General features: G+C 48.7%; 1 protein-coding gene across 3 annotated transcripts; it reads left to right on the forward strand.

The window, feature by feature from the left end:
• Positions 1-18499: 18499 nt before the first annotated feature.
• Positions 18500-25836, forward strand: LOC131563157 (uncharacterized). Of its 3 annotated transcripts, none has more exons than XM_058813058.1 (2): positions 18500-18760; positions 21564-25836. In XM_058813058.1, the coding sequence occupies exon 2, from the start codon at positions 22067-22069 to the stop codon at positions 23702-23704; it is 1638 nt and encodes a 545-aa protein (XP_058669041.1). In that variant the 5' UTR covers positions 18500-18760; positions 21564-22066; the 3' UTR covers positions 23705-25836. The 3 variants fall into 3 exon arrangements, with proteins under 3 accessions (XP_058669041.1, XP_058669042.1, XP_058669043.1); XM_058813059.1 differs by having other exon boundaries at positions 21944-25836; XM_058813060.1 differs by having other exon boundaries at positions 18723-18760; positions 21974-25836.
• Positions 25837-71507: the final 45671 nt, after the last annotated feature.

Genomic DNA, 71507 nt, shown 5'->3' on the forward strand with positions numbered 1-71507 from the left:
CCACCTCAAAGAAAAGTTGAAAGCTGGTGGCTGGTCACAAGACCTCTACAGCCGGAAGAGCAGTAGCAGCAGCTCTGAATCTGACCAGTTTACATTTGTACCTGAAAGCGCTGTGGTGCTTTGAGGCCACAGGCACAGCCCTCCATCCGGGGCCAAAGGTGAAAGCCCCAGGAAAGTATTTGGAAGTGCTCAACTGACCACGGACTGAGAGCATCCCGAATCAGTTCTTCTATTGCAATAAAGAGATGGAGCTGTCATCCCAGTGTCTGGGTGGCAGCAGCAGCAAAGCCCAGCCGGCAGCAGCACTGGCTCAGCTCCGTGCCCAGGAGCAGCCATGGATGCCCACGGTGTGGGCAGGCAGGAGCCAGGCAGGGGCTGCTGTGACCAGCGGCGGGGTCCCCAGGGCTGGGGGAGCCCATGCTGAGCGTCCCTGGGCTGAGGGCACATTTCCTTCCCTGGCATCATCTGGGCCTGCACCTCCTCCAGTGGCAAGCCCAGGAAAAGAGGGAAGCCATCAAGAGCATCTCCACAGCCACAGCCTGACCAGCAATTCCAGCAGGCAAAACAAAGCCCCACCCTAATTAACACACACTTGATAGAACCTAATTGATGGGCCATCACCAATGCAGGGTGCTGCACAGGGTCTCTCCTCTGGACGAGGGCCAGAATGGGAGGGAAGGGAAGGGCTGTGTGGCCTTGGGGCCCGATGGGGCTGATGAACAGCCCCAGAGGCACAACAGCCCAGCTGCAGCCACACTCCGTTTCCTGGTCAGAACCCTAGCCGTAGCTGCCCTGGCCTTCCCCATAAGGCACCTGGGGGCTTTGGGGACCCTCATAAGGCGCACGAGGGGCTGGGGTCCCTTGTGGGACACACAGGGATATTTCAGGCTCCCTCTGAGGCACGGGGGGTGCTGGGGTCCACTTCAAGTCATGCAAAGGATTTGGAATTTTGTGTGAGGCATGCACGGAGTGAGGGATCTCTCCCAAGGTGTGCAGGGTGCTGGGGTCTCTGCTGAGGCACATGACGGGGTTTTGGGGTCTCACTTCACATGCGGAGAGGGCTGTGGGCTCTCATAAGCGTCCCGGGGCTTTGCGCCCCTCCTGCTGCCCGCAGTGGGGCGGGAGTCTCTGCTGAGGCCCGCAGGGCTCGGGGCCCTCCCGCGCTCCCTCCCGAGGCCCTCCGGGCCCGTCCGGCTCGGGGCTGCCGCGGCCCTGGGGCAGCCGCCGTGCCGGGACGGCGCTGGCGACGAGCCGAGCCGGAGCTGCCCCGCCGGGTCGCGCTGCACGGGCACGGCACGGGCGGCGCTGAGCGCCGGGCAGGCGGCGCCACAGCCCCGGCCCTGCCGCCTTCGGGGCCGGGCACACAACAGCCCCGCAGGCAGAGCGGCGGCTCCGGGCTGTGCTCGGCGCCCGAGGGGACGGAACCGATGCCACAGGAGCCTGGGGAGCCCCGCGCAGGGCCCTGGCGCCGCCCGCCCGCCTCTCCTGTGGCCATCCCGGGCGGCAGGGACTCGCTCTGGGCGAGCTGCCGGCTCCTGCCACTGCCCTGACAACGCTGAGGGGCCTTCGGGGCCGGGACTGGGCTTGCCAGGGAGACAGTTCATAGGAGACTTGCTCAGGCCTTTTACAAGATTTACTGCGAAACAACTTAAAATCCCAGGCTAAATCGTGTGGTTTAACGCCTGGGGATTTGCAGTCTCGTCCCACGGCCACAGCAGCTGACGGGTGGAGAGCACCAATCCCGCCACTCCCAGGTTCGCTGCCAGGACCCCAACTTATGGCTCCGTCTGCGGCGCAGCGCCGCAGGCGAGAGCAGCACTGCGAAGCACTGAGGCGAAGGAAGGAAGGACTGGACAATAGTAGGGATGCCCAGCCGCTCTACTGACCCAGCCGGGGACAGCACCGATTTCAGAGAAAAATTGTTGGGGGGGCAGTTATAAAGGCGAAGGGCGTGACACGACGGGGACACAAGGGACCAATGAACGAAGCCCAGGGGAGGAGCGAGGGACACAACCCAAGCAATAGCAATGGCACTGGGGAGGGAGAAGGGTCGGGGGACAAATCATGTGTTAAGTAAGATTGACAGAGAAATTTCTCGAAATGAAAGGGGGCTGCTTACAATGATGGACAGGTAACTGGCAGGAGGAACAAACCCTTATGAGGGAGAACATGGGGGGAACCGAGGGTCAAACCAAAATCCTAATTTCCAAAATAACCAACTTTACAATAAAACCGTATAAAACACACAATGCCACAGGGATTCCTTGAAGACGCTTTGTAACTCCCCGTGGTGCTGGGCCAGGCCGGGTCCCAGTGTGAGGAATGAAATCCTGGAGATGAGAGCTCTTTTTCAGAGTTGGCATTGGTAGTTGACGTTAATGAAATTGATAAGGTCTTAATTTGAAATATTGGTCTGTTGTTAAACACTGACTGTTAGAGTTCTAGGACTTGCCTGTTACTATTTTACCTGTATTTGTATCTCTTCTTGTCATACTCTGTATTTGTACCCTGTGTTAGTCATTTTTTAAACTTTGAATGTTAGTATTCTAAGACCTGCTTTTAGCTGCCGCTGTTAGATGTTGCTATTTCACACTGTATTTTTATCTTTCCCCATCATTCTCTGTATTTGTTCCCCTTTCCCTCTCACCCAGGATTTGTATCCATTCCCTTCGAGAACCACTTTTCCTACTCCCCTCCTCGCAGGAGGACTTGCACCCAGACTGAATTTAAATGAGAGGCTGTGGGAACTATATGAACCCTCTCCAAACAACAAACCAGCACATAAACTTTGACTTTAGCCCATCAGAACCACACTAAGCCACTCACTCTTGGCCCGAGCTGGATTCCGTCCTGTCCCCATAATTTTGATAGTACCCAGCTTGGAAGATGCCCCTCGGCTGCAAGCCAATATTTGCCTTCCTAAGGACTCTGGTGAGGATGGAAGGCCCAGCTGTGCCGAGAGACAAAGCTGTACTCTTCCTCCTCAGCGTCGTCCAGTGGGAGCAGTGGCTTGGTGCGTGACACCTTGGGTTCCCCACCCAGAGCTGTCTTTAATAAAGGCATTTTAAATTAGCTCCTCTCCTGGCCCTATTTCTAACACCAGCGAGCACCAACACCCAGCAGCTCTCATGTATGCAGCACGGCTGGCACTGGGGACACGAGTCAACATCCCTCCAGCTGCCCGCTCTGCCTGCAGGCTGTCACACAACAGCAATGTTCCAGCCAGAACAGGCATTGTTACATCCTCAGCACCACGTGCTCTTGTGGTCCTGCTAGTGCATCAGAGAGAAAAGCCAAATGTGACAGACCAAACTTGACTGTAGGAGAGGGATGGCTCCACAGAGGCTCTGGGGACCTGTGGTGCCAGGCAGTGCCCGGGCACTGGGACACAGCAGCAGTACCCCAGACTGTCACACTTCACCTGGGAGGGTATCAAAGCCCAGGGGTTCTTTGTTCAGGGTCCCCCAGAGGCACCAGCTCAAGCTGCCACTGTTCCACCACCATAAAATTGTTTTAAGGATCCAGAGGTCCAACACTCTGCTATGGAGGACGTTCCACATTTCCAATCTTTTGGGCATTTAGGACCTTTTGATTTTGCTTTGCACCCAAGAAAAATAAATCTCCAAATGTGCACAAATAACTCCTTTAGCATTTCCTCCTTTTATTTTCAGCTGATTTTTACATTGTTCTCTACTACCTTGTCCTTGTTATGATCAAGAAGCTTGACTAGGCCAATATTCAAGCAGCAATCAATTTATTATTTATTATGGTAAGGTATGAGCAATACAGCACTGGGTACAGTGGGGGAAGTTTTCCCTCCAACTGCACACCGATAATTGAGGGTTACAGGTATTTATAGGGGTACTCATCACTTTTTTTAAGCAGTTTCTACTTCCAATCTTTTACTCATCAGCAATTTTTATTCCAAATTATTACATCACAATTCCATACACTGTTGTGATTTTAATTTCTCAGGATGTATCTCAAAGGAGTATCCCCAGATTGTGACGGTCCAGTTTCCGAAAGAAGAAAGACGACTCCCATCTGGTGGGATCCAGCTCCCCAGATGTGTGTCCACCTTTTAATTGAAGAGACTCTAAATCTCATAACAGTGATGTCCAGCTTCCCTTTGGTCAAAACTATAAACCCTTGAGATGATGTTCATCTTCTTCTCTCAAGCTGTTTTTCTCTGCTTCAATAAGGCGTGAGATAAGCATATTTCCTTTATATATATTCCAAAGCTATAGTTTCAACAATACAAGTTATATTCTAAAATTATACTTCAGAAGGTTATTATAGCAGAGCTTTTTATGCATTAAATGCAAGCAAAAAGACACCTCTTTAACACCTTAATTCCAATGCTCTTAAATCAACCAGGGTTAATTGCAAACAAAAGATAAGTTCAAAGGCCTTTTTCCATGCTTTATTCCCCTCAGTTATTATTAGAATTCACAGCTCTCCCATTGTCGGTGTCCACACATTTCGCATTCACAACTACACACATCGCCTGTTTGTACCTGACACGAAACACAACTTTGTATTTCACAATCCCCCCTCTGCTTGTATAAATTTTCATTTCTCTTACTCATTCGTGTCTGGGCTTCAACTCTGGCTAAAACTTTGGAAGCTTTCTCTTTTTGGTCTCTTATCTTTAATTTCATTATTTTGGTTATCTTAGCTCTTTTCTCAAATCTACCAGCTTCTCTGGTAGCCAATTCTGAGTCAGTTACTGCAATCTGCATGCTTTGAATAACCGAGTGGATTGGTTGGATAAAACATGGAATAAGGCAAGGTAGAAACAATAACCTAGCTAATGAGGACAATATCAGGAACCCTTTTTTCTTCTACTAAGTTCCTCCTCTAAGCATCTGGTCTCACCATGAGGCTTGAAGAATGGACTTCCGTTTTTGGACAGGGACATGAGCCACCCTTTTGATCTCTGCTGCTAAACCCCGGATGGTTTCTCCGTAGTCATCAATCTCAACTTTTCTATCTATGGGGCAGTTCTCTGTAAGCTTTTTGTCCACCAATCTAATGTATACCATTTGGGCTTTCAATGGGTCATTTACACCTTCAGGTTTTAAATTTTCTCCAACCCAGTTTTATTTGCCACCTAGAGTGCACATCTTTAATTGGTTATGATCATAGCACACTTCACTAACATGGGAATGTGCCATGAACATTGATTCTATTTTTCCCCCAATCCAGACAGTATGATTGCATTTGTCACAGACAGCTGGAGCAATAGGCTCTGATCCTGCAGCTCGCTCGTGGATTACGTGGAGTTCAGGAGTGAGGCTATTAAGGCCCATTGCCTGGGATGCAATGATCAATACAGTGAAAATAATCCTCAAGGGGTTGAACTCTCTACCTCTCTCAAGGCCCCTTGGGTTGCATCCAAGGGCCGAGATGTAGATCTTCTCGGTAGCAGAGTTTATACCTTGGGATTTAGTCACTGATATTTTCCATTTCATTTTTGCCTTTTGACTCATGAGCCTTCAGATCTCTATTTATCTTGGTTGTGGTCCGAATCTTTTTAATTCAGGCTAATTGGTCCCTGAGTTCAGGGGATGTGCGACTACAATAGGGTTGGTGTATGTGCCTCCCCCTCTTCCAGCGGTACTTGGCTTCCTGCTTGGCTTCTTTTGCTTTAATTTGATATTCGTCCGGTATCCAATTGCTCTTGTCACACTCTACTTTTTCTAATTTGGCTTTTGGTACTTCCTGCAAATCAATTCCTGCTCTTGTTCCATGTAGCCAGGTTCTCCACCAGTCTTTATCTCCTGTTTTACTATATCCTTTCCTTACTGGAGCCCACAAAGTTTTATCAGTTTCTTTCTCTATTTCTTTCATACAATTACAGCAGAGAGCATTAGGGATCTGTCCCCTTGGTAGGTTTGTATACCAAAATTCTTCACACTCTATACACTTAAAACAACCCCATGGATAACGCTTACAGTTTAGAGTAGTACATTCTACCTCTCGTGAGTACAATTGGTTTTGCAGCTTAAGGTAGGAGCGTTTTCGTGACATACATCAGTCTCTTTTTAACTTGATTTTCAGTTCTCCGGGGGTAGATGCAATTCTCCACTGGGATTCAGCAGGCGTCTCTGTCGGTGGTTCCATCTCTGTCGGTGGTTCCACTGGGCCTTTGACCCGCGACGCCTGGGTCCAGCCTTTTTCCGCAGTTCAGATAGCTGTATCAGTGGTCAGCAGAGTTAAATATGGACCTTCCCATCTAGGAGACAAACTGTCTTCCTTCTAGCTTTTAATCAGCACCCAGTCACCTGGTTTTATTTGATGTCTGCTAAATCTGAGAGGGGCTGATTGAGCAATTATGCCTTTCTCCCTTAGTTCTAGGACACGTTGTCCCATCTTCTGGATGTACTTTTGAATAGTCATATCGGCTATGACTGTTGATGTTTGGGGTACTTCCTGGGAATAAGGCAGCCCATAAAGCATCTCACATGCAGAAAGTCCCGTATCTGCATTTGGAAGTGTCCTTCTATTAAGCAATGCTAAAGGTAAACATTTGACCCATGACATTTGGGCCTCAATCATTAATTTTGTTAACTGCTGTGTTATTGTTTGGTTCATTCTTTCTACCCTCCCAGAGCTCTGGGGGTGCCAAGGGGTGTGATATTCCCAGGAAATCCCCATGGCTTTTGTTACTCCTTTTATGATGCTGGAAGTAAAGTGGGAGCCTTGATCAGAATCAATGGCCCTGATAACCCCAAATCGAGGAATGATTTGTTCCAACAATATTTTAACTACAAACTTCGCCGTGGCTCGGGCAGCCGGGTAGGCCTCCACCCAATGAGTCAGTTGATTTACTAATATTAACAAGTATTTCCATCTGCCCACCCTTGGTAATTCAGTATAATCCACCTGAACCCTTTCAAATGGTCGGTAGGCTATTTTTCTACCGCCGGTTGAAGCTTGTCTCATTCCCTTTTTGTTAACTTTTTGACATGTCAAACACTCCTGTGTTATTCGTTTTGCTATCTCAAAAATTCCAATACATCTATAATATTTTAAAAAATGATCACATAAGGCTCTTGTTCCCCGATGAGTATGTTGGTGCAACTGGCTTAAAATCCTTCTAGCATAAGCATTAGGTAAAATCTCTCTCTTATCTGAGAGTATCTATTTTCCCAGCTCTTTCTTAGCTTCTAATTTTTTTATAGCTTCCTCCTCTTGAGTACTATAGCTTTTTGGCAGCTTCTCTTGAATTTCCTCTATAGTGTTCAGCTGGATAGTCTTTTTAGTTTACAAGCTGCCTCTTTTTCTTCTTACTACGTAGCTTGACCCTTGTTGATGACCTCTTACATGTACTACCGCTATTCTCTTAGGTCTTTTCAGGGCTTCAAGCACTCTGATTTTTAACTCCTGATGGATCAGTTTCTTCCCTTGAGTGTTTATCAAACTTCTTTCTATCTAGATGTGTGCACAGTTCCAAAAGCATATTTTGAGTCTGTGTAAATTGTCCTCACCTTATCTTTTCTTAATGAAATAATCAGGTCCCTTCCCAAAAGATTGCATTCTGCTTCTGAAACTAGTAATAGATCCCTAATATCCACTTGTCCTTTTGCTTCAATTAGTACTTGTTCAATAATGGGAACCTTAAAGGCCTCCCCTTTTGCTCTAATTACTTGAGCTGTTTTCCGGCTGATTTTGCATCTTTTTGGTAATCTTTGCACTGTTGATCTTTCAGCAGCCGTATCTACTAAAAGGCTGATTTCATCACCTTGGGGAACTACTCTTAATTTTCCTCTACAAACAGTTTTTGATCTGCCTCTCACTTCCTGCAAACCCTTTTAACATGTCCTTCCATACCACAGTAAAAGCAGGTAGGTCTTTCAGAACCCTCACCTGTTATTTTTCTCATGCTTTTAGCATTACTTGAAGATGCACTACCATTCTGAGCCTCTTTTACTGCAGCCATGAAAACCTTAGCTTTAGCTTTCACCTTCTCTTCATCTTTCTCTCTGTGCTTCCCTTAACAATTCTTGCAAACCTCTCTCCTGCCAGCCGTCTAACTTTCCAAGTTCCCTTCTAATTTCCTCCCATGATTTCGCCACAAACCGAGTTTTGATTAACGCTTCCCCACAGCTGTATCAGGATCTAATCCCAAATACATTTGTATACTCTACGTAAAATTGACTGAATCTCTGTCTGGGTCTTAGAAACTGATCTAGCCTTTGAGACACCCCCAGAGGATCTTCAAGTAACCTTCCCATTTATTTCTTTAAAAGTCCTTACATCCCCAGTGTTCAGGGGTGCTGGCACATACCCAAGGACTGATGTCCCTTGATTTCCTACTAATGGTACTTTCCTTAATGGGTACAGCTGCCCCCCCTTCCCTTCTTTATTGCTATCCCCACTGCTTTCTGCTCGTGCCCTTTCCTGCCTTCTCATTCTGTGTGCTGGTGGTGAATCAAGTATGGGGAGCGGAGCCACCGGGGCTTGTGGCAGCGGGACGGGAGCCACCGGGGCTTGTGGCAGAAGCAGTGGAGCCACCGGGGCTTGTGGCAGCGGGACGGGAGCCACCGGGGCTTGTGGCAGAAGCAGTGGAGCCACCGGGGCTTGTGGCAGCAGCCGTGGAACCTCTGGGGCTTGCAGTGCAGCGGGTGCTGGAATGGGTGCAAAGGGTGCTGGGTTAGGTGCTGGATGAGGCACCTCTGCCAGTGCAGCTGGCTGTGGTAGATAAGGGGGGAAGGTTATCTAAAGGGTCCCACTGATCCCTTTTCTTTTTGGTTTTTAATGCATACAGGGGAGTAGGCCAGGACCCATGCCATAAAGCAGCATAATCGCTTTCTTCTTGGTTAATAGGGTCCTTTTCATTTACATAGGCATTCAAGGCTTTACAGATCCACCCTTCAGATGACCCATACATTGGCCAGTATAAATTATCCGGTCGTATCATTTCCTTAGTCCATTCTACCATACAATATTGTATCATTTTCTCTTTATTTTTTTTCCTCTGCTGGATTCACATTTATCTTACAATTTTAACATTACCCCAAGGGGTTTGTCATGGGGTATATCCGGCAAAATGCTCCCTCTTTTTCCAGTACTTTCAGTACCTTTATTTTCCTGCTGGTTTATACCAGCTCCTGGGTTTTTGCTCTGGCATTGACCCATTTTTCCACCAAACGGGTGTTCCCTCACTCACTTTGACTTCACTTGTTCAGACCTTAGTCCTTTCTTGTCAGGAATTTCCTTAATAAAAAGTCCCTTCTAAATCCTCCCGCCTCTGATTCTCTACCGGGAAAAGAAAAATTCCTCTCCGTAACCATTATCTTATCTCACCCCCCCCGACCTTTTACATACAGAGAATCCTTTTCCACACGCTTTGTTCCTTCACCTGCCGCCCCCCTCGCGGGGTAGCGAAACCGAGGTTAGAAGAACTCCTCACTCGTGTCGTGACTAGGTCACGTCTCATACACACACCATTCACACTCTTACACACATACACCCACCCGTTCTTATCCCCCCAAACCAAGCGATAATTACAGCCTCCTTTTCTCACCTGGGTGAGAGTTTAATAAACTCATGCACGAGTTTATTACAGGTGAATTTTACTGCAGTCTACTCTGGGAGCTCCAAATTCTTTGCTCATAATTTACCTTATGGATTTCCTCTTCCCTGAGAGATTCTCCCGTCACTCAAGGCCACTGGAGGCAGAAGCCTCCAAGGTGGGGCGCCTCCCCAAGATCAGGAGTCTCCCTCAATGGATTTGGAGATTCCCGGCCAATGCACCAAATCTGTTATGAATAAGAAGCTTGACTAGGCAAATAATCAAGCAGCAATCAATTTATTATTTAATATGGTAAAGTATGAGCAATACAGCGCTGGGTACAGTGGGGGAAGTTTTCCCTCCAACTGCACACCGATAATTGTGGGTTACAGGTATTTATAGGGGTACTCATCACCTTTTTTCCGCAGTTTCTATTTCCAATCTTTTACTCATGAGCAATTTTTATTCCAAATGATTACATCACAATTCTATACACTATTGTGATTTTAATTTCTCAGGATGTATCTCAAAGGAGTATCCCCAGATGGTGGTGGTCCAGTTTCCAAAAGAAGAAAGACGACTCCCATCTGGTGGGATCCAGCTCCCCAGATGTGTGTCCACCTTTTAATTGAAGAGACTCTAAATCTCATAACAGTGATGTCCAGCTTCCCTTTGGTCGAAACCATAAATCCTTGAGATGATGTTCATCTTCCTTTCTCAAGCTGTTTTTCTCTGCTTCAATAAGGCGTGAGATAAGCATATTTCCTTTATATATATTCCAGAGCTATAGTTTCAACGATTCAAGTTATATTCTAAAATTATACTTCAGAAGATTTTTATTGTAGAACTCTTTATGAATTAAACGCAGGCAAAAAGCAACATCTTTAACACCTTAATTCCAATGCTCTTAAATCAAGCAGGGTTAATTGCAAACAAAAGATCGGTTCAAAGGCCTTTTTACATGCTTTATTCTCCTCAGTTATTATTAGAATTCACAGATCTCCCATTGTCAGTGTCCACACATTTTGCATTCACAGCTACACACAGCGCCTGTTTGTACCTCACACGAAACACAAGTTTGAATTTCACATGGGGACCTGTGGTGCCAGCCAGTGCCCGGGCACTGGGACACAGAAGTAGTACCCCAGACTGTCACACTTCACCTGGGAGGGTATCAAAGCCCAGGGGTTCTTTGTTCAGAGCCCCCCGAGGCACCAGCTCAAGCTGCCACTGTTCCACCACCATAAAATTGTTTTAAAGGATCCAGAGGTCCAACACTCTGCTATGGAGGACGTTCCACATTTCCAATCTTTTGGGCATTTAGGACCTTTTGATTTTGCTTTGCACCCAAGAAAAATAAATCTCCAAATGTGCACAAATAACTCCTTCAGCATTTCCTCCTTTTATTTTCAGCTGATTTTTACATTGTTCTCTGCTACCTTGTCCTTCCAAAATTCCTGTGCCTATTGAAGCCCTTGCTTGGCGCACACATTTTCTTTAGTTCTGTAGGGATGTACCTCCAGCAACGCTGCCGAGCACACCCATTTCACTGTTGCACAAGCCTAACTCTGGGCTGCAGTATGTGAATCCCACTGTGGCGTGGGAGATGGCAGGGCACCAGAGCAGGCCCTGAAGCACGGACATTCGGGGGCGGAATGTCCTGGGGTGATGTTATGATGCTTGTATCCCCATTCATCTGTTCTGTGCCTTTGAGACTGGCTTTGAAGAGTGGAAGTTTTGTTTGGGTTTCTCTTATCAGGGACACAGAGACGAGCAGTACATAGGGCTGTTTTCACTTCTTGCTTTCAGCTTGTTGCTTTGCTTGCTCTCTTTTCTGCTCTCGCTTCTGCTCTGCTTTGGCCTCTGCTTATTAGCTAGCTCTAGCTAAACAGTCCAAATGCCTTCCTGGACTGTTTCTCCTCTCCTTTTCTTTGACCATCTCAAACCTGCTCCGGACTGGGACCTGGGAACACCGAGGATTTGCACCGTTTTGGCCTGCAGCAGCTGCCCCAGTGCCGGAGGGACTGAGAACAGAGCAACCACCCCCGAAAGAGACTTTCTGATTTTGTCATCTTTCCCAGAGCGGTGTCATGGGGTATTGTTCATTTTGTGTGCTGGGGGGTGCTGTGTCTGGTAAATAGACAGGTTCTTTCCACCTCTGTCTGAGGAATTTTTTCCCGAACCGGTTGGGCGGAAGGGCCATGTGGGATTTGCTTTCTGGAGGGGCCCTCCTTTGCAGATTCTTTAACAAATTTGCTCTAAACCAGGACAAAATATTGACGCCCAACGTGGGGCTCGAGAGAGAGTGGAAAAACCCTGTTTTGACTGCATTTTGGTTGCTATTACTCTGTGTTCATTTAAGTCAGATAGTAGCCATGCTTTTTGAGTTCATAATGTCTATTGGGGTGAAGGTTTGCATGCATTTCATGTCCCTAGGGTTTTTTGAGATTTTAATACCTCTCTGGTCTCCAGGTTTATTTTCTCATCCAGAAAGAGCTTTAGTATTGTCCCTAATACATAGTTTTTACATAAGAGTGGCAGTGACCAGAGTAGCTATCCTGCTGGGCTTGGTGGCAATGATGTGCAAGAAGTTTATAAACATGCTAGGGTCTGCTCCAGGTATGAATGGTTCATGGCTATGGTTATGCATCCAGTTTGTTGCAGGAGGAGCAGCAGGGAATGAGGATTTTCAGCCTCTGCTTTCCTTCTTCTCCTATGAATCTGTTGCATCACTAGTGAAGGATGTTCAGTTTCCCCTCAATGTTAAAGAAACCATCTTTCTGGTATTCAGTCTGGTAACCTTCCTCTATACAGCCTGCTGCTTCTCTGGAATGAGGGCTGAGATTTCTAGACGGGCTGATGAGACCCCTGACTCAGGATAACACCCCGGTGTGGAAAATCCTGAGTGGTGTGGGAAATGGGAGGATATGGGCCAAATCCTGAAGGAATTCTCTGACCCTATAGTCTGGGATTTTCCCCATGAACAAATTCAGAACCCAGCTGAGGTGGGCAAATATCTGAAAGAGAAGTACCAGGATGAGCCTAAGGAGAGGAAGGTCATTGCAGTGAGCTGGGCCCTGGCATACGCTTATCGCACGCTGCTAGATACTGTCGGGCAGCAGACAGAGGCAGGGGGCAGGGAGATAAATCAGCAACTATCCCGGTGACTCAGGCTGCAGCTAACACTCCAGGCTCAAAGCCAGCATCTAAACCCATGGCTGTTGCTACCAGCACTAGAAGTGGGAAATGCACGGACAAGACCCATCGAGCAGTGGATGATGATGATGAAGGAGAAGGAACCTCAACGCCTCCTGACATAAAATCAGGAGTCAAAGCAGCAGGTGCAAGATCAGATGCAAATATTGAGTCTTATTCCCTGAAGGACCTTCGTGGCCTACGGAAGGATTACACTCGAAGGTCTGATGAATCCATAATTAGTTGGCTGCTCCGTCTCTGGGACGCTGCAGGCCAGGCTACAATTCTGGATGGCACTGAAGCCAGGCATTTGGGATCCCTGTCACAGGATCCTGCCATAGACCAAGGAATGATGAGGGGGGCTAACTCTCACAGCCTCTGGGAACGGGTCCTAAGAAGTTGTCCTGGTTTAGGACAAATTAGGGGAAATCTCCAAAAGGGAGCCCCCAAAAAAAACAAACCTCCAACCACCCCTCCCCCAATACTGGGTTCGGGAAGGAATTCCTCGGAGGAGCAAAGTGGAAAACAAAACCTATTTATTAACAAGTAACAAAAGAACACTCCCCAACACAAGAAAAGAAAAGAAACCAGGCAGTGTTGTAGAGGGCACTGAGCTTCTCTCTCAGACTCCGGGGGTCCTGGATGTCTCAAGTCAGGTCCGGAGCCTGTCCAATATCTTCAGGGGAGGGTAAGAAAGAGGGAACAAAAGAAAAGAAAAAAAAACAGCGCAGAAAGCAGAAAGCAGCAAAAAAACCTATCAGCTAGGGGCCGAGGCAGGGGCAAGGAAGCAAGCAAGCAAGCGGCAAGCCAAGACAAGCAGCCAGAAGCCAAAAGCGAAAGTGCCCCGGTCACACTCCCTCCTCCCTCCCCGCCCCGCCGCGGCAAGACGGCCGGGGGGGGGGGAGAGAGAAAAAGCACAGCTGCCAGACACAACACACGATATTGGGATAAAGGCTGTCACCCCACGACACTCCACCCCTTATCCCATATCGTGAACATACAATAAAAAACTTTCATTTCACTTACTCACACCTTTGACACTTACACATTCCTCTCATCTTACTTGCTCAGACCTTTGATACTTACAGTTTCCTTCTGTCTCACATTCAACAAACAATGACATTCATATATGAGTCTCATCCCACAATCAGGTCTCCCTGAGGTACGCACCGTGTTGTTCCATCTTTCTGCATTATCCACCATGTATAACCTGGTCCTTGAGCAAAGACAATCCCACGGATGGTTTTGTCTGTACTCGAGGCAGGGTTGATCCATACTGTCTTTCCAACAAACCTCTGACATGGGCCACTGGGGCTTTATCCCCATCTACTATATTAGTGAGCTCAGACTGAGCAGGACCCGCTCAGTTGGTGGAACCTCGAGTGTTAACTAACCAGGTAGCCTTTGCCAAATGCTGCTCCCAGTTTTTTAAAGACCCCCCCCCCACCCAATGCTTTTAAGGTGGTTTTTAACAATCCATTGTACCTTTCCACTTTCCCTGCAGCTGGTGCATGATAGGGGATATGGTATACCCACTCGATGCCATGTTCCCTAGCCCAAGTATTAATGACATTGTTTTTAAAATGAGTTCCATTATCCAACTCAATTCTCTCGGGAGTACCGTGCCTCCAAAGGACCTGCTTTTCAAGGCCCACGATAGTGTTACGGGCTGTAGCATGAGACACAGGGTAGGTTTCCAACCATCCCTTGGTGGCTTCTACCATGGTTAGTACATAGCGCTTGCCTTGGCGGGTTTGAGGCAGTGTGATGTAATCAATCTGCCAGGCCTCCCCGTATTTGTACTTAGATCACTGCCCCCCATACCAGAGGGGCTTCACCCGCTTGGCCTGCTTAATGGCAGCGCACGTCTCACAGTCACGAATAACCTGAGAGATACTGTCCATGGTTAGATCCGCCCCTCGGTCTCGTGCCCACTTATAGATGGCATCTCTGCCCTGCTGGCCTGAGGCATCATGGGCCCATCGTGCTAAGAATAACTCTACCTTATGCTCCCAGTCGAGATCTATCTTCAACTCCCCTATCTTTGCAGTCTTATGTACTTGCTGGTTGTTTTGCTGCTCTTCATTAGCTCTACTTCTGGGGACACGGGCATCTACATGGCGAACCTTCACAGGTAACTTCTCTAACCAAGTAGCGATATCTTTCCACTCTTCCGCAGCCCAAATTGGTTTTCCTCTGCGCTGCCAGTTGGCCTCTTTCCATCTATTCAGCCATCCCCATAGAGCGTTGGCTACCATCCAAGAATCGGCATACAAATAGAGCTTTGGCCACTTCTCTCTCTCTGCAATACCTAGGGCCAGTTGAACAGCTTTGATTTCAGCAAATTGACTGGATTCACCCTCTCCTTCAGTAGCCTCTGCAACCCGTCGAGTGGGACTCCATACAACACCCACGATATTGGGATAAAGGCTGTCACCCCACGACAGAAGTGTAGCAGAAAGATACCTGTGCGCAGACGATCTCTATATGCAGCAAACTCAGTGGAAGACCATAGAGCAAGGGATCCAACACCTGAGAGAAATGGCAGTGGCAGAGATTATCTTCTCAGATGATGTAACAACTAGGGACCCAGACTTAGTACCATGCACGTCTGCGATGTGGCGAAAACTTGTACGACTTGGGCCACATGAATATGCTTCTGCCTTAGCCATCATGAAGAGGGATGAGAGGGGTGAGACTGTACTTGAAATGGCAAGGAAGCTCCAAGCATATGCAGATGCTGTGCATGGCCCGACACATGCCAGAATCGCAGCGGTAGAAACACGTCTGCAGAACTTAGAGGATAAGATAGAGGAGAATCATAAGAAGCTTAGAGAGGAGATTAAAGAAGACTTTCTCCAAATTTCAGCAGTACAGATCCGAGGTTCTGGTATCCAAGGCAGACGTTTCCCAGATGGTGAGAGAAGGTACACCCCACGAGTTGAGCTGTGGTTTTACCTGCGTGATTGTGAGCAAAACATGAGAAGGTGGGATAGGAAACGTACCGCTGTTATGGCACGATGGGTGCGTGAACTGAAGGAAGCCACCAGAAGGAAAGCAGCTCCAGTTGCCTGTAGCCGAACGGCCAGGTATGATGATGATGACATGTCTGATCCCCTCGAAGGAACATCCAAAACATACGCCCAGGGAAAGAAGGATAACCAGGCTTAGAGGGGCCCTGCCTCTAGCCAGGTAGAGGCCAGAGAAAATCGTGTTTTCTGGTCTGTGTGGATTTGTTGGCCTGGCACACGGGAACTACAGGATTACAAAGCTTTGGTTGATACTGGTGCGTCATGCACATTAATCCCATCAAGACATGTGGGGACAGAGTCTGTTTCTATTGCTGGTGTGCCAGGGGGATCCCAGGATTTCACTTTGGTGGAAGCTGATGTGAGCCTAACGGGAAATGAGTGGAAGAAGCATCCTATTGTGACTTGCCCAGAGGCCCCGTGTATTTTGGGCATAGACTACCTTCTAATGGGTACTTCAAAGACCCAGAGGGACTCAGATGGGCATTTGGAATAGCTGCTGTAGAGACAGAGGGCATCCAGCAATTGAACACCTTGCCTGGGTTGTCTGAGAATCCATCTGCAGTAGGATGCCTGACGGGAGAAGAGCAACGAGTGCCAATTGCCACTTCCATAGTGCATCGACAACAGTATAGGACCACTCGAGATGCTGTGATCCCCATCCACAAAATGATCCCTGAGCTGGAGAGCCAAGGGGTGGTCAGCAAGACCCAGTCACCCTTCAACAGCCCCATTTGGCCTGTGCGAAAATCTGAAGGAGAATGGAGATTGACTGTGGACTACCGTGCATTGAATGAAGTGACTCCACCACTGAGTGCTGCCGTGCCAGACATATTAGAGCTCCAGTATGAGCTGGAGTCCCAGGCAGCAAGGTGGTACGCCACTGTAGACATTGCCAGTGCATTTTTCTCCATTCCTCTGGCAGCAGAATGCAGGCCTCAGTTTGCCTTCACATGGAGGGGAGTGCAGTACACCTGGAAGCGACTGCCCCAGGGGTGTAAGCACAGCCCCACCATCTGCCATGGACTTATCCAGGCTGCACTGGAAAAGGGTGAGGCTCCAGAACACCTGCAATATATTGATGACATCACTGTGTGGGGGAACACAGCTGCGGAAGTGTTTGAGAAAGGGGAGAAAATCATCCAGATCCTCCTGGGAGCTGGTTTCGCCATTAAAAAGAGCAAAGTAAAGGGACCAGCTCATGAGATTCAATTCCTGGGAGTGAAGTGGCAAGATGGACGGCGTCAGATTCCTACAGATGTCGTCAACAAGATCACAGCAATGTCTCCACCCACCAATAAGAAAGAGACACAAGCTTTCCTGGGTGCAATAGCGTTTTGGAGGATGCATATTCCTGAGTACAGTCAGATCGCGAGTCACCCGCAAGAAGAACAATTTCCAGTGGGGCCCTGAGCAGCAACAAGCCTTTGCACAGATCAAGCAGGAGATTGCTCATGCAGTAGCCCTTGGCCCAGTCAGGACAGGACCAGAGGTAAAGAACATGCTCTACTCTGCAGCCGGGAACCATGGCTTGTCCTGGAGCCTTTGGAAGAAGGTGTCTGTGGAGACTCGGGGTCGACCACTGGGATTTTGGAGTCGAAGCTACAGAGAGTCTGAAGCCAACTACACTCCAACAGAGAAGGAAATCTTGCCTATGAAGGAGTCCAGGCTGCCTTGGAGGTAATATACACTGAAGCACAACTCCTCCTGGCACCCTGACTACCAGTGCTGGGGTGGATGCTCAAAGGCAAGTTTCCTTCCACTCACCATGTCGCCAGTGCTACATGGAGCAAGTGGATTGCTCTCATCACTCAGTGCGCCCGTATAGGTAAACTGAATCGCCCTGGGATTTTGGAGGTAATTACAAATTGCCCCGAAGGTGAGAATTTTGGTGTCACAGATGAAGAGGAACAAGAACCAGTGACACGTGCTGAAGAGGCTTCTCCCTATAACCAAGTGTCCCCAGAGGAAACACGCTAAGCTCTTTTCACTGACGGTTCCTGTTGCATCGTAGGGATGAACCGGAAGTGGAAAGCAGTCGTATGGAGCCCCACACAACAGGTTGCACAAGCTACCAAAGGAGAAGGTGGATCAAGCCATCTCGCTGAACTCAAAGATGTTCAGCTGGCCCTAGACATTGCTGAGAGAGAGAAGTGGCCAAAGCTCTACCTCTACACTGATTCATGGATGGTAGCCAATGCTCTGTGGGGATGGCTGGAGAGGTGGAAAAAGGCTAACTGATGAAACCCCAAAACAGATAGCCTTCAAGAAATAATGAGTTAAATCATAGAATGTGAGGCATTTGAAGAAAGCATAGCATTAGGAAACACATAAAGCAATAAATCAGCTAAAGCATGAAACACAATGACAGAAAAGAGAGATAGGAGTAGGGAACTGATGGGCTAAGCATGTTCAGAGCCAACAATGTCAAACTGACCCTAAGAACTTTGCCAAGCCATAGAGACCAAGCCAAGTACACCGGGAATTGACCAAATTAGGAAAGAAGTTCAAAAGTTTAAAGAGGAAGACCCATCAGGAGACCCCAGCCCATGATGAAGGCAACCGGAACGACCACCAAGATGATCCTCAAGAGAGGTGTCCCTGCCCACGCTCCGCCTACAACGCGCCCCCTATGAATATTCATGATTATGCATATGATCTGATGTAATCCTATATTCAAAACTGTATAAAAGCCTGCTTTTGTTACGGGAGACTCAGAAATCCATTTTGTGATTTCTCCGACGCGTCGCAATAAAATACCTCCTGCTTATCTGACTTAGGCTGAGTCTCTTAAGCAGTTATTCTTTGCCTTTTGGGGCAAAATTCGGCATCATGTTCTGGCGACCCAGATGGGCCCAGACAGGAGATCCGGGCCTTGAGAGGTCCTCCCGGGCCGAGTCCGGGGTCGGGATTCTCTGGGCGCCCCTGACGAATTTTTTGTCAGAAGAGACTTCCCCCCCGGACCGGCGCTTTCGGTGGACGAAGGGTTCCCTGCATCTCCTGCTCCAATTAAGAGGTATTTGAATTGTTTATTGGTTTTGGGATAAAGCGCTTTGTTGGGAAACGGGGGTCAGACGTGACCGCCCGAAGGGAAAGCTGGGGGACGCCCCAGTAAAGAATCCCAGCTGGGTTAGAGGCATGGTAATAGAAACGCAGGTTAAAGTCCTGCTACTGGGTTAGAGTCCTGGTAATAGAAACGCAGGTTAAAGTCCTGCTACTGGGTGAGAGTCCCGGTAATAGAAACGCAGGTTAAAGTCCTGCTGCTAGAAGGAGTATTTGTTTATCTTGGTATCTTTAGTTTGTTTTTATTGTGTGGGAAACTTTTTAACATTGTGTTTAATGTTATAATACTGTGAATTAAGGGTCAAGAACTAAGATTGCTTTCTGAGAATGGGAGAGAGGTCTGTTAGTTGGTGGTTTTCATGTGTCTGTCTGGTCTATTAGTTGGTGGTCTTCATGTGTCTGTTCTACTAGCCCTGGAAAGGGATAAGAAGGGTCCAAAGCCTAAGGAACGTTGCTGTGATGCATGTAGTAGAAATGAGAAAAAGCAGAAAGCAGATGCCAGAATTTTGGTGGCAGCAGTTCAAGAAATGCAGGCAGCTTTGAATACAGAAAAATTTGCAGGGAAAGACAAACAGTGGAATTCAGGATCTATTTTTAGGAACACAAGACCTGTGCGTTTTTTTCCGCGGCAAGAAAAAAAACACTTTAAAAATTCTTGCCCCACTTTGAAGGGTGCGGGACCTACCTGTTTTTATTGTCATAAGAAGGGGCACCTGCAAAAAAATTGCAGAAAGAAACAGCAAGATGAGAAAACTTCTCAAGAAAATCAGAGAGGGCAAGAGTTTTCTTTAACGAAGAGGACCGAATTGCACCTAGAAGAGCCCTTGATAATAAAGCTAAGAGTAGGTCCTCAGAGTGAAGAATTTGTACTTTTTAGTAAATACAGGAGTTTCTCGGTCAACAGTGACAAAATTACCCCAGGGATGTGAGATAAGTTGTGAGCGAGTTTCAGTAATCGGAATCACAGGAGAAGCTTTCCCTGTTCCTGTAATAAAAGGAGCGAAAATTGAAACAAATGACAAATTTGGAGTAAATGATTTATTGTTGATACCAGAGGCCGAGGAGAATATGTTAGGCAGAGATCTAATACTAGCCCTAAATTTACAGATAAAACCCTGTGAAGGAAAACTTGAAATTCATTCTTTACCTGAAGAAGATAATCTAGAAATTAATGACATGAGTTGGCATTCAGGTGAAGTGGGAAAAAGTTTAGGGTGAAGGAGTCTAGTCCCCTTAGTCCCTCCTGGTCAGCGCAAGCCTGTGAATTTTAAAAAGGCAAAAAGGGACTATTTATACAGACTCCAAAGTAGGTTTTTAGTGTAGTACATACTTTTAGAGAAATTTGGAAGGAGACTTATAAACACTCAAAGGAAGGGGTTAATATATGGGGGTTTGATAATTAAAAAAAAAAAAAAAAAAAAAAAAGCGATAGTTCATATAAAAAAAAAAAACACCAGAGGGAGAGGGATATTAGAGTCAGAGAAATAATTTGGCTGGTAAAGAAGCAAAAAGAGCGACCTTAAGAAAGGGAGATACTGAAATCATGACTTTATAAAAAAAAAAAAAAATAGAAATTCAGCAGGAGACTCTTTCCTTTCCGCTAGTAAAATTGGCAGCTATAAGGAAATTAGGAGCAACATTTAAGGAAGAAAAGTGAGTTTTTCCTGATGATAGAATTATGATGCCAAAACCAGTGGCACATTTGATTTTAGATAACTTGTATAGACGGACATACTGGGAAACAAGAGCCTTTTGTGACCACTTTTTAAAATGTCTTTGAGTGTATGAGGATATTTGAAATTAAAAAGCAAATTACCCAGGGGTGTCTCACCTGTTAAAAGGTAAATAAAAAGGTGTTTAAAAGCCCTCCCCCTGGAGGATGCAAAACAGCCTAACGGCTATTTCAAAAGGTCCAAGTTGATTTTGTAGACTTGCTTAAAGTAGGTTGGTGGAAATATTTGTTAATTATAGTAGATCAATTAACTTAGTGGGTTAAAGCACAGTTCAAACAGTACTTTTGATTAATACGGGAGCAACTTTTTCGGTTTTAAATCAGGAATTGGTACCTAAAAGTGATGAATTTGTACAATTTGTGAGAGCAACAGGCCAACCAGAAAAGACTTACTTTTTAAAACCCATTAAATACAATATTGGGAAACAAATGGGAATTCATCAGTTCTTATATTTACCAAATTCACCAAAGCCCTTATTGGGAAGAGACCTATTGGAGAACTTGGGAGCCATAATAAAATTCAACAAAGACAAATTAGAATTTCAAGTAAATGAGGAACGACTGATTACAGCTAGTTCTAAGCCTAACAATCAGCTGTGTAGAACCTTAACCTGAGAATCACAATTTCGAGCAAATCCTGAGCAAGACTCACCCGTTAGTCTGGGCTACTGCTCGAGCGGGAGATAAAACAGCTGTTGATTTAGCAGTAACCTGGAACTCGCTCTTTGAAGCTTTAAAGGAATGGAGAATAGAGAGAGAAACTGAGTAAGATGCGGACGAAGAGTCGGGGCTGATACCAGACAAGGGGGGGGGGGGGGGGGGGGGGGGCTGAGGTAGAAGGGGGCTCTGATGGGGAACTTGGTGAAGAAAGTTCAGATGCCAAGGGAGTTACCTGGCATGCTACCAGAGCTTCTGGGAAAGCTGCCAAAACTTCCAGGAAAGCTGCCGAAGCTTCTGGGAAAGCTGCCAAGGCCTTGGAGAAAGCTCCTTATCAGCCTCTTCTTCTTACTTCTCGCTCCTTTAGCTAACAGGCCCGCTGCTAGCCCCTTCCACAATTCCCCCTGAAATCAAAACAAGCAGCACCGATTGGGGCAAGACCAGTGGTAAGAAAACAATACCCTCTGAGGATAGAAGAAAGGAAGGGGATTGAGCCCATAATCAAAAGGTTTTTGGAACTGAGGTCATTGATAGAATGCGAATCGGATTTTAATACACCGATCCTGCCAGTAAAGAAACCTAATGGAGCATATAGACTAGTTCAGGATCTGAGAGCAGTAAACGAAATAACCAAGACATTACATCCGATAGTCGCTAATCCATACACGCTTTTAACTAGACTGAAGGACAACTTGGCCTGGTTCACCGTATTAGATTTGAAAGACGCATTCTTCTGCCTTCCCTTAGCTCCCGAGAGTCAAAAGATTTTTGCCTTAGAACAGTGAGAAAGGCCGCTGGGAGATGGCACTCTTCTGCAGTGTATGTAGACGACCTCCTAATAGCAACAGTGACAGAAGAAGAATGCATTGAATGGACTATTTCCTTGTTAAATTTCCTGGGTTTAAGTGGATATCGAGTCTCTCAACAGAAAGCACAGCTGGTGCAAAAGAAGTGGTGTACCTGGGATACGAAGTCTCCAGAGGACAGCGATCCCTGGGAGCAGCTAGGAAAGAGGCCATCTGCCAGATGTCTAAACCAGAGACGGTGAGAGATCTGCGCGCCTTTCTGGGGATGACAGGTTGGTGTCGGCTATGGATCTACCAGTATGGAATACTCGCTAAACCACTGTATGATTTGTTGAAGGAAACTAAGGACGTTCTAGTTTGGACTCCCGAGGCAGAAGGGGCCTTCAGGAAGTTGAAGCTGGAGCTAATGAGAGCACCGGCCTTAGGTCTCCCAGATGTATCAAAACCATTCTGGCTGTTCTCCCATGAACGACAAGGGATGGCCCTAGGAGTCTTAGCACAGCAGTTGGGACCACACAAGAGGGCTGTGGCCTACTTCTCCAAGCGATTGGATGAAGTAAGTAAAGGATGGCCAGGCTGTCTGAGGACAGTGGCCGCAGTGATAATTAACATAGAGGAGGCCAGGAAGCTCACGTTGGGCCAAAAGGTGACTGTGTTAGTATCTCACACTGTGTCGGCTGTGCTGGAACAGAAAGGCAACCATTGGTTGTCGCCTTCCAGATTCCTAAAATACCAGGCCATCCTGGCTGAATCAGATGATGTAACCATTCAGGTAACTAACATTGTGAACCCAGCTTCATTTCTAGAAGGGAGAGCCCCAGCAGAACCCATCGAACACGACTGCCTGGAAACAATTGAAGCCGTCTACTCCAGTCGCCCAGATCTCAAAGAAGAGCTGCTCGAAGATGCGGACAACTGGTTCTCGGATGGCAGCAGCTTCGTGAAGCGAGGAGTAAGAATGGCTGGCTATGCAGTCACTACTACAGAAAGGGTAATTGAGTCGAACCCCTTGCCTGCAGGGACTTCAGCCCAAAAGGCAGAACTGATAGCTCTGACTCGAGCCCTGGAATTGGCGGAAAACATGCAAATTAATATATGGACAGACTCTAAATATGCTTTTTCCGTTGTACACGCTCATGGGGCCATCTGGAAAGAAAGAGGACTGCTGACTACACAAGGAAAAACAGTCAAACATGCAGAGGAGGTTCTGCGATTGCTAGAGGCGGTGCAACTCCCAGCACAAGTGGCCATAATGCATTGTAAGGGACATCTGAAAGGTGACACTGTTCCAGAAATAGGGAACAGGAAGGCAGATACAGAAGCTAAATTGGCTGCCACAAGAACTAGGGAAGTGGAAATAGTGGCCCTAATAAATAGTTGGGGTCAATTGGAAACAAGACAGTTAGTAGTACCAGGAAATGTGATGTGGCAGTTTGTAAAAGCAGAACATGAGAAGGCCCACTGGGATCTAGATTCGCTTTACCAATATTTGCAAACCAAGATAGCAGGACCAAAATTATTTACTACTGTAAAACACGTTACGTCCCAGTGCGAGTGGTGTCTGAAAAACAACCCGAATACGAGAACCAAGGTACACCAAGGGGCCATAAATCGAGGTAAATTCCCAGGTGAAGTATGGCAAATTGATTTTTCTGAACTCCCAAGAAAAAGGGGGGTTTCGGTATTTGTTGGTATTAACTGATACATTTTCTGGGTGGCCTGAAGCATTCCCTTGTAGGACAAATAAGGAAAGAGAGGTAACTAAAGTACTGTTGAATGAAATTATTCCACGGTTTGGGGTACCGAAGAGCATTTCTTCGGATAGGGGTACACATTTCTGTGCAAAAGTAGTGAGAGCAATAAGTAAAGCATTACAAATCAAATAGCAATTACACACGCCTTACCGTCCACAGGCCAGTGAGCAAGTAGAAAAGATGAATCATCTTATCAAACAGCAAATTGCCAAAATTTTGCTCTGCTGAGGTTGAGAGTCAAACCGAGATCAAGAGAAAGGTTAAGCCCATTTGAAATTTTGTATGGTAGACCTTATGCTATGCAAGTTGTAAATGGGGACGCCATAGACCAAATCGGTAATCAATACATTTACGATTATGTAATTACGGTGGAGAAACAGTTTGATAAAAATGCTACTGTGATGATAGAGCACCAACCCAAACAACCTGATTGCAAATTGCATCAGTTTAATCCCGGTGATTGGGTATGTTAAGAATCTTTTAAGAGAACCCCTACAAGAGAAGTGGGAGGAAGCTTTCCAAGTGCTGCTGACTACCTTCACTGCGGTTCAGATCAAAGAGCAAACCACGTAGATCCACTCCACGAGTCAAGAAAGCTCCAGAGAACAAACAAGAGGAGCAGACATTATAATTCTGACTCCACCTCAAACCTTTACAACTCTGATCATTGAGTTCTCGAGGGACTCTCTAGATACCTGCTAAATAGATAAAGCCTTACGTATCTGAGATGTTGGGTAGTGGAATAGAATAACAGCAAGAGATGAAGGACGACGACTGCTGAGAAAGCTTTTCTTTAATGTACAGCAAGACCTCCAGCGTCTCGCGCAATATAGTGAACCAGCTGCCAGAGCCCTAACAAACCCACCACAAGATTAGATAAACAGGGTTCTTACCACGCAATTTGATGAATCCAAACCACTGAATAGTACAACCTGTTGTGCTTGTAGTAATTTGTTTTGCTGTGCTTGAGTTGCTCTAAAGTGTGCTAGGTGTGGGTATACTTACTGGTATGATCAGGCACTTGTGTGGCAAATTTGGTGTTAGAGGTGTCATGGCCAATGAGCAAGAGAACATAGCTAGATTAGAGCGTTAAGTAAATTTACAAGTTTGCCAGGAAGAGAGGGACTTAATTTGTATGAGAGTGCAGAACAGATAATTACTGCTTTTGTGAGGTGGCGTTTGATTCACGAACTAAAAGGACTAGAAATAAAGAGAAATTCTCACATTGTGGCTGCCCGGTGTAGACAACAAGTCCCACTGACCCAAACATCTGTGGTAGGGCCCTTTGAGGGAGATCCTGACCAAGCATTGGGTCAGTGCATCGAGAACCTTCAGAGACTGAAGGTAGGAAAGTGGGGAACAGCAAAACTCAAAAGAAAGAAGGAAAAAAAAAAGTGAAAGCTACACGAGATGCATTTCATTGCTGCAGTTGTATTATAGCTAGTGAGCTAAACAAATGAGATGTTAGGCCAAAGATGGGCCAAATAAAACGACAGAAGTTTTAGGCTTATTAATTACAGGTGTGCAAAGTGTTAATCATGCCGAATAGAGCAGCTATAGACTTTCGCTTTAGCGCCAGGCCATGATTGTGAAGAGTTTGAAAAATGTGTTGCATGAGAATGTGTTGCATGAGTCTCTCTGATCATTCTGTTTTGATTCACAGCAAGATGGGCTATGGTACGAGCATGTCAACGCCCTATAAGATTAAAATTTGACGAAAGAATTCGTAAGTTATAAGAAAAAGGGGGGAATGAAACCCCAAAACAGATAGCCTTCAAGAAATAATGAGTTAAATCATAGAATGTGAGGCATTTGAAGAAAGCATAGCATTAGGAAACACATAAAGCAATAAATCAGCTAAAGCATGAAACACAATGACAGAAAAGAGAGATAGGAGTAGGGAACTGATGGGCTAAGCATGTTCAGAGCCAACAATGTCAAACTGACCCTAAGAACTTTGCCAAGCCATAGAGACCAAGCCAAGTACACCGGGAATTGACCAAATTAGGAAAGAAGTTCAAAAGTTTAAAGAGGAAGACCCATCAGGAGACCCCAGCCCATGATGAAGGCAACCGGAACGACCACCGAGATGATCCTCAAGAGAGGTGTCCCTGCCCATGCTCCGCCTACAACGCGCCCCCTATGAATATTCACGATTATGCATATGATCTGATGTAATCCTATATTCAAAACTGTATAAAAGCCTGCTTTTGTTACGGGAGACTCAGAAATCCATTTTGTGATTTCTCCGACGCGTCGCAATAAAATACCTCCTGCTTATCTGACTTAGGCTGAGTCTCTTAAGCAGTTATTCTTCGCCTTTTGGGGCAAAATTCGGCATCACTGGCAACGTAGAGGGAAACCAATTTGGGCTGCTGATGAGTGGAAAGACATTGCTACCAGGGTAGGGAGGCTACCTGTGAAAGTCTGCCATGTAGATGCCCACGTACCCAAGAGTAGGGCCAATGAGGAGCACCAAAACAATGAGCAGGCTGCAAAGATAGGGGTGTCCAAAATAGACCTAGATTGGGAGCATAAGGGAGAGTTATTCCTAGCTAGATGGGCCCATGATGCCTCAGGCCACCAGGGCAGAGATGCCACCTATAGGTGGGCACAAGACCGAGGGGTGGATCGAACCATGGACAGTATTTCTCAGGGTATCCATGACTGTGAGACGCGTGCTGCCATCAAGCAGGCCAAGCGAATGAAGCCCCTGTGGTACGGTGGGTGGTGGTCCAAGTACAAGTATGGGGAGGCCTGGCAGATTGACTCCATCGCACTGCCCCAGACACGCCAGGGAAAACGCTACGTGCTGACCATGGTGGAAGCCACCACTGGATGGTTGGAAACCTACCCCGGGTCTCATGCTACAGCCCGGAACACCATCGTGGGCCTTGAAAAGCAAGTCCTGTGGAGACATGGTACCCCTGAGAGGACTGAGCCAGACAATGGGACTCATTTCAAGAACAGCCTTATCAACACCTGGGCTAGGGAACATGGCATTGAGTGGGTGTACCATATTCCCTACCATGCACCAGCTGCAGGCAAAGTGGAGAGGTACAATGGACTACTAAAAACCCAGTTGAAAGCTTTGGGTGGGGGATCTTTCAAAAACTGGGAGCAACACTTAGCAAAGGCCGCCTGGTTAGTTAACACCCGAGGTTCCACCAACTGAGCAGGTCCTGCCCAGTCTAGTGGTACATATCAGAGGTTTGTTAGGGAAGACTGTGTGGATCAATTCTGCCTCGAGTACAGACAAACACATTCATGGGGTTGTCTTTGCTCAGGGACCAGGTTGCACGTGGTGGATAATGCAAAGAGATGGAACAACACGATGTGTACCTCAAGGAGATCTGATTGTGGGGTAAGAATGATGTGCAATATCGCTGTTCATTGAATGTTACTGCCATCGTCTGTACATTAAACCATACAGACATGAGATAGAAGCAAATGTGTAAGTGTTGAAGGTCTGGGCAAGTGGAAGATGGAGAAGGAAATGTGTAAGTGTTGAAGGTCTGAGCAAGTGATAGATGGAGCTTTAAGTGACTAAAGTGAAAAGGGGGAATCCTGCAGCTCTGTAATATAGGGCCTGGATTCAGTGGTCCAGTGTGGGGATGTGATGAAGGCATGATGGGTATTGCTTGTACATTTTGGGGGAACAGATGGAAATTTTGTATGAATAATGCATGATGTGTTGTAGTATGTTGATGATTTGGGGATAAGGGGTGGAATGTCCTGGGGTGACGTTATGATGCTTGTATCCCCATTCATCTGTTCGGTGCCTTTAAGACTGGCTCTGAAGAGTGGAAGTTTTGTTTGGGTTTCTCTTATCACGCACACAGAGAGGGGCAGTTCTTAGGGCTGTTTTCACTTCTTGCTTTCAGCTTGTTGCTTTGCTTGCTCTCTTTTCTGCTCTCGCTTCTGCTCTGCTTTGGCCTCTGCTTATTAGCTAGCTCTAGCTCAACAGTCCAAATGCCTTCCTGGACTGTTTCTCCTCTCCTTTTCTTCGACCATCTCAAACCTGCTCCGGACTGGGACCTGGGAACACCGAGGATTTGCACCGTTTTGGCCTGCAGCAGCTGCCCCAGTGCCGGAGGGACTGAGAACAGAGCAACCACCCCCGAAAGAGACTTTCTGATTTTGTCATCTTTCCCAGAGCGGTGTCATGGGGTATTGTTCATTTTGTGTGCTGGGGGGTGCTGTGCCTGAAATAAACAGGTTCTTTCCACCTCTGTCTGAGGAATTTTTTCCCAAACCGGTTGGGGGGGAGGGGCCGTGTGGGATTTGCTTTCTGGAGGGGCCCTCCTTTGCAGATTCTTTAACAAATTTGCCCTAAACCAGGACAGGGGGGTTAGTGACTAGACAGTTGGAACCCGGGCTAACTCTCAGAACTCCGGCACCACCGCAGGAGTAGGGAACTGCCTCAGGATAGGGATTTCCCAGAGGCAGAACCTTTAGAGCCACTTGCTCTACTGTGCCAGACACCAGCCACGACAGGGAGCAGGCAGAGGAGAAAGGAGGAGGCCCTCTGAGGTTCCACAAGGAAGAGTTTATTCCAGGTGAAAGAAATAGGATAAAAAGCCCCTAGATTTATTGTGCAAGGGGGTTTATACAGATACAAGTCAGGGGGTGCATACAAACAGCTGACCAATAGGGAATCCTCAGGGGAGCAGTGAGGGGATTACTCAAGTGTCTGGGGCCCATTGCGGTAGGAGGGTGGAGAGGATGGCTCACATGGGCCCACGGGGGCTCCGGAATAGGGGAATTCCAGAGGGCTGTTCCAGTCAGAGATTGGCCCGAAGGCACCTTCGGGAAGCAAGGGGTTGGGGTGCCGTGGCAGGCAGGGAAAGAGGTGGAACAAGGGGCGGGGAATGGCATGAGGGACAGCTTTGAGGGAGGGTAAAACCCACGGGTAAACCATGAACCACTTAAACAGGAATCAATAAAATAAATTCAAACTGCAACAATCAAGAGCATTTTCAGAGACACAGCCTGACCGACCAGCAATGGAAGCTGGAAAAACAAAAAGTTTTGCTGAGCAATGGCCCTTTGATGAAGCAAAACATTTACAATCAGGGCAGCCCATTGGTACAGATGGGGGCACAGTCTAGGGGTACAGCTGAGGCCATGAGGTCACAGCAGGCTCAGGGGTCACAGAGGTGCCAGAGCCCCGTGGTTGCACAGCAGCACAAGGAGCGAGCAGTCAGTGCTTGAGCACAACTGTTGCGGCAGCAGCAGCGGCGCTGGCAGCAGTGGTGCTGACATTGGGACAGCGGTGTCAGGACAGCGGTGGCAGCAAGCGCTGCGGGACTGGCAGAGGGCAAGGCAGCATGGCCCTTGCTCTGCGCCTCTTCCTCCTGCTCCTCCTGGCCGTGGCCCTGCCTGCCAGGGCTGCCCAGGCTGCTCCGCTGCAAGCGCGGCCAGCAGGTGAGCCGGCAGCCTGGCTCTCCTTTCCCGGGACAGCGCTCCCTGCTCCCCGGGAAGCGCTGGGGATGGTTTTCCCCAGGCCTTCAGGGAGGGTTTCCTCTGGGGGAGGGAGAGAGCCCCCAGGGCCCTGGGGCTGGCCCTGTTTCCTCTCCAGGCATGTGTCACAGGGCCGGCAAAGAGGGTGCAGAGTGACCAGGAGCCTGCCCAGAGCTCCCCAGGCCCCTGTGCAGTTTGGCCTTGTCCACTGACATCTGGCCCCCACGGACTTTCCTGACCCCCTTGCAGTGCCCAGTTCCCGGAGGGAGAAGGGGATGCCAGTGCATCATGGAAATGGGTCTGGTCTTTGCTCCCTTCTAGATTTGGATCGCAGCTTTGATTATTTGGAATTGTTGTTGAATGATATTTCGAATGTCTTGAAGAATGCTGTAGGTAAGTTCTGAATTTCCCTTTCTAGTGACATATTAATCAGAATCCAAGTGGCAAGAGCTCGTTCCTCTGCCATTTCCGTTAGAGGTTAAGTCAGGGCAGAAGGGTTCTGAAAACCTTGCCCTGCTCCTTTCTGGAGCCCTGAGGGATCCCACACGATGACTGTCAGTGGGAGGAAGGAGCATGTAGCCGTCCATCCTCCTCCCATGTGCAATGCCACTGTGTTCTTTCGTGCGGGCTGTGCAGTCACAGAGAAAAGCAGAGAGGGAAGGTGCTGGGCCCAGGGCTGTGCCCCGGGGCTGAGCCTTTCCTGCAGCCTGAGGATCTCCTGCAGTGCCACGGGAGCTGTTCTGTCCTGCCTTTCTTTGCAGCTGAACCTGTTGGTGAAGGTGGTGTGGCTTCCCAACCCACGTTCAGGATTGAGCCTCTGGGAGATGGTGAGGGTAGGTCAAGGCCTTTCCCCTGGGAGAGCTGCCAGCTCAGAGCCCAAAGCTCGGCCAGGGGGGCATCGCTGCAGGTGCCAGGACAGAGCCATGCGCGTGTGTGCCCTCGCGCTGTGCGATCCCCTCACTGCTCCTGCGGCTCAGTGGTGCCTGTGCAGCTGAGTAGAGGCGGCAGAAGCTTCTGTGGCCTTTGTGTTACAGATGAGTCTGCAGGGAGGACTCTTCCTGATCCTTCCCTCATTCCTACACAGGAGCCTGCCTCCCATCGCAGGGGTGAGTAGTGTGTCCCTGCTGACCCCACAGGCTGAGCCCTGCTTCTGTGGGATCCATTAATGGGAGGAGGAAACATGTTTTTCTAAGGTCCTCTAAAAGGAAAGAAGAAAGCTGCAGAACAGAAGAAAGCCCATGAGTCATATGAACACATGAGGCGAAGGACAAAGGAAATGCAGCAGGCAGGACAAGGTGGGTGCATTTCCCTCAGCCTTGTCCTGGGGCTCAGCAGCCGGGGGCTCTGGCTGCACATTTGGACACGCCGTGCCTGGCACAGCAGGAAGGGATCCATGGCAGCCTCGCTGCCCCGCTGCTGCTTCCACGCCCTGCAGGGCTGTTTGCCAGCCTGGCCAGGCTGCAGCTTCTCCCCAGCCTCTGCAGGATTGATTGTGGCATCAGCTGACAGGCAGACCAAACTGCACAATGCACCGCAGATCCCCTGCAATTTCCCATCTCCAGGCAAATCAGAAGGGGCAGCTGTTTGGAGTACAGAGGGCCCTGGCCTAAACAAAAATTTTATAGGGATTTCCTAACCATTTTTCACCATGTCTTTGACAAGCATTGCCTCTTGAAGATTCCCCATCCTCAAAGGGGAACAGCACTACCTAATCCAGCTGTACCTCATCCTTTCTCCAGAAGCAGATGGAGAGGCTGTGCAGAAGGAAGGCTGTGCATTTCCCGGAGGAAGCAGTGGCTCTCTGACAGCCTCTGCTGCAGGAAGGGAGACGATGCAAGGCACAGCCACAGGAGGTAATTGCTGTGCCTCTGGGCCTGAGCCCTGCTGAGGCTTGAGCTGCCCTCTCTGCTGCTTGGCACTGCGGGCACAGCCCAGAGGAATTGTCCCGAGCAGGCTCAGGGCACTCGGGTACTGAGCTGTCCTGCTGGGCTCCCTCCGTGGGAGACACGTCCCCAAACCTGGGAGCGGCTGCACGGGGTGCCCATGGTGGGGAAAGGGCAGAGGGGGAGAGCAAGGCTCCACTGGGTCCTGACAGGGCCTGGCCATGTGCCCTTGGGATGGGGAAGGGGTCCCAAGGCAAAGAGAGATGGAGAGATAGAAGAAGGTGGGAAAGGCAGGAAAAAGGGCAGGAGAGTCAGAGGGACAGGGGGATAGCTGTGGCACTGCCTGCTACAGCTTTCCCCAGGACTTTAGCAAGAGTTGCAGCTGTGGGAGTGAGAGCCCACAGGGCCCTGGGCTGCTTCAGCTGCCCCACCAAGAGTGTCCCACAGGGCATGGAAAGAGGGTGCAGAGTGACCAGGAGCCTGCCCAGAGCTGCCCAGGCCCCTGTGCAGCTTTGGCCTTGTCCATTGACATCTGGCTCCCACAGCCTTACCCAACCCCCTTGCAGTGCCCATTTCCCAGAGGCAGACGGGCATCCCAGCATGCCCTGAAAAACGTTCTCATCTCTGCTCTGTTCTACATGAGCTTGCTAGGAAGATCTCTCCATTAGATTGGCTGAAGACGGTTTTGAAGCCTTTGGAGCCTCGTGCAGGTTTGTTCTCATTGTCCCACCACAGAATAATTGTTGACAACCTGGCAGGAACCTGGTTACAGAAGCTTCTGTGGCTGTTGTGTTACAGATGCGTCTGCAGGGAGGACTTTTCCTGTTCCTTTGCTGGTTCCTTCACCGAAGCCAGGCTCTCATCACAGGGGTGAGTAGTGTGTCCCTGCTGTCCCCACAGGTTGAGCCCTTCTTCTGTGGGATCCATTCATAGGAAATGGAACCACTTTCTGTTAAGGTCCTCTGAAAGGGAAGAACAAAGCCACAGGGCACAAGAAAGCCCATGAGCCAAATACCATCCTTAAACAAATCGTGACGGAGCTGCACAAAGGGAATGGCGAGGGCATTTCCCTCAGCCTTGTCCTGGGGCTCAGCAGCCGGGGGCTTTGGCTGCACATCTGGACACGCCTTGCCCGGCACAGAGGGAAGGGATCCATGGCAGCCTGGCTGCCCCGCTGCTGCTTCCACGCCCTGCAGGGCTGTTTGCCAGCCTGGCCTGGCTGCAGCTCCTCCCCAGCCTCTGCAGGAAGGCATTGGGCATCAGCTGACAGGCAGCCCAAACTGCACCATGGATCCCCTGCATTTTCCCGGTGTCTGAGCACATCCTGAGGTGTGGCTGCTTTGCAGAGCGAGGGCCATAGGAAGCCCCAAAGGCTTGTGGGGATCAGGATTTTCCTGATTCTTATCCATGTTGTGGACAAGTATTGCCTCCTGAAGAGGCCACCTGGATGTGCCATGTTTGCATCTGATCCCACCAAGCCTTTTCCTTTCTCAAGGGATGGACACAGAGGCTCTGGGGAAGGCAGCATTTCCTGCAGGAAGGGAGACGATGCAAGGCACAGCCACAGGAGGTAATTGCTGTGCCTCTGGGCCTGAGCCCTGCTGAGGCTTGAGCTGCCCTCTCTGCTGCTTGGCACTGCGGGCACAGCCCAGAGGAATTGTCCCGAGCAGGCTCAGGGCACTCGGGTACTGAGCTGTCCTGCTGGGCTCCCTCCGTGGGAGACACGTCCCGAAACCTGGGAGCGGCTGCATGGGGTGCCCATGGTGGGGAAAGGGCAGAGCGGGAGAGCAAGGCTCCACTGGGTCCTGACAGAGCCTGGCTATGTGCCCTTGGGCTGGGGAAGCTGTTCCTTGGGCAGGTTGGCAAACAGGAGGGCGGGACAGAGGTTGGGGGCAATAGCTGTGGCACTGCAGATTTCCCCGAGCATTTAGTGAGGGTTTCCTGTGTGGCAGCCAGAGAGCCCCAGGGCCTTGGGCTGCTCCAGCTGCCCCTCCAGGGATGTTGCACAGGGACTGCAAAGTGTCTGGAGAGTGATCAGGAGCCACAGGCTCCCACAGCCTTACCCCACAGCCTTGCATTGCCCAATTCCCCAAGTCAGAAAGGGATCCCAGCACATCATGGAAATGGTTCTGAAGCATCTCTACTCCCTTCTAGATTGGGATCATGACTTGGGTTATTTGGAAATGCTGGTAAATGGTGGTTTGAAGATGTTGTCAGATGCTGGAGACAAGTTCTCAACGTACCTTTCCTGACAGAATAATCAATGTCTATGTGGCAACAGCTCACTCATATGGCATTTCCTTTAAGTTCCTCTAAAGGTTGTTCAGTTCTGGAAACTTTGCCCTGCTCCCTTCTGGATCCCTGAGGGATCCCACAGGATGACTGTCAGTCGGAGGAAGGAGCATGTAGCTGTCCATCCTTCTTCCGTGTGCAATATCAATGTGTCCTTCTGTGTGCTCTGTGCAGCCACGGAGAAGAGCAGAGAGGGAAGGGGCCGGGCCCAGGGCTGTGCCCCGGGGCTGAGCCTTTCCTGCAGCCTGAGGATCTCCTACAGTGTCACGGGAGCTGTTCTGTCCTGCCTTTCTTTGCAGCTGAACCTGTTGGTGAAGGTGGTGCGGCTTCCCAAGCCACGTCCACGACTGAGCCTCTGGGAAATGGTGAGGGTAGGTCAAGGCCTTTCCCCTGGGAGAGCTGCCAGCTCAGAGCCCAAAGCTCGGCCAGGGGGGCATCGCTGCAGGTGCCAGGACAGAGCCATGCACGTGTGTGCCCTCGCCCTGCGCAATCCCCTCACACCTTTTGCTCAGGCCTGGCAGCTGTTTGGAGGAAGGTGGGCCCTGGCCCAGCCCCAAAAGGCCAGATGGATTTTGAATCTTATCCCCATTTTTGATAAGCCTGATGTCCTAAAGATGCCACCAAAAGAAGTCAGAAATTGTTCCATCTGATCCAGCTGAACTTTTTCCTTTTTCAAGTGATGGAACAAAAGGCAGGACAGAAGGGAATGTTTCCCCAAGCAAGCAGAGGCCGACTGGCAGCCCCTGCTGCAGGAATGGAGGAGATTCCAGACATGGGCACAGGCACAGGAGGTAATTGCTCTGCCACTGTCAGACATTTAGCAGGGCTGTGTGGCGGCACCTCTTTCCACCAGGTCCTGCCCTTGCATGGCCCAGTACCAGCCAAAGCCGGAGGCACCTCTGGAGCTCATTCACAGCCCCAGGGAAAGGGGACCCATGCACCAATGTCCCTCCTGCTGCAGCTGCTCCGGAGCTGGCCCTGAGTGCCCAGAGGCCCAAGGCACAGGAGCAGCCCCGAGCGGGAGCCCTGCCGCGAGCCCAGGGCCAAAGCCAGCCTTGGCTCCCGACTGGGCAGGGGCTGCACTGGGTCCTGACAGGGCCTGACTCTGTGCCCTGGGGCTGGGGGAGCTGTCACGGGGCAGGGAGGGCCAGGGCTGGCAGTGGCTGCTCAGGGATGGCTTTGGCCCGTGTCCCTCCAAGCAGCCACTGCCCAAGCAGCTGCGCTGCCCCCGGGCTCTCCTCCCGGCCTGCTGGGCTTTGTTGGGTGGCACAGCCTGTGCCAAAGGGCGGCAAGGTGCCTGCAGGCCCCAGCTCTGGGGGAAACGGAGAACGTCCTGCCCGCATCCCCCGTGCTGCCAACTCAGCAGTGCAGCACAGCACGTGCTGACGCTCCCCATTGCTCTCACAGGTGCAGCTGGAACCACAGCACATGTTCCTGATTCCCAGAAGGGCCATGGAAGGGGTTGCTGGATAGGATTAATTGCAGGCCTGCTTTTTTTGGAGCTTATTTTCATCTTATGCTGTGTCCAAATTTGGACATGCTGGAAGAGAAAAGGGTGAGTGTTTTGTTCACCTTTCCCTCAAACAGCTTCTTTTAAAAGTCTAATGTTGTAGACAGGAAACATTCCCAGAGAAGCTGCTGTGGTGTTGTTGCCAGTCTGTGATTGTCCAGAGAAGCTGAGGAGCCTTGCCAGCTCTGGGCCCTGCTGTGCAGGAGGCTCCCTGTGTGCCCCTGGCAGCTGGGGCCTCAGCCACCTCCTCTCTCCACAGGGATGCCTCTGCAGCTTCACAGGACAGGCCAAATAACTCAGCCAGGGAGAAATGGACCTGTCATCTCGCATCTCCGTGCCCGTGTTTGTTGTCCCTTCCACGGCTGCATTACCAGCTCATTGCTAGGGACAGCTTGTTGGTATCACCACCCAGAGCAGGAGCCTCTGTCCCCAAAGGTGCTGCCCCTGGTGTCCAGCCAGGCCAGGAGGTGCTGCCCTCCTAGCAGGGAAGGGCCTGAGCCTGGCAACATCTTTGGGGTTCAGCTCAGGTGTGTCTGTGCTACCACCAGCACTGCGGAGCTGCTTGTCTGGGCACAGCCAGGGCTGGGCAGGCAGCAGCTGAGCACGGGGCTCCTCAGACAAAGCAACCTCATTTTGTCTTTGTTTTACATTTATACACAGCAGAAGATTTTAGAAATATTTAGAAACATTTTTTGTAGAAAAATATCCCTAAATATTTCTTCCCTTTTCCTATTGTAGTTTTGGATTTTTCAAAGTAGTTATAGAATTCTGAAAAATTTGGAACACTTTTACGCTTGCCGAATAAAAAATAAAACTGCATTTAATTGGTGATCATTACTCTTAGATGAACTAAGTCATCACAAGACACCCAGTGTACTGGTGTGGCTCTTTTCCCACTGGAGAATTTTACCTAGTGACAACAACAGACTTAAAGCCCTTTCCCTGATAATTTCCGGGATTTCTTACAAGCTCATCTCTCAGTCTTCAGAGGCAAACTTTGAGCACAGTGGGAATCTCCTGCTGTGCAGGAGGGTCTCTGTGAGCCAGCTGACACCGGGGCCTCTTTTGCGGAGATAAACACAACTCCACGACTTTGTGAAAGTTGTAAAGTTGGTATGTTTATTACTGTGCTGGATGCATGTGGAGATTCCTCTCTTTAAAAGACATGCGTACCTTTGGGAACTCCAGATCCTTTTTTATCACTCTCTCAAATAGATATGCATCCAATTTTACGATAGGTTCCTACATATTCATTTTTACAAATTTGGTTGGACATTTACCGCTAGTTAATCTTTATCAGAAAGAATTCCCAGGTCAGGTTGGCCTGTTCTCATAGCAGTTCCTCTGTCTCTGTGTCCCCCGCCACCCCCTTATCTCTGTCCTTGACTGAAGCAGTTTCTCTGAGCCTAGGCTTTTTACCAGTCAGACTAAACAGCTATGTTCTCCAACTACAGACTTAACTCAAAGATGTACATTTCACCTAAATCAAAATGGATTTCTACTCTGAAAAATTTCTACTCGGTCTCTTTTCCCCCTTTCCTAGAAAATAAGTAAATTCTTTTATCTAATGCAAATCCCTATGACAATAATTGTCTCCTAATGCTTTACCATGTACTTTTGCTAAGGAGGTTAACACAGCTGTTTGCTGTAGTATTCTCCAATATCACATTAGCAATATAATGGATAACCCTAAAATTAGCTTATTCCAGCTAATATTAACAAAACTACAATGGGATGACACATTTTATTAAGGATTCCATTGTCAGTTGGTGACCACCCAAAGATCACATCCCACCAGTGATGATCTGCAGTTTGCTTTACTCTTTGCAGAATTCTGGTTATTTCTTTGGTATCATGAGAGACAGTAATTAGGGCTTTCTCTGTTTTCTGGAATTTCCTTCGAGATCTGCAGTAGGTCTTGGTGCTTAATTAATTGTTTTATCAATGTAAGGTCCATCCCAACAGGAGTTGGTGATAGTCTGGTTCCATTGTGTAATTGGTTTTAATCAACTGGTGGGATGTCACGGGGGCCATGTACAAAAAATCACACCCGATAATCTTAACAACATTGCAATACAAAAATTAAAATTATTTCTTCTAGACAAAATTGTTGTTATCAATTTTTACATCAGCACAAGCAGTTCTCAGGCACACATAACTTTTACTAGTAAACATGAGCACAGTTTTCTGATCAGTGACTGCATGAATCTCAAAGTGGCAAATACTCTGTTCAGTGTCTAGACACACATTTGGGCATTAATTGTATTGCTTTCACAAATGAATCCCAGTTGTTCTCTAGTAATGCAGGATTCTAACTTTACTGTTGGCCACTTTTCATTCACCTTTCCAGCCCACACCCTATGTTCTGAAGGGTAGAGCACTCTTTTTTCATTATTTAATCCCAGTGCAATGATGGGGCGGATAACATAAACAGTGGCATTATGTTAGGTAAGGACAAAGGCAGTGGCCACATTAGAAGCAGGATCATAGGTGAAATTTACTATAGTCCACCAGGATTGAAACTTCTTTACAAAATCAATCACATTATCCCAGACAACTTCCCAAATTTCAGCTGGAAAATTACCTTCACCCCCTTCCCATATGATCAGAGCTGCTGTTGCCTGCATCTATAACTGTGCTTGTATACAACTGAAAGCTAAAGACACATTATTTCCAACTGTACCAAGTGCTTCTAATATTACCCTGTGGTCTTGGCTCCCAGCCTTTTCCCACTTTGGCAGTACTTTGGAAATCAGCCACTGCCTAGTTCCTAATGCCAATAGAGCTGACTGATAAGGCTGCTTCAATTTTGCTAGGTCACCTGCTGCAGTGGCCAGCTTATTCATCAGTATTTCTGAATCAATTCCATTTAAAACTCTCAATCCATTCCCTAACATCCAAGTTAGATAATTTCTTGTTCTGCTCCTGAGCTATATCTGTCTTTGTAACCACGTTGTGCAGCCCTCAAAGGATGTTCTTAGGAAAGAGGAGCAGGCTGGTTGGATTTTTGAGAAGTTAATTTGCACTAGCAACTCAACACGTTTGAGAGACCATTCTGGATTGAACAACAGTTGTTTTCACTTACATTCTTCCCTACGTAGAGGCCTATTTCTCACACTTCAGGGTCAGGTTTGGTTTGGGTCTGAACTATTTGATTACTAGTGTGGGTTGTATAAGGTCCTGCCATTGTAAAAAGTGTAGTACCTATTTAAATTTAAATGAGAGCTTTATAGCATCTCAAGCTTAAAGGCAGGTCACTTCTACAGGCTGTATCAAGGAGAAATTACACCAACAGTCTGGTTCACTTGGGCTATCACAAACTTCTTGGTGCCTGTATACGGGGAGGTTGAGACACTAATTTCCTCTGGTTTCTCATAAGCCGTCTCATTGACTACCTAGCACTCTATTTTGATTTCTTCTCTCTTGATCTCCTGAAGTGTCCACAGTTCTCGTTCTTGCCACTCTTGCTCCTCATATACCTGATCTTCATGAATTACTACAGTGGACAGGTTTAGCTCTTTTATCTCAGAAAGTTCTCCCATGGATCCCGTATACAGATTGAAAGCTTGGGACCAAGGCCATTCAGCATTGCTTGGGATAGAGGTACTCTCTAATTCTAAGACTCCAGTTATAATTATATACAAATCAATTCTGTAATTGAAATGACAAACTACCCCTGGCTGCAATATACTCATTTTGCCTGAGTAAGTTTTAATCTCAGTTCATTGTTTCTTGATGTCCCTCTCTAAGGGGCTCCTGGGGCTTTCTTCACTCGAGAGTGATGGATCCAGGCATTCTACTCCTTGGTCTGGATTGCAGAGAAGGTGGTGAGAAGCACTTGCAGTGATCTCTCTCACTGTGCATCCAAAGTCTTTTCTGCAAGAGGCTTAACATATACATAATCTCTAGACTGTATGTTATGTACTGGTCTGTCTAGCTCTTTGCTCCGAGTTCTAGCCACGTGTTTCTCAATTTCTCTGAGCTGTTTGCTTAAAGCCAGCATGCAGGTGGCCAGGGTTATCTCTCCAATGTGGGTGGACATTCTCTTTCGTATTCCATATGGTCTTCCATAAAGCATTTCAAAAGGACTCAGCATTTCTTTAGCTCGTGGTTTAGTTTGCATTCGCAATAGTGCCAGTGGAAGAGCTTGGGGCCAGGGTAGATTAACATCCTGCCCCAGTCTTACAATCTGCTGCTTAATCAAATGATTCATTTTCTCCACCTGGCTGCTTGATTGCGGGTGGTATGGAGTGTGAAGTTCTCAATCTATGAATCTATGCCCAGGTGGCTACTAATCGGTGGCACTATTTTGGAAATGAAATGTGATCCTCTATCCGAGGATATTGTGGATGGAGCTCTGAAGCATGGTATTATTTCTTGTAATAATACCCTGGTCACCTTTGACAGAGCTTTGACAGTTCTGGTGGGGAATGCTTCTGGCTACCCTTAAAATGTATCTGTCAATACTAATAAATACAGATACCCCCCTTTCTCTGGGAGTTCTGAAAAGTTAATTTGCCACAGCTGTCCTGGCCTATGGCCTCTCTTAATTTGACCGAGTTTTGGCCTGGGGGTATTTTTGGGGTTTGTCTGGAGGCAAGGATCTCACTGTTGGTTTACCTGAGTAATAGTGGCAGATTAATTCTTGGCAATGATTCTTTCAATCAGATATGCATTTTAGAAAGCCTGTGGAAACTACTACTTAAAAGTCAACACTTTATTTTGATGCACTCTGTATTACTGGCAGCCTTAGTCATTCTGGGAAAGGAGTCACACTTCATAAAAGCTTTTAAGTAGTTAGGCCCCAGTGTGTTTTCTGGTGCTCTTCTTTCACTAGTGATCACAAAAATGGGAAGGGATTACTGGCTGTCTTTCAACGGCAGCCCACCCCTTGTGGTTGCATGTCTCTTTTGATTAGTACTATTATATTTTGGCTTACTTTTGAGGGAAATCTGTCCATAATTACTCCACTTTTTGCTGCTTTATTTTCCTCTCCATCCACTAGCTCATTTCCTTCTTCCAATTCTGAGCTCACTCTCTGGTGTGCCTTAATATGCCTTTTCAGGCAGCTGAACTGCTTCCAGCAGCTGCATTGTCTCTTCTTTTTGTGAGGTTAGCAGTCCCCTCTCGTTCCAGATGGCTCCATGTGCATGCACAACTCTGAATGCATACCTTGAGTCTGTACATACGTTTATTCTCTTTCCTTTTGCCATTTCCAAGGCACGGGTCAGGGCAATTATCGCTGCCTTCTGCGCAGAGGAGTCTGTCTGTAAGGGCCTGGATTCTATTACTTCTCTGCAGGTAGACACTGCGTATCCAGCATGTCGCTTTCCACTGGCAACGTGGCTACTACTGCCATCAGTGAACCAGGTCTCTGTATCGTCTAGACGAGTGTCTTTAAAATTCTGGGCATCTGGAGTAAGTAGCTTCAATGGTCTCCAGGCAATCGTGGTGTACTGCTTCTCCTTGATTTCCACTGAGAAAAGAAGCTGGGTTGACAATATTAGTCACCACTATCTCCACATCATCTTGCTCTACCATGATGGCCTGGTATTTCAGAAACTTCTGTGGTGAAAGCCAGAGGCCACCCTTTGCTTCCAGTGCTGCGGACACTGTGTGGGACACTAGCACAGCCATTTTTGTCCCAGGGTAAACTTGCATGCCTCTTGAATATTCAGCATGACTGCTGCTACAGCTCTGAGGCAACCTGGCCATCCTTTTGCTGATGCATCTAGCTGCTTGGAGAGGTAAGCAACTGCCCTCTGATATGGACCCAAGTCCTGAGCCAATATTCCCAGGGCAATTCCCTGTCTTTCATGGGAAAACCAGAAAGAATGGTTCACTTACATCTGGAAGTCCCAAAGCTGGAGCTGACATGAGGGCACTCTTTAGCTGGTGAAAGGCCCGTGTGCCTTCCTTTGTCCACTGGAGATCTCTGTTTGCACTGGCAATAAGAGCATAGAGGAGTCTTACGAGCAGTCCATAAGTATAAACCCACAGCCGGCACCACCCTGCCATGCCTAAGAAGGTTTGGAGTTCCTTTATTGTCTGGGGTTTTGGGGTTTGGCATATGGCTCCTTGCGAGCCTGCCCTAACGTCCGTTGCCCAGCACTCACCTGGTACCCCCGGTAGATTACTTTCTCTTTCACTGCCTGTGCCTTTTTCTTTGATACTCTGTGTCCTTGGGGTCCTAGGAAATTCAAAAGGCTTACTGTCCAGGCCAGACATGCTTCCCTCGTCCGAGTGGCTACTAGAAGATCATCCACGTACTACAAAAGCCTTCCTTCTTCCTATTGAGCTTCCCAAAACTCCAAATCTTTTGCAAGTTGCTCCTCAAACAGAGTAGGGGAAATTTTGAAGCCTTCAGACACATGGACCATATGAGCTGGGTTTTGTGCCCACTTTTAGGGCTTTCCCATTCGAATGCAAAAATTTTCTGTCTGACTTTGTGGATATGGAGGCAAAAGAAGGCATCATTTGATTCTAAAATGGTTAATCAGATTAGCTCAGGTGTTAAATAAGTTCATAAAGTATATGGATTGGCTACCACAGGATACAGATCTTCTGTTACTTTATTGACAGCCCTCAAATCCTGTACTATCCGGTCTGACCCAACAGATTGCAGGTAAAATGGGAGTATTGAAATCAGATTGGCATTCTTTTAATAATGCTAACTGCAGAAAATTTTCAATTATTGGACTGATTCCTTCCCTGTCTTCATTCTTTATACTGCTGCCTAATTCTGACTTGTTGTGTCCCTTCCTTAAGCTTAATTACTATGGAGGAGGCATTTTTCGCCATCCCTGGTACACCAGAGGTCCATACCCTGGGAAATACTTGACTTAGTATCTCTTCATCAATTTCCATCTCAATTTCAATATCTGTTAAGGGTAAACTTAATACCTCAATGTACTTTTGATCATTCAGCTCCAGAGGACCCTCTCCATTTTTGAATGTAATGGTTGCTTCAAAACTCCTTCAATAAATCACTTCCTAAAAATGCCTATGCTGAATGGGGCATATAGAAAAACTTATGCATACCCCATTGTTTGTTTTCCCAATTCCCCAGCCACCTCCTCTCTTCACAGGGATGATTCTGCAGCTTCACAAGACCCGTCAAATAACTCAGGCGGGGAAAACTAGACCTGTCATCTCTCATTTCTGTGCCAGTGTCCCTTGTCCCATGGCTGCGCTACCAGCTTATTGCTGGGGACATGCTGTTGCCACCACCACCCAGAGCAGGACGCCCTGTCTTCAGAGGTGCTGGCCCTGTGTGAGAGTCTGTCCTAATTTTCCCTCATCTGCCTCACGATCATCCTTGGGAGACCACTGAAGAGAAGACCCCCCCCCCTCTATATCTGGCTCTGAAGGAGAAAAGTCACACGCCACGGGCCCTGAGAGCTGAAAGCTCAGTTTTGAGCTGTTGTTTCCACAGGAGTGTTTGCTGTATGCTAAGAAGAGGACACCATGGCCCGTTTGCAACAATAGCAGCTTGGGAAGCTGTCCCACCTCTCGGCCTGGCTGGACTTCTCCTGACTTTCAGGTGGTCTCCCATAGAAGACCCTTGCCTGTTTTACAACCACCGTGACAGACAGACGGAGATGTGAGAAGCTTTTCCATCAAGGACTGAGACATGAAACTCCTAAAAAGGCCCCTCTGCTCCTTCCAAGGACTGGGACTGAAACCCCCAGCCCGGGGGAGGTGTGTGGGGAGGCAAGCTGACCAAAGCGAGATGTTTGCCTGCAGATTGTGACCACTGGAGCAAGAAAACAATGGCTCTCATTTACTGCTGAGAACACCGACTACCTGTTACATCTATCAAGCTCATTTACTGCTGAGAACATGGACTACCTGTTACATCTGTTCCCTATTGTATCTGTTTCCCCCCCTCGCAATTTTCAGTAATAAAAACCTCTGAGTTAGCCAGAGCATTTGAGATCTCCCCAGCGTAGCAGGCGGACCCTCGGCTAGACTGCACCAAAGGACTTCGTCTCTGAGTTGGTAGCTATATCCCCTCTCTCTCTCTCTCTCTCTCTTTCTCTCTCTTTTTCTCTCCCTTAATCCCTCTATCGCATTTTTGCTGTAGTTATTTCAATAAAACTGCATTTGATTTGATTATCACTGCAAACCCCCTTGTACCGTGTTGGTGTTTTGCACTCTGAGATCATTCCTACGAACCATCAGGTCATCTGTCCACTAGGACAGACCCTGACATTAAATTGGCGTCATGGACAGAATTCCATTAAACAGAGGGATTTGCAGGCAAATCCCATGCTTAATTGAGTGCTCTGTCTCCGGAATTGGCACAAAAGATCTCTCAGTGCAAAACAGGGGAAACTGTTACTGTCACTACTGTTGGTGACTCTGATACCGGCACTGACACCGACACTGATACTTCTCCTGATCCTGATATTGATGCTGTTACTGATATTGATATTGATATTGATACTGTTGTTGTTGTATTTGAGTTGAATCTGAACCTGTTACTGTTGTATTTGAGCTGAATTTGAAACTGTTACTGTTTTTACTGTTGTATTTTTGTGTACCTGGACTGTCTAAAAAGGGAAGGGTCATACTTGAAGTAATTAAGCTGTGCCTTTTAGACAGATATTGTCCCTTCACCTACACAGGGAGCGAGGGGCGGCCTGGCAAAGGCTGAGTGGCTTTTTCCCTGTTCTAGGTTTCTGGTCCCCTCACAAAGAAAACATTTGTGTGTGTGTGTTCATGTGGGTGCGTATCTGTACTGTCTGGGAAGGAAGAGACAAATTTGAAGCAACCTCACAGAGCCTTCCAGACTGATTCTGTCTCTTCAACTTCCCAGAAAGCAAGGGGACAGTGGAAAGTCTGTGTGACTTAAGTTAACTCCCTGGTGTAGCTTTGGTCCCCTCACAAAATGACTAAAAACTTCAGTGCAAAAGGTAAAGCTGAATTTTATGCTCTGCTTGCTAAATACAATGCCACACCTTCTCTGGGGGGAGAAGAATGGGCAAACTGCAATTGGTTTAACTTAGAAAATATTATTGATAGAATATTTTCTTTGCAACATGAAACAAAATTCAAACTGGGCACAAATAAAACCATCCTCTGCTCACTCTTGGGCACCTGCCTAACAGCAGCCATAGAAACTCGCTTTAAGCGAAAAAGTGAGGAAAATGCTATCATAGACTCCCTGCAAAACCTAGTTGAAGTTTTGCAAAAACAATTGGATGAAGAAAGAAATGTAAATAACTTGTTACGGGCTGCCCTGAGAGAGGAACATGTTAAAAATTCACAGAACACTGATTTTTCAAAAGAAACAGAAGACAAAAAACATCCTCACATTAATCAAAATTGCCCTCAAAAAGAATTAGCCCTGATGAAAAATTGCGAGAAACACTGCTGTAACAACATAAAACCTTTAATTAAAACAGAATGCAACTATATCAATAATGAAGATCTTAGCCCGCACAGAACCACTAAAGAAATCCCGTACACTGCTACTGAATTAACAAAACTTGCAAAGCAGTATGGGCTTCTCCCTCAAAAATCTGAAACAGAACACATTTGTCAAGTGTCTCTCACTGGGGGAGATCAAATTCTTTTGTCAGAACAAGAAGCCGGTGGGTGCTGGGGACATAGGGTGTTCCTAACAACAGCAGACAGACGCATCCCATGGTCCCTGACTCAGCACACAGCTCATTGGGCAGGGGGGCTTAACCCCTTGGAAAGGAGAGACCCTTTGGTTGGTACCCCCGACCAACTCCTGGAAAACATTCACAAAGCTGGCTGCCTGCAATCGATTAATGAAAATAAATTAATTCCTGGTCTTGAATCTCCAATCCAATCACCTGTAAAGCCTGAAATTATGACCTCTTTAACTCAAGGGCTTCCGGGAACACTTAAACCTACAGCAATTCTCCTTCAGAAAACCATAGTAGCTATGTCTCCTATAGAAAGACCAGATAAACTTCTTAGTAACCAGAATGACCCTTTTGTTTCCCTTTATGACTTGCTGAGAAAAAGAATAAAATGGGATTGTACTTCTTCTCAGAAGGAAACATTGCAGTTGCTGATTCTTGAAGTGACAGCTCATCAGGCACTGGACCCTATCCATCCTATAGACCCCTTTCAGGTGGAGTGGGGATTTGCCTCCTCACAACTTTCAGTAAACATTTGGCAACAAGGTCCCGAGGGTCTGATAAAGCCTGTTGGTTTTTATTCCTGTGGTTTCAAAGATGCTGAGAAAAGGTACACTACCTGGGAAGGGGTGTTTGTGGTTGGCTTGGCTCCCAGGGAAGTAGAGGAGAACTGGGCAATCCAAGAAACTGGCAGCTTGGGTAGCAGCCAAAATAAACCTGCCTCTGTGACTAAAGAAACCCCTCCTCTCTCCCCCGCTTCTGCTAACAGAGAGAAACAGGACAATGCCCAGGTTGGGGAACTGTTAACTGTTTGGAGCATTTTCCAAAGTGAGGGATAGAATTGCTTTCTTGTCTGTATTAACACCAAGTCCTATGCTATGTTTATATTTGCATTGCTCCAGGCTGATGCTTTTAAAAGAACTACAGGAGATAATACTGTTAAAGCAATGCAGGGATGGTTTGGGATTTTCCTAAACCCACAGGAAATTCAATCTGGTAATGTTTCTCACTTTACTGTCAAAAGTGTGCAGGATAGGGCAGAAGGTGAAAAGATTAAATGGACTTCTCATACCTCTTACTATAGATGGGGGGTAAATGAGTGTTCCAAAATCACTGCTTTTTGCCAGACAGCTCCAAGCATAATTCCTTCACTACAGGGACCAGATGATGATTTCAAGAGCCCAGGACCTTACCCTGGACAACCTGTTTTTGGTGGACTCCCTGCTGCTGTAGGGGAAGTACCACTGCTGTTCAAAACCTCTCTGACAATTCCATTGTTCTAACTTTCTGCCTATTCACGGCAGAGTCTGTTGTGTTTACTTTTCAGAAGAACTCCGAGGGACATGAAGACCTGATAAACCATGATAACACTAGTGATGGACAACAGAAATAATGTTTTCCCTTCCCCTTATGGTAACACCGGGTGATGATATTACACATGACATGTAAATTAATTGAACTTGAATAAATTGGCTGTCACAATTAGAGATTTGATCAAATTACAGCAACCACTGCAGTCATTCTTATTGGCTTTTGTGAACACACCAGTGGCTGCTATCAAACATATTACCAAATTGGGAGAAGGCAAATGTAAATGATAATTGATGCACTTTGTGCTACACAAAACAATGTTTCTTTGGCTCTCAGCTGTATCCAGGCACAACTGTGGATGCAGCCAATTTCTGCTTCAATTATAAGAGAAGGTGAAGAAGGCACTTTTCCCACTGAAATCTGGAAAATAATTTGGGACAGTGCCACTGATTTTGAAAGAGAATTCCAGTCCTGGTGGAACCTAGTGAAATTTGACCTGTGACCCCATTTTAAATACAACCACAGTTTTGGTGTTAACCATACACAATGCCCCAGTGCATTTGATTTTCCCTGTTATAGCATTAGAACTGAATTACGACGGAGCCATTCTCTATTTTTTCTGAACATAGAGAATGGGCCCGTCAAATTGGTAAGAAATAGCAAACAGTTAATTTGGAATCTTGTATTACCCGAGAACAACAAGGGCTTATCTGTGAAAGCAATGTAATCATAGCTCAAGAAATTTGTTAAGACATAGAGCAAAATATCTGTCATTTTTAGATTTGTCCTAATGAGGCTTTTGAAACAGTTCTTATATACATAGGCAATAGATGCACATGCTTTAGAACCATTTGTTATTTTGTGCTCATATAAAATGCTATAGGAGGTACTAAAAATCATTCCAATTTCTGTGCTTGTAACTTTACTAAAATTTCAGAATGTGATTTTTTCTTGTGAAGCTCCAGTCACTTCTCACTACCTATTGCAATACAACTACACACTGATTCACAAGCTGATGCCTACTCCTATTGAGATGAATCTTACTTTGGTAAGACAACTGCTGCTCCATCAGAACTTGGTTGAAATCCTGGAGAAGATCAAGGAAAGCGGACAGAAGACCCTGGTGACTGTTCATCACAATGTAAGACAGATACATCGTGTCATGGAAAGAGTGAAGAAAGATGCCAAGCCCAGGTGGTGGGACACACTTTTGGGTGGTCTCCTACTGCCGTGGGTGTCTTGAACAGTGTGTGTCATCCCATTGTTATGCTTTTGATTTTAATTCTGTTTGATGTTATTTTATCAGCAATCCTAGTCGTTATGAACTAGAAGATGGTGAAACAGCTGACAGGATTGACGTGTATAGTTAAAGCACACAATTTGGCTGCTGTCCCCTGCACTGTGGAAATCCCCAAGACATTTGACACAAAGCAATTATGAATTAAGCATATGTGTTTTAGAGTAATCCTGAGTACCCTTTATGATTTTGTGAAATTATATTTTTATTTTCAGTTAATGGTTTTAGAAAATTATTTTGAAGTTAATGCTTATATTATGATTAGTTTATTGCTTTTGCTTTTGATTATTTGTGATTTGTTTTAACCATTTTTTGAAATTGTTATAAAAATAATATTGTTTTAATAAATCAACCATTTGCGAAAATTGTTATGATAATCAATATTAACTATGTTTGTTTATTCTCTCCCTTTTTCCCCTTCTTTTTTCCATCCTTTCTTTTCCTCCTTTTCTCTTTTCTCTCTCTCTGTCATACTGTCTCTACTTTTCTGGGTATGCTACCAATACACAGCAAGACTGATCAGCGACACCCCAGAGCCCTGTTGATGAAGATCCCTTCAACACAATCGTGAGTCACGGGGTCGTGTGAGAGTCTGTCCTAATTTTCCCTCATCTGCCTCACGATCGTCCTTGGGAGACCACTGAAGAGAAGACCCCCCCCCCCCCCCCCCCCTATATCTGGCTCTGAAGGAGAAAAGTCACACGCCACGGGCCCTGAGAGCTGAAAGCTCAGTTTTGAGCTGTTGTTTCCACAGGAGTGTTTGCTGTATGCTAAGAAGAGGACACCATGGCCCGTTTGCAACAATAGCAGCTTGGGAAGCTGTCCCACCTCTCGGCCTGGCTGGACTTCTCCTGACTTTCAGGTGGTCTCCCATAGAAGACCCTTGCCTGTTTTACAACCACTGTGACAGACAGACGGAGATGTGAGAAGCTTTTCCATCAAGGACTGAGACATGAAACTCCTAAAAAGGCCCCTCTGCTCCTTCCAAGGACTGGGACTGAAACCCCCAGCCCGGGGGAGGTGTGTGGGGAGGCAAGCTGACCAAAGCGAGATGTTTGCCTGCAGATTGTGACCACTGGAGCAAGAAAACAATGGCTCTCATTTACTGCTGAGAACACCGACTACCTGTTACATCTATCAAGCTCATTTACTGCTGAGAACATGGACTACCTGTTACGTCTGTTCCCTATTGTATCTGTTTCCCCCCCTCGCAATTTTCAGTAATAAAAACCTCTGAGTTAGCCAGAGCCTTTTTGATCTCCCCAGCGTAACAGGCGGACCCTCGGCTGGACTGCACCAAAATTGGTGCAGTTGGTACAGTTGGTACAGTTGGTACAGTTCGTCTCTGCGTTGGTAGCTATATCCCCCCCTCCCTCCATTTCTCTCTCTTTTTCTCTCCCTTAATCCCTCTATCACATTTTTGCTGTAGTTGTTTCAATAAAACTGCATTTGATTTGATTATCACTGCAAACCCCGTTGTACTGTGTTGGTGTTTTGCACTCTGAGATCATTCCTACGAACCATCAGGTCATCTGTCCACTAAGACAGACCCTGACACCCTGGCAACCAGAAGCACAGGGAGCACAAACAGACACAGCCAGGAGGCCCAGCAGCTCTTTCCTGCGGGCCCATTTCATGCAAGAACTGGCCCTCAGAATATTAAACAAAATGAAAATAAAAGGGTTGGGGGAGGAGGCATTGAGGTGGCCTCACAGGTTCAACTCTGCACTCTGCTTTTGTCACCAGCATTATCCAAGTTCCTGTACTTTTTTCCTGGAGAATTTGCAGTCAACAGATCTTCACTCCCTCTCATCAAATCAGTCTTAAGGCCAGCTTCAGGCTGGGTCATTCATTTAGACTCGAGCACTGACTGGGGTCCAGGCAACAAAAGAACATTAGCTGCAGGCCACCCATACAGCTTTTCATATTAATCAGCACAAAGCCTTTATTTCTGCAAGCTCAGGGATGCTGGGGGGATCTTTGCACCATCAGGCCCAGGTACAAGGCTCTGGATCCTCCAAAGGAACAGAGCCAGCCCCCTTGAGTGGGACAAGGCGCGGCCTCAGTTGCAGCCACGGGTGCCTCCTGTGGGCCAGGGCACGGCCCTGGCCATAAATGTGCTGGGCTGCAGCACAGGACCAGGGCGGAGCTCAGCAGCCTCATCAGAGCCCAGGGCCATGGCCGTTGCCTGCCGGGGCCCGAGCCTGGCCCAGCGCGGCCTGGCCTGAGCAGCCCGGCCTGGCCCCAGGGGATGGGCTCCGCCTGTCTGCTGTGCCTGCAGGCCGGGCCCAAGGCTTTGCAAGAGGCTTTCTCCCAGCTTTGCAAAACCTCGGCCAAGTAACCCTTTGCTGTGCTGAGAAGAGTAAAAAACCCCCTCGAATGTAACCCCACTGCACACCTCATGAGGGATGCCTGCACACTTTAGAAGAGGCCATCAATACTCCTTTGTGATTCATGAGTGACCACGGCACCCCTCAGCAGGGACCCCAAAATATCCATGCCTGCCTCATGGGGCCAGGGCTCAGATGATGCCAGGGAAGGTAATGTGTCCTCGGCCCAGGGACGCTCAGCATGGGCTCCCCCAGACCTCAGGGCCCCCCCACTGGTCACAGCAGCCCCTGCCTGGCTCCTGCCTGCCCACACCGTGGGCATCCACGCCTGCTCCTGGCCATGGAGCTCAGCCTGTGCTGCTGCCAGGTGGCCTTTGTGGCTGTTACGATCTGGACAGAGCTGTGACAACTCCATTTCTTTATTGAAATATAAAATGTGGGCCAAGCCCTACCCTGGCAGACAGGGGCTGCCCACATTCACTCCTGGCTGGGAAACAGGACTTGCGGGCTCTGGGGCAGAGGGTCTTGTTTTGGAGGGGAAAACGAATTTGGAATGTGAGAAGGCCTTCTGACGGTGTGGCAGCCACGGCAGGGCAGATAAGGGCATAAGTGGAGACCTGGGATAACAGGTCAAGTTCTCTTTGCCCGAGTTGCTAGGCCTCTCTTCTGAAGATGCACAGGAGCACCTGTGGAGACAAGAGGTGGCTGAGGCCCCAGCTGCCAGTGGCACACAGGGAGCCTCCTGCACAGCAGGGCCCAGAGCTGGCAAGGCTCCCCAGCACGGCTGGAGCTGCTGGCACAGCTTGGCCCAGCTGCACAGCTGCCCCTCAAGGCCCCGGCGAGCAGGGCACGGCTCTGGGCAGGCTCCCTGGCCAGGAGCGGGCCCCAGAGCGCCTCTGCCTTTCAAGGGCAATCTAATCCCTGCTCTTTCTCCTCCACATTTTGCTTTGCCTCTGCCCTGTTTTTGGCCAGGAAGCCTCAGTGGGAGCCAGCACTGGCTGCAGCCCCAGCAGATCTTAAGCCCATGCTTCAGCTTGGGCTCCCTGCCAGCTAATGCCAAATGCCTTCCTGCAGAGGCTGGGGAGAAGCTGCAGCCAGGCCAGGCCAGAAAACAGCCCTGCAGGGCATGGAAGCAGCAGCAGGCAGTGAGGTTTCCATGGATGTCCTCCCGCTGTGCCGAGCACCGGGGGTTGGACATTGTGATGCTGTAGAACCACACGGCTCTGTGACCCCAGAGCCTGCTGTGACCTCACAATCCTGCTGTGACCTCATGGCCTGCTTGGGGATGGACCTCATGGCTGGAATTTTCCTTCTCTAGGAGGGAGCTCATGCTTGCCTGGCTGTTGTGTCCAAGGGCTGGCCTTGCTTCCCCAAGCTGAGCTCACTGCTCTGTGTTCTGGGCACTGGCACAGGAGATCACATCCAATGACTTCTGAGCTCCTCAGGCACTGTCAGCCACAGCCCAGAATGCTGAGGAGTAAGTGATCTCTGGCTGGAGACAAGTTCCACATTCCCTCCTGTCAGCAGCTTCCCAGCTGGAAATTTGGCACCTTGGGTGGGCCATGGCTAACACAGTCCTCTGGCTTCATAGGAAAGGTGAAGCTTTTACTTCACCATTTGCTCTTCATGTGCAATTTAAGGCTTCCTTTTGTGGTCCTCAAAGGACACAGTGAATAAAACAGGGGGGAAAGTCACCCAACCTCTTCAATGCTTGGATATGCCAAAAAAAACCTTGAGGAGCATAGGGTGGGTGTGTGCGGTCTGACCAAGCCAGAGCCCTTCCATGATAGAGTGGCTGCCTCAGTGACACAGTGCCAGAGTTCTTCAGCCTGGGCTGCTCCAAGCACTGTCACCAGGAGGAGGCTGCCCCCAAAAAGCCACACAATTTGGGTGCTGCTATAGGTCACATTTGCTCTATGGCACAGGTGGAATGCTTCAAGGGCAGGGACAAGGAACAAGGAGAGGTCTTCTGTATGACTCCCAAAGGTGTTTATGTCCAGGAAGGTCAGGCACAGAAAGAAACAAGTCCAGGCTCTAGAAGGGGTTTTTCAGCAAGGGGAGGTTCAAGAGGAGAGTACAAAACTTAAACCAAGTGGGAGAAACCTGGGGAGAAGCATAAGGCAGGGAATACAGTGTTTAAACCAATTGGGAATTACAGGGGAGGGGAAGAGTTTAAACAAACCAATGAGACCTCAGGGGATACAAAAATGACAGGGAAGTTTCTGGAGAAAGGGGCAGGTATGAGGAGGGACTGACCATGTTCATACTGGGAGAAGGAAGAGGTAACATTCTGGAACAAAGGGCAGGTTTTTGGGAAGATGGAAAACCAGGGCAAAACCAACAAGAGAGGTGCAAAAGAACAAGCAATTAAGGATAAAATATGCTATAACAATACAAGAGATGGGGCGGGGGGTGGGGGTTTGAACTGACCATTGAAACTGAATTGCAGTTGAAAACACAATAGAGACACACCGCAACACCACAGTGTGGCGGTCTGTTATTTTACAGTTTGTTCTTCTGTAGTAAGTTTTAAATACTCCTTGTTATACGTTTGTAATGTTTCATTCCACGTATCCCACTTGGTTTCTCTGGTGGTTCAGTCCTGAGTTGTTTATTCACCAAGTATATGTCAATGCCCCTGTCCATCAAAGTCAGCACAGCCTTTTGTTCTGGTGTGTACCCTGTAGTTCATCCCTTCCTCAAAGCAAGATTGGATTTCAAGGTTTGCTCCTTCCCCTTGTTGGTTTCTATTGGATAGCCCTTGCTCTGCACTCCTTCCCTAATGCCTTCCCCTTGGTAAAAGGTTGTGTCCTCCCCTTCTTCTCTCTCTTCCTTAAAAATCAGTTATTGTCAGTTGTCCCTGACTCCTCTGGGGACATAAACCTTCCTTAGAACTCAAACAAGTGATCTCTCTCTCGGTTCCTTCGCCTCGGTCCCTCGTACTGGGTTGCTGCTGTGTCACCCGTGCCACAGGTGTCGGCTGCAGGGAGCTGCGAGCCCCTGTACGCACCGCCAGCCGGGAAGGTCCCTGTAGGGATCCAGGGGCAGCCTCTCTTGTGACTGTCCATGGGACTCAGGCAGTGAGCTGGCCAGAGAACATATTGCCTGTGACCCAGCCGCGAAGTTACACCCCAGTGCACAAGGGAAGAGCTAGAGATGCCACCACTCTGGACTTCTGCCATGCCCTGGACACATCAGCCCTGCCCAGCATCCTTGTCCCTCCTTTGGTGAGCTATGGATCTGATGGAGGCACAATTTGGAGAACGAGCAATTGCCTGGCTGGTCACATCCAGGGGGTTGTGGTCAATGGCTCGCTCAGAGGCCCGATGGACGTCAGTGACCAATGGTGTCCCTCAGGGTGACAGCAGAAGCTCCCTGGACACTGGGGACTCAGTGTCCTGGTGGTGCTGCTGGACAAGAGAGCTGGAGGGGCCTCCAAAGCAGAACTGTTCTGATTGCCCAAGTCTTTCAGACTTGCTCAGTGAATGAGCAGCTGATTGAAGTGAAAAGATACTGAGAAACCACACAATCCTTTATCTGGGAAGAAACATTTCCCCATCCAAACTTCCTCTCCCTGTCTTTATCCCACTCCAAGAGGAACAGACATGTATATACATCTATCTATCTATCTATCTATCTATCTATCTATCTATCTATCTATCTATCTATCTATCTATTTCTGTCTTAGTTATTTAACTATCTAGCAATCTAATACCTACCAATCTTCCTATATCCATCTACCTATCTGACAAAATAATTTCAGCTTTAAATTAAATCTCTTTATTTATCCTTATCCTTTGAAATAGAGTTTAGAAAGTAGTATTTTTATACAATTACATTTATCAAAGACATTAATTAACAGATGCTTTTAATCTCTCCATCATGAAACTGCAGCAAATTCCTCCCTGACTGACAGTGATGAGTGCCTGCTGTCAGGGAGGGATCAGAAGGTCCTGTCCAGAGGGTGGGAGCAGATGTATGCCCTCTTCTCCAGGATCTGCTTTGCAGCTTTTTTAATGCCATCATCCCGGTATTCATCGGCATCTCTGGAGAAAGAGAGAAAAATCAACTAAGGGAGCATAAAGAGCCGTTGTAAATTTCTTTCAAGAAGTGTTTTTGAGTACGAGTGCAAGAGTGAGTGCCAGGAAGAAACTGAACATTCTCTTCTGAAAAAGATAGATTATTACAGACTGAGCTTTGGAGAGCCAATGCACAGCTGGTCAGTACTTCCCACAGAGTCCAAATCCCTCGTTTCTATCAGTAACTTGACAGGAGTATATACATAAAATATAGATTTTATATTGCTCAATAAAGAACCCTGGCAGTTTGCTTTAGCTATGAAGTGAAGAGACTCTTCTCAACAGGTTCCGGCTCTGCCACTTGTTTGAATTAAAAGCAGAGAAAAACTCTTCTGTTGGTCACATAAACCAACAAAAGTTTCATGAGTCTGTGAAAGACATAAGACGGTAAACCTCATTCCATTTTATAGTACTTACAGTCTCTTAATTCAGCCATGGGATAATTGGGCCATCATTCACTATACCAAAAAACTGGAATAGGCACTGGAAAACAAGTTAGTTTCAAAACTAAGTTTAGAAAAAGTGAATGAATTTCATAAAGAAAAACATGTAGAAAAAACATAGGAATTTAAACTTCTCAAAGCCCTTTGATAATAGAGCCCTGATTCCCAGTCATGTCCAGTGAAGCCTCAGCTGTCCCTTTGAGGCCAGAACTGCCAACGCTCAGGGCTGGGATGAGCCTTCACCCAGAATTGGCTCCAAGACTGATTGGGAATCAATCCAGAACAGGGCTCACAAAAAGAGCAAAGTTTCACGGCCAAATCCAAACCTTCATCAGGCTGGATTTGTTTTAACACCGAACTGGAGCATATTTGCTTGTGCTGCAACACCGTTGCCATTAAACTTTACATGAGCTACAAAATAAGCATTGCCCTGTCCTGAACTGTGCTGCCCAAACACTGCTGAGAACTTGCTGTGCCTCTCCCCTGTGCCCCTGGGGCTGCTCTTGGCCAGGCAGCCTCAGTGGGAGCCAGCACTGGCTGCAGCCCCAGCGGGCCCCCCAGGACAAGGCCCAGCAATTAGGAGGCCAATGAAAGCTCAGGGCAGCAGCAGAACCGTCCCCAGAGTTCTTTGGACAGCCATGGACTGGCCACAACTCCACAGCAGCATGACTACGAGTCAGGCTACCAATGCTGTGGAGCAAAGTTATAAGAAAACTGTGGAGAAAAATCAGCAACTGACCGTCTGATCTCATACAGCTTGCGAATGCCAAGATAGCAGCCTAGCAGCACAAGTAGCACAGTGAACACTATCACCACTGTGCCGATCATGCATTTCCTGCGAACATCCTGGGGACAGACAATTCTTGGGAGGCGCATTGGATCCGGGCCATATATTCCTGCTTCAGTGACAACGTCTGTGGGAGCAATGGGGAGCGTCAGCCCGTGCTGTGCTGCACTGCTGAGCTGGCAGCACGGTGGATGCGGGCAGGACGTTCTCCGTTTCCCCCAGAGCTGGGGCCTGCAGGCACCTTGCCGCCCCTTGGCACAGGCTGTGCCACCCAACAAAGCCCAGCAGGCTGGGAGGAGAGCCCGGGGGCAGCGCAGCTGCTTGGGCAGTGGCTACTTGGAGGGACACAGGCCAAAACCATCCCTGAGCAGCCACTGCCACCCTGGCCCTCCCTGCCCCGTGACAGATCCCCCAGCCCCACAGTACAGTGTTAGGCCCTCTAAAAACACAATGGATCTTTGCCCTCCCCCTCTGCCCTTTCCCCACCATGGGCACCCCATGCAGTGGCTCGCTGGTTTCAGGACATGTCCCACAAGGAGGGACCCCAGCAGGACTGCTCAGACTGGCTGAGCCTGGTACAGCAATCACCTTCTGTGGCACTGTCTGGCATCTCCTCACTTCCTGTATCAGTGGCTAGCACGGGGACATTTCGTCCTCCAGGATGTGCTGCCTTCCGGAAAGACTTTTGGTCCATCTCTGGAGAAAGGAAAAGGGACAGCCAGATCAGGTGGAGCCATTGCCCACTGGGGAGGTGACATCTTCAGGAGGTACCACTTGTAAAAGACATGGATAAGGATCAGGGAGAGGCCAAAGCTCTTGGGGCTACCACAGGGCCTTCCCTCCTCCAATGAGCTGCACCTCTGGATCGGCCCAGAGAATGGGAAATCCCAGGCCCATGGTGCAGTTTGGGCTCTCACTTAGCTGATGCCCAATGCCTTCCTGCAGAGGCTGCGGAGAAGCTGCAGCCAGGCCAGGCTGGCAAACAGCCCTGCAGGGCGTGGAAGCAGCAGCGGGGCAGCCAGGCTGCCATGGATCCCTTCCCACTGTGCCGGGCACGGCGTGTCCAGATGTGCAGCCAAAGCCCCCGGCTGCTGAGCCACAGGACAAGGCTGAGGGAAATGCACCCACCACGGTGCCTCTCCAGGTCAATCAGGATTTGGTCCAGTTGTTTGGATGCCTCCAGGGGCACATTCTGTTTTGTAAGTTTTTTCCTCCCTCTCAGAGGACCTTAAGATAAAGCCAGATGTGAATGGACAAGGCCAAAGCTGCACAAGCGCCTGGGGAGCTCTGGGCTGGCTCCTGGTCACTCTGCACCCTCTTTGCAGGGCCTGTCTGACATCCCTGGAGGGCAGGCACTGACGCACAGCCAAGATGGCAGCTCAAGCCTCAGCAGGGCTCAGGCCCAGAGGCACAGCAATTACCTCCTGTGACTGTGCTGGGCATCACCTCCCTTCCTGCAGCACATTCTGTTTTGTAGGTTTTTTCCTCCCTCTCAGAGGACCTTAAGATAAAGTATTTCCATTTAACCAGGAATACATTCCACAGAAGCAGGGCTCAGCCTGTGGGGTCAGCAGGGACACACTACGCACCCCTGCGATGGGAGCTGGGCTTGTGTGCAACATCCACCAAAGGACCTGGGAAGATCCTCCCTGCAGGCACACCTGTAACTCAAGAGCCACAGAAGCTTCTGTCACCTGGATCCTGCCAGGTTGCCAGTGATTATTCTGTCAGAACATACCTGCAGAAGCTCCCAAGTGCTCCAAACCATCTTCCATCCCGGCTGCTGGCAAAGCAATGGCACCACTCTCATCTGGAAGGGAGCACAGATCAGACCCATTTCCATGGTGTGCTGGCATCCCCCTCTGCCTATGGGAACTGTGCACTGCAAGGAGATCAGGTAAGGCTGTGGGAGCCAGATGTGAATGGACAAGGCCAAAGCTGCACAGGGGCCTGGGGAGCTCTGGGCTGGCTCCTGGTCACTCTGCACCCTCTTTGCAGGGCCTGTCTGACATCCCTGGAGGGCAGGCACTGACGCACAGCCAAGATGGCAGCTCAAGCCTCAGCAGGGCTCAGGCCCAGAGGCACAGCAATTACCTCCTGTGACTGTGCTGGGCATCACCTCCCTTCCTGCAGCAGAGGCTGCCAATGAGCCCCTGCTTCCTGCAGGAAATGCTGTTTTCGGCACAGCCTTTTGGTTCATATCTGGAGAAAGAAAAAGAGACAGCTAAATTAGATGGAGATGTTCCCCTTTCTGGGAGGTGGCATCTTCAGGAGGCAATACTGGTCAAACTGATGGATAAGGAGCAAGAAATCATAAAAACTTTTGGGATTGGCCAGGATTTTCCCTTCTCAAAACTGCTGTCATTCCTGATCTCCCCATGGTCCAGGCAATTGCAGGGGATCTCAGGGCATGTATGAACCATGTTGCGGTTTGAGCTCTCTGTCTGCAGATGCCAAATGCCTTCCTGCAGAGGCTGGGGAGAAGCTGCAGCCAGGCCAGGCTGGCAAACAGCCCTGCAGGGCGTGGAAGCAGCAGCGGGGCAGCCAGGCTGCCATGGATCCCTTCCCACTGTGCCGGGCATGGTGTGTCCAGATGTGCAGCCAAAGCCCCCGGCTGCTGAGCCCCAGGACAAGGCTGAGGGAAATGCTCTCACCATGGGGCCTCTCCAGGTCACTGAGCATCTCGTCCAGAAGTTTGGCTGCCTCCAGGGATTTCTTGTCTCCTGTACCTTGGTTCATCCAACTAGGAGGACCTTAATAGAAAGTTGTTCCATTTCTACTTCTTGCCGGAGTGGCAGTGAGGGCACCTGGGTGATTGGTGCCCTCCAAGGCACTCCCTCAGCTCTGCCTTCCACTCAGGAGCAGGGCCAGGGGCACCTCGTGCCTGCAGTGGCCCCACACTGGGATGGAAGGAGCCCCATGCGGGGCAGTTGGGGCAGAAAGGTCTCCCTGGAGCTGCCAGAAGCTCCAAACCCAGCCCCAGGCAGGGCCAGGGCTTGGCAGTGGCAGCAGGAGCAGCTCAGGCTCCCTGGGGCTGGCAAATGAGCTGAGAAAGGCTCAGTCCCATGGAATAGCCCTGGGCCCAGCCCCTTCCCTCTCTGCTCTTCTCCATGGCTGCAGAGAGCACACAGAAGGACACACTGGCATTGCACATGGGAGGGGGATGGGCAGATAAATGATCCTTTTTCTCTATGACTGAGATCCTGTGGGATCACTGTTGGACACAAGAGCAGAAATTTGGAAGACAGGATTCCCACAATTTAGCAAACTTAAGCAGATCTTGACGGGAATGACACAGGAATATTACTCTGAGCAAGGATTTCACTTGGACAATGATTACTCTGTTAGGGAAGGGGTTTTGCTAGCCTACCTTCACCAAGGTCCAGCATCCTTAAGTATTGCTTTACCAGAATTTCCAATCTACGCAACTCAGGATCCCAGTCTAGAAAGGAGCACAGATGGGAACCGTTCCATGCTGTGCTGGGATCCCCCTCTATGGGGAAGCCAGCACTGGAAGGGGGTCAGGTAATGCTGCGTGCCAGCAATGCCAAGCAGCAGAGAGGGCAGCTCAAGCCTCAGCAGGGCTCAGGCCGAGACGCACAGCAATTACCTCCTGTGGCTGTGCCTGGCATCTCCTGCCTTCCTGCAGCAGAGGCTGCCAATGAGCCCCTGCTTCCTCCAGGAAACTGAGCCTTCAGCGCATCCTCTCCTTCCATCTCTGCAGAAAGGAAAAGGGACAGCTGGATCAGGGGGGGCTGTTCCCCAATGGGAAGGTGGCATCTGCAGGAGGCACTGCGTGTCCAAGTAATGGATAAGATGCAGAAGAAAGATCAGGTTATTGGGGCTGCTGCAGGGTCCTCCCTCCTCCAAAGAGCTGCACCTCCAGATGTGCTCAGAAACCAGGAAATTGCAGGGGATCACAGGCCTATGGTGCAGTTTGGGCTGCCTGTCAGCAGATGCCCAATGCCTTCGTGCAGAGGCTGGGGAGAAGCTGCAGCCAGGCCAGGCTGGCAAACAGCCCTGCAGGGCGTGGAAGCAGCAGCGGGGCAGCGAGGCTGCCATGGATCCCTTCCCACGGTGCCAGGCACGGTGTGTCCAGATGTGCAGCCAAAGCCCCCGGCTGCTGAGCCCCAGGACAAGGCTGAGGGAAATGCACCCACCACGGTGCCTCTCCATGTCAATCAGGATTTCGTCCAGTTGTTTGGATTCCTCCAGGGGCACATTCTGCTTTGTAAGTTTTTTCCTCCCTCTCAGAGGACCTTAAGATGAAGTATTTCCATTTAACCAGGAATACATTCCACAGAAGCAGGGCTCAGGCTGTGGGGTCAGCAGGGACACACTACTCACCCCTGCGATGGGAGCTGGGCTTGTGTGCAACATCCACCAAAGGACCTGGGAAGATCCTCCCTGCAGGCACACCTGTAACTCAAGAGCCACAGAAGCTTCTGTCACCTGGTTCCTGCCAGGTTGCCAGTGATTATTCTGTCAGAACATACCTGCAGAAGCTCCCAAGTGCTCCAAACCATCTTCCATCCCGGCTGCTGGCAAAGCAATGGCACCACTCTCATCTGGAAGGGAGCACAGATCAGACCCATTTCCATGGTGTGCTGGCATCCCCCTCTGCCTATGGGAACTGTGCACTGCAAGGAGATCAGGTAAGGCTGTGGGAGCCAGATGTGAATGGACAAGGCCAAAGCTGCACAGGGGCCTGGGGAGCTCTGGGCTGGCTCCTGGTCACTCTGCACCCTCTTTGCAGGCCCTGTCTGACATCCCTGGAGGGCAGGCACTGACGCACAGCCAAGATGGCAGCTCAAGCCTCAGCAGGGCTCAGGCCCAGAGGCACAGCAATTACCTCCTGTGACTGTGCTGGGCATCACCTCCCTTCCTGCAGCAGAGGCTGCCAATGAGCCCCTGCTTCCTGCAGGAAATGCTGTTTTCGGCACAGCCTTTCGGTTCATCTCTGGAGAAAGAAAAAGAGACAGCTAAATTAGATGGAGATGTTCCCCTTTCTGGGAGGTGGCATCTTCAGGAGGCAATACTGGTCAAACTGATGGATAAGGAGCAAGAAATCATAAAATCTTTTGGGATTGGCCAGGATTTTCCCTTCTCAAAACTGCTGTCATTCCTGATCTCCCCATGGTCCAGCAATTGCAGAGGATCTCAGGGCATGTATGAACCATGTTGCGGTTTGAGCTCTCTGTCTGCAGATGCCAAATGCCTTCGTGCAGAGGCTGGGGAGAAGCTGCAGCCAGGCCAGGCTGGCAAACAGCCCTGCAGGGCGTGGAAGCAGCAGCGGGGCAGCGAGGCTGCCATGGATCCCTTCCCACTGTGCCGGGCACGGCGTGTCCAGATGTGCAGCCAAAGCCCCCGGCTGCTGAGCCCCAGGACAAGGCTGAGGGAAATGCTCTCACCATGGGGCCTCTCCAGGTCACTGAGCATCTCATCCAGAAGTTTGGCTGCCTCCAGGGATTTCTTGTCTCCTGTACCTTGGTTCATCCAACTAGGAGGACCTTAATAGAAAGTTGTTCCATTTCTACTTCTTGCCGGAGTGGCAGTGAGGGCACCTGGGTGATTGGTGCCCTCCCAGGCAGTCCCTCAGCTCTGCCTTCCACTCAGGAGCAGGGCCAGGGGCACCTTGTACCTGCAGTGGCCCCACACTGGGATGGAAGGAGCCCCATGCGGGGCAGAAAGGACTCCCTGGAGCTGCTGCAGCTCCAAACCCAGCCCCAGGCAGGGCCAGGGCTTGGCAGTGGCAGCAGGAGCAGCTCAGGCTCCCTGGGGCCGGCAAATGAGCTGAGAAAGGCTCAGTCCCATGGAACAGCCCTGGGCCCAGCCCCTTCCCTCTCTGCTCTTCTCTGTGGCTGCACAGAGCACACAGAAGGACACACTGGCATTGCACATGGCAGGTGGATGGACAGATAAATGATCCTTTTTCTCTATGACTGAGATCCTGTGGGATCACTGTTGGACACAGGAGCAGAAATTTGGAAGATAGGATTCCCACAATTTAGCAAACTTAAGCGGATCTTGACAGGAATGACACAGGAATATTACTCTGAGCAAGGATTTCACTTGGACAATGATTACTCTGTTAGGGAAGGGGTTTTGCTAGCCTACCTTCACCAAGGTCCAGCATCCTTAAGTATTGCTTTACCAGAATTTCCAATCTACGCAACTCAGGATCCCAGTCTAGAAAGGAGCACAGATGGGAACCGTTCCATGCTGTGCTGGGATCCCCCTCTATGGGGAAGCCAGCACTGGAAGGGGGTCAGGTAATGCTGCGTGCCAGCAATGCCAAGCAGCAGAGAGGGCAGCTCAAGCCTCAGCAGGGCTCAGGCCCAGAGGCACAGCAATTACCTCCTGTGGCTGTGCCTGGCATCTCCTGCCTTCCTGCAGCAGAGGCTGCCAATGAGCCCCTGCTTCCTCCGGGAAACTGAGCCTTCAGCGCATCCTCTCCTTCCATCTCTGCAGAAAGGAAAAGGGACAGCTGGATCAGGGGGGGCTGTTCTCCAATGGGAAGGTGGCATCTGCAGGAGGCACTGCGTGTCCAAGTAATGGATAAGATGCAGAAGAAAGATCAGGTTATTGGGGCTGCTGCAGGGTCCTCCCTCCTCCAAAGTGCTGCACCTCCAGATGTGCTCAGAAACCAGGAAATTGCAGGGGATCACAGGCCTATGGTGCAGTTTGGGCTGCCTGTCAGCAGATGCCAAATGCCTCCCTGCAGAGGCTGGGGAGAAGCTGCAGCCAGGCCAGGCTGGCAAACAGCCCTGCAGGGCGTGAAAGCAGCAGCGGGGCAGCGAGGCTGCCATGGATCCCTTCCCGCTGTGCCGGGCACGGCGTGTCCAGATGTGCAGCCAAAGCCCCCGGCTGCTGAGCCCCAGGACAAGGCTGAGGGAAATGCACCCACCACGGCGTCTCTCCAGGTCACTCAGGGTCCTTTCCATGTACTGCGACGCCTCTAGGGAATTAGTGCCTCCTCCAGGCTTGTTCCTCCCTCTCGGAGGACCTTAAGTCACGTGTTTCCATGTCAGAAGAGTGGATCCCACAGAAGAAGGGCTCAGCCCGTGGGGTCAGCAGGGACACACTACTCACCCCTGCGATGGGAGCTGGGCTTCTGAGCCGCAACCCAGAAAGGAGCTTGATAAGTCCTCTCTGCAGAGTCTCCTGTAACACAACAGCCACAGAAGCTTCTGTCACCTGGTTCCTGCCAGGTTGTCAAGGATTATCCGCTTAGGGGAACATTGACAATGTACCTGCAGGAGGCGGAAGAGGCTGGAAATCCTCATGGAGCCAAGCTTCTGGAGAAACCTTCCTAGCAAGCTCATCTAGAGGGAAGCAAACACACAAAACCATTTCCATGGTGTCCTGGGATCCCCCCTCTGCTTTTGGGACCTGGGCACTGCAAGGTGGTCGGGTAAGTCTTTGGGAGCCAGATGTCAATGGAAAAGGGCAGAGCTGCACAGGGGCCTGGGGAGCTCTGGGCTGGCTCCTGGACACTCTGCACCCTCTTTCCATGCCCTGTAACACATCCCTGGAGAGGAAACAGGGGCAGCCCCAGGGCCCGTGGGGGCTCTCTCCCTCCCCCAGAGGAAACCCTCCCTGAAGGCCTGGGGAAAACCATCCCCAGCGCTTCCCGGGGAGCAGGGAGCGCTGTCCCGGGAAAGGGGAGCCAGGCTGCCGGCTCACCTGCTCGCCGCGCTTGCAGCGGAGCAGCCTGGGCAGCCCTGGCAGGCAGGGCCACGGCCAGGAGGAGCAGGAGGAAGAGGCGCAGAGCAAGGGCCATGCTGCCTTGCCCTCTGCCAGTCCCGCAGCGCTTGCTGCCACCGCTGTCCTGACACCGCTGTCCCAATGTCAGCACCACTGCTGCCACCGCCTCTGCTGCTGCCGCAACAGTTGTGCTCAAGCACTGACTGCTTGCTCCTTGTGCTGCTGTGCAACCACGGGGCTCTGGCACCTCTGTGACCTCAGAGCCTGCTGTGACCTCATGGCCAGGGTGGAGGTGTGTGGGGAGTGGGATCTGCCTTCTTTGGCCGGTAGCTCGTCCTGCCCAGCTGCTCTGTCCAAGGGCTGTGACACAGTCCCAGCCCAGCTGATCTCACAGGCTGGGCCATGAAGGGATGGAGAGCAGCCCTGACAGATGGACTTGGGGGTGCTGCAAGATGAGAGGCTGCACATGAGCCAGCCATGTGCATCCAAAGGAGAGTGTCCTGCAGCTTGAAGGAGGTGATTCCACCCCTCTGCTCTGGTGAGACCCCACCTGGAGTGTGGAGAGTATTATTAATAATTGGTTAGCTGAGAAAGGTCATTCTGAGATAATGCCGCTGGTTAAGCTGAAGGAGAAAAGTCAGCAGTCAGCAAGCTGAAAGGAAAGAGTCAGCAGTGACCTCGCTGCAACATGAAGGAAGGGAGTTGAGATTAGTCCTGGAATATCCTAAGAATATGTAGAAAGTATCAAAAGTAGAACCATAGGAATGTAAAAGTAGGCGTAGATGCTGATATGTAAGCTAACCAATCCTGAGCTCAACTTTTGCAATATGCATGAAGTTCATTATTAACTGTATTTAACCCGCCGTACTGATCAATAAAACTGAGCCTGTGATGATCAAACTGATGTCCTGGTTCCCTTCCATCGACACTGGAGTACTGTGGAAGAGGTTTTACAGTGACCTCTGTGAGCCATTTAGAACTTGGACAAGAGGATCCAGGTTTCCCCCTGAAAGAATTTATTATCAAGGTTTTTTACACTGAAAGCAAGAAAAAAAGTAGGATAAATAAGGAAAACTTGTAACTGCTTATTCTAAGAAGCACTTTGCTTGTCTCTCATGACCAGTGAGTAAAGTGTAAACTTATGAGCTTTGTAGGAATGTAGAACAAGCATGCATGCTAGAATATAAACAGGGTTTGAAGCCTTCTGGAAACGGAGTGGGTTGCTTTGTACTGTCTCTGTCTCTACCACGACAGAGTACTGCATCCATCTCTGTGCTCCCCACACAGGAAGGCCATGGTCCTGTTGGATCTAGTCCAGAGGAGGGACAAATTGCTCTGAGGTCTGGAGCCCTTCTGCTTTGGAGACAGGCTGGGAGAGCTGGTGGCGTTCAGCCTTGAAGAGAGCAGACTCCAGGGAGACTTGATTGCTGCCTTTCAGTACCTAAGGGGGCTTGTAAAAGAGATGGGACAGCACTTTAGGTAGAGCCTTTTGTGAGCAGACCAAGAGGGAATGGTTTTAGTCCAAAAGACGGTCGATTCAAATTGGACAAAAGAAACCCATTTTTTTCACTGTAGGTTTTGAAAGCCTGGCACAGGTTGCCCAGAGGGGTGGACATCCATCCCTGCAGACATTCAAGCTCATGCTCTCAGCAACCTGACCTACTTAAAGGTGTCCCTGCTCACTGCAGGACATTTGACTAGATGGCCTTTAAATGCCCCTTCCAAGCCAAGCCATTCTGTGCTCCTGGGCACTATCAAAGCAGTGCTGGATTAGTGCTGGGATGATTAGGTGGCACTTGCATTTTGGGACTTGTGTCCTTTAGCAATTGGCCCTGAGAGCATTCATGGTCTGGGCAGTGAAGTCTGCAAATAACAGGCAGTGTATTCCAGGAGTGTTGCAGTGTGATTTCATGGTTTACCCCAAAACCCCGGGTTTCTCCCCTGAAGATTCCCTCCCAGGTGTGTCCATCATCCCTCCTTTCCCCAGTCTTACCCCTGCTGAGCACTGTCTGTCAATCCTGCAATTCCAGAAGGGCATTGAGTGATTGGCAGATTCAAAAGATGCCCTCTACCCTGGGGGGCAGGGCGGCCATTGGGCCAATCCAGGTGTCATTTGTCCCTGGAGACCCCCTCTCCTGTCCCAGGTTGGTGGGCTCTCTATCCCTTCCCTCCTCCCCTCCCTTGGGTAAAAGGGCGAGTAACCATGCGGTCCAGGAGTTCCATTGGAGCAGTTGCTGGATTCAGTGGCCTTTGGGCCAGAATAACGCTCTGGATTAAAACCCTCCATCAGAACCGACTCCTTTCCTTCACTACTGCCTTAAAGCTTCTCTGGCAGAGGGAAGCCTGAGGAGCAGACCCTCCAGGGGAGGAAGCTCCATCCCGCTGGCACCGGAGTCCCGGCATGTCTGGACCTGTCCCCATGCCCCCAGCTGCAACATCCAGCTGGCCGAAAGTGTCTCTGGGGTGGAACACCACAGTTGCTGCGATTTGGTTCAGCTGCAGGGGCCAGACAAGCCAAGGCACGTCCCGTCAGCAATACTGGAGTAATGTATGGTAGGGATAATTCATGCTGTTAATGAATGGTATAAAATATTGCAAAATCCAAAATCATATCTTTGACCATCCTGGCTCAGAGCAGCTCTCTATTTAGATTCAACTAGCTCCTGGACACAAGTTGAGATAATGATGAACACGTTAACATAAGAAGAGAAGCTTCCATGGCGATGATCACTGGTTTCTTGAGTCATGGGGAGCCAACTAAGAGTGATTATCACCTTGACAATTTCATCTATCAAGATAGTCAGCGGAGCCAAACTGATGCAGCTGAATACACGGCAGCCCTGAACCGATTGACGCCGATGGCACACCTGGACTTGGCCTTTGTCCAGCTCTGCACATGGAAAGAAACAGCAATGCACGTGAAGAGATACAAAGGAAATTTGGTCATCTTTGCCTCGGGCAGAATAAACTGCATAAAACCTCGTTGCAAGAAGCAGCGTGCGGGAACGGGGGAGACTCTGACACTCGGGAGGTCAGATACAGGTTCACCCGGCAGCGATCCCAGGCTCGACGCTGTCTCTTTGGCTGTGGTGGTTTCAAGGACCAAAATTCGGTGTCACAGACAAATTAATAAACCTTTGCTAAATTTTTGACAATTTTGGCTCATGATTTGATAATTTATAACATTGGTAATTCCAATAAAGGAAAAACAGGAGAGGAACACGGCTTCCAGTTCAGATAAGTGCCACCATTTTGCTGCCTATTCCTGGTTAAGAAATAAAGCAATGTCCTGAAGATCCCTTCATGTGGGTGCATTATTGGCTGTATCAGTACTTGTGTTCGGTAAAACAGGGAAGTTGTTACAACTTCTTGCCCCATTTATCACTAGATAAAACCCAAATACTGCATTGCTCCTTGTCTACTTGCTTCCAAGTCAAGGCAAATTTTGGTCATGACTGAGTGGGACATATTCACCTGTTCACAAGCAAATTCTTCTTTCCATTCACACAGTGCCAAGGTTGCTTTGTGGATTTGCTCTAATCACACAGGAATTAAGGCCTACCTCTCACTAGAACTAAAGCTGATGCATTGGGAGGCAAAGTCTTGAGTAATTTGTCCTGGTGTCTGGCACTGTAGAGAGTTGTTCCGGAATTAAAGGACACTTGAAGACATGTGTAGTCTACCATACTTCTGGCAGACTAGAAGACTTTGGTAACACCTTTTTATCCTTTCTTCCTCCTCCTCATCCTCCCAGGAATTTTAATCTCTGAGGTCTAAGCTCTTCAGCTGCCTCACAAACATTGTTTTAATTCAGACAGGCATCTGTGCATTGAGCCACAAATCAGGCCTGTGGTGTGAAGCCAGAGTGCCATCAAAATTACAAATACAGCTTTCTGAGACCTTTATATTCCTATAGAAAGAGATTCAAAATTGTTCATACATGCAACAGTGACTAAGAAGTGAATGACAGATTGTCAAAATAATTACTTGGGGAACAAAAAGACATAAATAAAAATAAGTTTACATGTAGATAATAAGTAAACCATCATGCTAAGGAAGAAACCAGACCTGCTAAAAGTAAAACCAGTAAGGCTGTTTCATCTGTCTCAGTACAAAAAAATTGCTGAAAAGTATCAGAGATCCTTAAGAGCATTACTATATACAGGAAATTCCAGGTATTGGGAAAAAATGAAGCAAACGGTAGTGTGCAATTCCCAGAGGTAACCTGTAATTTATGGTGGATTTCCTGCAAAATTTTAGAGAGCAGACTGGAAAAGCATAGGGGCTGGTCAGCCCATGTGTGGGCATTTAGAGCAGTGTGAGGGATGTTTCTGGGACCAACTGCAGGGAAGAAGAGCAGCAGACAATTACTGGGACAATCTCTTTGCTGGCTGTGGAGTTTGTGTCAGTCGGTTCCCTGGGGCTGGGGGAGCTGTCACGGGGCAGGGAGGGCCAGGGCTGGCAGTGGCTGCTCAGGGATGGCTTTGGCCCGTGTCCCTCCACGCAGCCACTGCCCAAGCAGCTGCGCTGCCCCCGGGCTCTCCTCCCGGCCTGCTGGGCTTTGTTGGGTGGCACAGCCTGTGCCAAGGGGCGGCAAGGTGCCTGCAGGCCCCAGCTCTGGGGGAAACGCAGAACGTCCTGCCTGCATCCCCCGTGCTGCCAGCTCAGCAGTGCAGCACAGCACGGGCTGACGCTCCCCATTGCTCCCACAGGTGCAGCTGGAACCACAGCACATGTTCCTGATTCCCAGAAGAGGTGTGAAAAATGTTAATCACTTGTTTTTAAAATTTTGTTAATAATAAAATGTTTATAAAAATAGCAGTATCATTTGAGTGATAAAAATTTTGGACAATTTGGATTAGGAGAATAGGAGACAATAGAAACAAAGAGTTACGGACATCTGGGTACCTATTTTCTGGGCAATATAAGTTGAAAAATAACATATGTTAACGGAGGATTAACCCTTAAAAAAAAAAACCTGTTGCATATTCATGCATCTCATACATGATGCATAAATTCCATTCAAGCACAGGATTTTGTCTGGTCATCGTCAACCTCTCCCTCTTAGTCCTAACCAGCTTTCTGAGGGCTTAGCGAGGCAGGAACAATTTAGTTTCTTCTGATAGGAGAGCAATAAATTGTTTTTCTCTGGCAAATTGCAGTGTTCTATGGCTGCTTCCTCGCTATGAGCCCTTGCTTTCAAACAAGTATCTTACATAGTGTCGTTTATATTTTAACATTCTGTTATAACCTAAAATTATATTTATAAGACTACTTGAGAAAATTAATACAGCATTAGTTTCTAAGATAACACATATAAATTTCATTTTAATATTTGCACAAAGCCAATCATAATACAAGCATGTTTCACAGGGGTTTGGAAGAGGTTACTGTTGGGGAGCACTCTGTTTGCTTGTAATAAGGGCAAGTTTGGCCTTCTATTGATGCCAGGAAAGTATTTGGAAGTGCTCAACAGAGCCCTGACTGAGAGCTTCCCTGTTGCGGTGCATGTTTTTGATTGTAATTCGGTTCCAGTAGTCAGTTTTATGACACCCCTTTATTTGGTATTGTTATACCATATCTTATTGCCAATGGGTTGTTCCTTTCCCCTCTGTGTTGTTGGCTTTGCCCTAGTTGTCCATCTCCCCAAAGTCCTGCCCTTTAGTTCCCTGTTCCTCCTCCCTTTCAATGTTAATCCCTCCCCAAGCCTAGAAACTTCCCTATCCATTTGGTATCCTATGAAACCCTATTGGTTTGTTTAAGTTGTCCTCCTCCCCTGTAATCTCCTATTGGTTTAAACATTGTATTCCCCGCCTTGTGTTCCACGTTCATTTTGTCCCAATTGGCTAAAGACTGTATCCTCCCCAGGGACCTCCCCAGTTTGGAAATCGGTGTATGGCTTTAATTCCGTGTCTTTCTGTCACCGAGTCGGCAGGGAACAAACATACAGAAGAGCTCTCCCTGTTCCTTGTCCCTACCCCAGCACAGTCCACCTGTGCTGTAAAGCAGCTGTGCCCTAGAGCCAAACCCCAGAGCTGACAGTTTGCTGGGGGCGGCCCACTCTGGGTGTTGGTGTTGGCAGCTAGTCGGGCTGAAGAAATCTGGCACTGCAGCACTTCCCGAATGAGCTCTTCTGTTGCTATGAAGAGATGGAGCTGCCAGCCCAGTGTCCGGGTGGCAGCAGCAGCAGCAGCAAAGCCCACCTGGCAGCAGCACGGGCTGAGCTCCATGGCCAGGAGCAGCCGTGGATGCCCCCGGTGGGGTCAGGCAGGAGCCAGGCAGGGGCTGCTGTGACCAGCGGCGGGGCCCCGAGGGCTGGGGGAGCCCATGCTGAGCGTTCCTGGGCTGAGGGCACATTGCCTTCTGGGGGATGATCTGGGCTGAACCTCATGAGACACAATGTGATATTTTGGGGTCTGTGCTCAGAGGTGAAGGGTCCCTCATGAGGCACAAAGTGATATTTTGGGGTCCCTGCTGAGGGGTGAAAGGATCCCTCATGAGACACACAGTGATATTTTCGGGTCCCTACCGAGGGGTGCAGGGATCCCTCATGAATCACAAAGGAGTATTGATGGCCTCACCCAAGGTGTGCAGGGATCCCTCATGAGGTGCGCAGCGGAGTTACATTTGAGGGGGTTTTTTACTCTTCTCAGCACAGCCGGGGTCACTTGGCTGAGGTTTTGCAAAGCTGGGAGAAAGCCTCTTGCAAAGCCTTGGGCCTGGCCTGCGGGCACAGCGGGCAGGGGGAGCCCATCCCCTGGGGCCAGGCCGGGCTGCTCAGGCCAGGCCGGGCCGGGCCAGGCTCGGGCCCCGGCAGGCAACGGCCACGGCCTTGGGCTCTGATGAGGCTGCTGAGCTCTGCCCTTGCCCTGTGCTGCAGCCCAACACATTTACAGCCAGGGCTGTGCCCTGGCCCACAGGAGGCACCCAGGGCTGCAACTGAGGCCGCGCCTTGTCCCACTCAAGGGGGCTGGCTCTGTTCCTTTGGAGGATCCAGAGCCTTGTACCTCGGCCTGATGGTGCAAAGATCCCCCCAGCATCCCTGAGCTTGCAGAAATAAAGGCTTTGTGCTCATTGTTCTGTTTCCCCAATTACCCCATCATCAGAAAAACCCAACAATATTAGAGGTATTAGCAAATCTAATTGAATAGTTTAGAAAATATATAAAATTGGATACACTTGAAATATTGACAGTATAATTTGAATAAAATAAGAGATCATTTGGTTCCAATAATAGTGCATAAGCAAAAGATAACTGTGGGGTAGAGATTGCAAGGTTCTTGGACCCTTGCCACCTCACGAACAAGCTTGCCAAGTGAACATTCTCTTGTTCTATGCCATATGTCAATGGCATCTCCTCCCATTTTCGATTCATCACACTTCTACCTCCGCCCTCATCACCACCTTTACCACACATGCTCCACCATTCTTTTGGTGGTCGCACCCCTTTTTGGGGGTCATCTTTGGATGAAGGCTGTCCTCTTCTTCGATGTCTTTTAATTCACTTTTGGTTAAGCATGTGCACCAAGCCAGCATAATGCAAGCCAAAATGAACATAATATTATATTTAAGCTTCAAAGCAATAAATCTCTTATAGCTGGCATTTTCCTGGGACCCAACCAGATTTTCCTTTTTTCTGTTAATTTTTAGTACCTGATATCTCTTGCTTTTTCCTGCTTTGAACATCTGCAGGAAAGAGGGGGGTCGAACCCCTCCTCTCCCTTTCTTTCTTGGCATGACACGTTTTAACTGTGTTATTATTTCCAAATATTAATTACTGTATGAATATTGATTACTGTTTTAATTTTGTCAGCACGAATCATACTTATTTACCACAAATCCCCCATTTCTCTTCTTCATCATTGATTTGTGCTTTATTAAAAAACTGTGCCCTGATATCCTTTATATTCTTCAGAATTTGGATTTTCTTGTCTCATTTCAACTTCAAACTTTTCTAGCATTTCTCTCGCTGCCTTTAGTTTTTCACATTCTTTTTCAAATTTGGTTAGCATTTCCTGTGTTATTTCAATCTCTCCATGTCCTGCCACAGTTAATTGGTTCCTTGTTCTTTAACACAGGTCGATTTAGCTCTTATTACCATGATAGATCTTGGTTTTCCTTTCACTGCTGATTCTGGATCTAGAGGCATTGTTGTAATCTGCATCCCTTGAATCACAGGCGAATTAGCCTACTAAAACACGGAATCATAAGAGGCAGAAACAAAAGTCCCAAAACTGAACATAACAACATGAATTCTAACTTTTTCCACCAAACACCTCCAAAGAGGTTATCTCACCAATCTGCTTTCAAGATTGAATTCTACTTTTGTACTGGCACATGGGCCACCCTTTTAATTTCCTCCGCTTGTTCGGTGATAGCTTCTCCATAATCATCAATTTCTATGCAGCACTCAGATTCATTAAATCTGCCAGAAACTCCTCCTTCTTCTGCTAACAGATAGTCTAGGGCAATCCTGTTTTGGTACACAAACACCCGCATTTGTGAATATTGCCTGGCCAGCAATTTTAGGGCACCGGAGGTGTGATTTGACACCACTTCCACTACTGCTTGGAGCCTTATCAATCAATTCAACAGGTAAATTGGGGTCCTATATCCCCATGGCCTGTCCTGAGCCCATGTTGCTGGGTCATAATATGCTATAATTCTTTCTGCAGGCCATTTGTTCTCTCCCCATTTTTGGTTCACTCCTGCTGTTGGAAAATTGAAATTCAAATCTCTTTTATTCCGCTGCAGGGTTTCATACAATGGAGTTCCTAACGTATTGCTCCTAGACCTTGGTAGAACAAAGAAGGAGGGTTGTATTACTCCTAAGGTAGAGGTTCCTCCCCATTTTTGAGGTAACTCACTGTATGCTCGTTGCCCACAAATCTAATATATCCCCTATGGGGCTTTCCATTTCTTATCAGTTTTCTCTGGCTGTTCCCAATAAGACCTCAGGCTGTTGACGGATTGGTACGGGTTAGCTCCAGGATTTCTGTACCAGCATAAATCAATTTGATCATCCCACTCAC

This window comes from Ammospiza caudacuta, chromosome 12 (assembly GCF_027887145.1).
Source record: "Ammospiza caudacuta isolate bAmmCau1 chromosome 12, bAmmCau1.pri, whole genome shotgun sequence".
NCBI lineage: Eukaryota > Metazoa > Chordata > Aves > Passeriformes > Passerellidae > Ammospiza > Ammospiza caudacuta.

Bases quoted from the DNA above. Each gene is read 5' to 3' on its own strand.
- LOC131563157 (XM_058813058.1), top strand. From the start codon at position 22,067: ATGGACTATTTCCTTGTTAAATTTCCTGGGTTTAAGTGGATATCGAGT.